The sequence below is a fragment of the Jaculus jaculus genome, chromosome 10 (genome assembly GCF_020740685.1).
Source record: "Jaculus jaculus isolate mJacJac1 chromosome 10, mJacJac1.mat.Y.cur, whole genome shotgun sequence".
In the NCBI taxonomy this organism is placed as follows: domain Eukaryota; kingdom Metazoa; phylum Chordata; class Mammalia; order Rodentia; family Dipodidae; genus Jaculus; species Jaculus jaculus.
The window spans coordinates 62,713,199-62,785,287 of record NC_059111.1 but is presented as its reverse complement, the minus strand read 5'-3'; the positions used below and the strand labels follow the sequence as shown (position 1 = coordinate 62,785,287).

Below are 72,089 nucleotides of genomic sequence, written 5' to 3'. Positions count from 1 at the left end.
TGTGATTTTACTTAGTATCATGTTTTCAGAACCTAAACAACTAACACAAAATAGAAGCTCGATACCATTTACCTTTGAATAAATGAGATGACTCCACATGATTGCTGATCACACAACACCTAACCAAACAAATTAAATGTTTGTAAGGAAATAGTAACCATTCTAGAGTTTTTACAACTCTGAAAAAGAGATCAAAGATTTAACATAAGATCTCAAATTGTGAGCCAAATTTAATATCTGAATTCACAATGTTTTTCTTTGCACCATTATTTGGCTCCCATGCAGATATTATATCTATGGTAACAAGCAGTTCTTTCATGGTATCTGACTTTTGTATCTGTTGAGAATTTTAACTCTGTATTAGTTTATGATTTCATTTTGTTTAATTATTTTTTTACTTTTTTTGTGAAGATTTTGGCACTCATCACTGATATGCTTTAATAGAAAAACATCCTAGTCAAGAAATTCAAAGACAGGAACTTCAGTGTTTGATGGTGGGTGACTCAGAGCAGATGTTCTTATCAATCTGCTATGAAGGGTTCTGTAAATGATGTCTAAAAGAAAACGAAAAGAACTATCACAATTATTTTGGTAGCCACATTCTGGAGCTGTCCATGAATGGGCATCTCCATGATTTTTATCCATTAATTCCCTAATGAGTTTAGTCATCTGCCCTCTCTAAGCAGTGCCTGAAATGGAGCTTTGGTGTCCGGCAGTTACCATCTGAGGGAGGAGGCAGTCTTTCCCAATAAAGAGATAGAAAAGTGTGCAATATCTAGATCCTACAGTCTTGACTAGTATGCCAAACACAAAGTTACTCTGTCATACATCTTTCCATGAGAAAGTCCTTTCTGCTTCCTCCTTCCTCCACTCCTCAAAGCTGAGTATGGCAGAGTTTAGTAGCCAGTTCTCTCTCCATTATTCTCCATCTTCATAGAATGATACCTATTTAGAGAGTTTGTAGTACTTATGGTGAATCTTCCCACCTCAATCAGTGTAATCTTGCCACAATCCTATCTACTCACAAGTTATTTATCCTTACCATCCCCTAGCCACTTATTTTATCTGTCCTGACTGTTTCAACTCTAAGGCTGGAGAGGTGGCTTAGCAGTTAAGGTCCTTGCCTAGAAAGTCTGAGGACCCATATTCAACTCTCCAGATCCCACGTAAGCCAGATGCACAAAGGTGAGACATGCACAAGGTCAGACATGCCTACTTGGTGGCACAAGCATCTGGCATTTGATTTCAGTGGCTGAGGCCCTCATATACCAGTTCTCTCTCTCTCTCTCTCTCTCTCTCTCTCTCATAAATATATAAATAAAATAAAGAATGAACTCTAGACAATGTCAGTGATTTATGGTGTTTTTCTGGTATATTTCTTTAGATTATTAGTAAAATTTCATTATAGCAAGGCATACAATATAACTAATACCATCCTAACCACTTTTAAGCATAAAATCTAGAGGCATTAAGTACAGGAATATCCATCTCCAGGATTCTTTTCACCTTGAAAGATGATACTCTGTAACAAACAGTAAGTTCCCATTCTTTCCTCCCTTTAGACTATGAGTTTCACTGCCTTTTTGTGACTTGTTTATTTCACTTCACAATGTCCTCAACATTGTTATAGCACATTTCAGAAGTCCCTTAATATTTTTCCTTTTATTTACTTATAATTAACAGCTTCCATGATTGTAAACAAAGAACTCCCTTTATTTTAAGACTGAATAATATGCCATTGTGTACGTATGCCACATTTTGTTTATCTACTCATCTGTTCACAGACACTTGGGTTATTTGCAGTATTTTATATCATGGAAAATGCTTCAATGAATCTGAGTATACAAAATCTCTAAGCTTTTGCTTACCAGAAGTGTAATTGTTAGATATTCTATAGTTACTCATCCATGTCCTTCCTATGAGGTGCTAAAGGAAACTATTTACCTTAAGTAATGAAAAGAATATTTGGGAATAGTGTTCCAAATTAAAAATAGAATTTGCTAATTCTATTTTGTTGTTATTTTTTTCTGTACCACATACTCTTTTGATAGGATGTCTTTATTTTATATTTCTGTCACAAGACAGTATGGGATCCAGTTTCTCTATAACTTTGCCAACTGTCTTAGTCTCCTTTCTCACTGCTGTGACAACTACCTAATAAAAGCCATTTAAAGAAAGACAGAGTTTATTTTGGCTTACAGTCAAAGGGTTGGCTCCATCATGATTGGGAATGCATGGCAGCAGGAACATGAAACAACTGGTAACATTGCATTTGTAGTCAGGAAGCAAAGAGCCATGAATCTTAGTACACAGCTAACTTTCTCCTTTTCTATACAGTCAAGGATGCAGCCCATAGAATAGTGCCATCCACACTTAGGACGAACCCTCCCACCTCAACCTAATCTAGAAAATTCCTCATGCCCAGAGATTTGTTTCCATAGCAATCCTAAATCAAAGCATATTGACAACTAAGATAGATTAACAGTCACATCAACATTTGTTGTTCTATTTTATTTTGCCTTTATATATTGTAACCATCCCAATGAGTGTGAAGTAGCCTTGATTTGTATACCCCTAATGAATAATGATGTGAGTACTTTGTCAAGTACTGATTGGCCATTTATAAACATTTTCTGAAAAAATATCTACCGAAGAGTTTTGCCAACTTGTGAATGTCATTGTTTAGTTTTTAAATTATCATTATTAATGTTTTCTTGATAGCTTATAGAACATCTGCTTTTTTCCTGAGAAATGTCATGATAAAGCCTATTGTATTACTGTGAATCCTGTATGTAAAGTTGCCAATCTGATATCTTTTTTCAGAGATATATTACAAATCTAGTACAGCATCATAGAAGATGTTCTCTAAATGTTTATTAAACTCATTCCTGACATTTGAACTTTTTTGGCAGAGATATAAGCAGCTCATAAAGATTTATGAGCTAATAAAAAATAGCAATTCATTTTTAAATGTGCTAACCTGTTATTATTTACTAGGACTTTAATACAATTTTTTGAAGGATATTTTTTAATCTAAGTCAACCAGAGATTAATGTTAGATGAATTAGCTTTGTTTTAGGTATTGTATTTTTACAGGCATACATTTTAAAACTGATATGCTTCAAGCTTCTTATACTGATGGAAGGTACTTGTTTCCTTTAAGCAATGAAAAGACTGGTAGTAAACTTCCAAATTCCATTGTATAAAAATATCCATACTTTCCATAAAATAATAGTTAACTGTACACATATCCTTCAGTTAATCTTTTCAAATATAAAAAGATAGCTATTTCAACAATGAAAAAAATCACTTAGAATTTTCTTTGCACATAGGCAGAAAACCATTTAATTTAATATTCTGATTACATTATAATACAACTTTAGCCCTCCAATTATATGTTTAAAATAGATTTATAACTTAATATTTAATTGCAAAATTATCTTGCCTTTAAAGCAAAAACTGATTTTATTGGATATAAGGAGAAAAATAATCATATCATTAGGCTGCAAAATATTTAAATAAGCTCTTAATGAGAGAATTCTGTATTCAAGAGATTCATATATAGGATTTTTAGAATTCATAGAAACTCAAATAATCTGTTAATATCAAGAAATTCAGACTAATGATTGATAGAGGATTACTTATATTATATTTTCAAGGAAATAATGGTTTTATGTTTTCAGTTTAATCATTTCCAATAGTAGTATTATTAAAGCTAAGCTCTTGTAACTTTCCTGAACCCATCAGTAATTCATACTGTTTCAAATTTCTACATCAAAGTGCACCCAGTGTCACAACCACATCATCATACTCTTTCCATTTTGGCTAAAGTCAATTGCCAACCAGTTCAATAAAAGGGAAAATCAAAACATTTTAGGGGGAACTGTGCAAACATCTATGTAGTGAACTGAGTTCTTCTCTTGGACATGTCAAGCTTCATCTAAACAAAGATGCATGGAAAATGGAAAATTTTCAAGGTGCTCTTGAAATTACTCAGAACTTACAATAACATTGATACTTGATTTTATTAAATAATCTAAGTGGAGGGTTTATGCCATGAGTAGCAGAGAGATATCTCCTTGACACCCTCTAGCAATGTTATAGCTCAAGGTAACAGCATTCATGAAGGAATAGAAGAAATAAGTGGAAAGATTCTTCCTTCACTCATGCTGGCAAAGTGTTGTATGGCATTTAGTCTTTAGATGATGGCCAACTTGTCACTCAGATGGTATTATAGTCAGGTTCACATTGCTAGTAGAAATCACACAACCAAGAGCAATTTGTGGGAACATGTTTATTTTGGCTTACAGACTCAAGGGGAAGCCCCACAATGGCAGGGGAAACGATGGCATGAGCAGAGGGTGGACATCACTGCCTGGCCAACATAAGGTGGACAATAGCAGTGGGAGAATGTGCCAAACACTAGTAAAGGGAAGCTGGATATAACACCCCCAACAATACACTGCCTCCTGGAAGTATTAATTCCCAAATCTCCATCAGCCAGGAACCTAGCATTCAGAACACCTAAGTTTATGAGGGACATCTGAATCAAACTGCCACATTCCACCCCTGGTCTCCACAAAGTGATAACCATACATGATATGCAGTGCATTAATCTAACTTTAAAAGTTCCCATAGTTTTTCTCAATTCCAATGATGTTCATACATCCCATAGTCCATCTTTTAACTGAGCCATAATACCAAAAAAATAACTTCAAAATACCCATAATGGCACAGAATAAATACTCATACTGCAAAAGATGGCACTGGGCATAGCAAAGAAATACTCAAGCAATACAAGATTTAAATAGGGTAAACACCAAACTCTGTAGCTCCAAGTCCAACAACTCTAGCCAGTGACAAATCTCCAAGTCCAATAATCCTAACTAGCAACAATTCTCTGGAGTTCCAATTCCACCCCTCCAACTAGGCTACTCACAGTCCTGAAAACTTCAGTGGGGCTGGCAGCTTTCCTCAGCAGCTGTCTCGTGTTCTGGGCATCTCCACTGCAATCCATGGTTCATCCTCAAGGATCCATTGGGTCTCTATGAAGGCATCCAACAAAACTGCTACACACTGCCCATGGCCTCCAAAACACAAAACTGTGTTGCAAATTCAATGACCCTCTCTTTCCTGCATTTCTTATACTCCATAATACCAGGTAAAGTGCCAATTTGTTAATCCAGGAGTGAATAACGCAGACTTTGAAGAACAAGATATTCCTTCAACATTCAGGCCCCTTCAATAAGAGTCTACATTCTTCCTGTTGCTTCAGTACAGGTCAGCTGGCCCAGTCTCAAAGGTTTTAATCTCTCAATTGCTGAATTGGCAGCAGTTTCACCCAAAGATTTCATTTTTTGCTGTGCCATATCGCTCTGCTCACACCAGTCCATTTCTACGCAAAGCAACCCTACACAACCTCTCAGGACACAGATAACAGCAATCCTCTCAAACTGCTTGTAGTCCAGTCCAGGCAAAGCTCTTTCTAACCATCATAAGCCAAACCTCACTGTCCATAGTTCTTACTGCATTCAGGTCTTTCAACTCTGACCAAAATAGTCCATTAAGCTGTATTTACAGCACTGCAAGTCTTCTCTTAGGCCAAGGTTTCAAATCCTTACGCATTCCTCTTGAAAATCAGCTCCAAAACACAAAAGCCACACAGTCAGGTGTCTAGCAACAAATGATACCACTCCTCGGTACCAGAATTACTTTTGCAGGCAGGTTTGCATTGCTGATAGAAATCACCCACCAAGAGCAATTTGTGGGGGAAAAAAGAGGTTTATCTTGGCTTACAAGCTCTAGGGGGAAGCTCCATGAAGGCAGGGAAAACGATGGCATGAACAGAGAGTAGACATCACTCCCTTGTCACCATTAGGTGGACAACAGGACCAGGAGAGTGTGCCAAACACTAGCAAGGCAAAGCTGGCTATAACACCCATAATCCCACCCCCAGCATTATACTGCCTCCTAGAGGTGTTAATTCCCAAATCTCCATCAACTGGAAATTTAGCATTCAGAACACCTGAGTTTATGGGGGACACCTAAATCAAACCACCACAGGGTAATACTGTTTTCAATTGAGAATGTCATGGAGGAATAGCTGACATATTTTACCTTATTCTTGTGGTGTGAAGTTATTTTGTTTCAGGAAACCAAGATCTCTTTGTTCTACTAAACTTGAAAATAACATTTTTTGCCTAAGGTAGGAAAAAGAAAAGAAAAGAAATAGCAGTTGAGGACACTTACCATTTTGGCCATTTATGTTCTTATGTATTAAAATATAAAGGGTGATAACAGATATAGAGACCCCACCTTATTTGTAAGCACTATTTGAGTGTATGTCTAATATGGAAGACATTATATGTTATAAAAAATGGAAAAAAGAGAAGACAATAGTAAATAGAGGTCATACATAGTTTGAAAAGTTTCTGCTGTCATTCTTTGAATACAAAATAATGCTGAGGTTAGACATGATATTTTATCACATATAGCCAAGTGTTTCTTTATTTCCAATGGAGATGTTGCAAAATTTGACTATTTCTGGTTACACTTGAATAATGTTACAGTGATAGTGTATGTTAGGATACCAATGTAAAATATATGGTAGAATTTGTTATTTTTCAATACTAGGGAAAGCCCTAAAGAAGCAAAACAGTGATAAGGATTAAAACAAGAAATTGGTGGTTCAATTTTCTATAATATCACTGAGCATGTCCTGCCTTTGATTGTGGTTTATTTTAAGTTTTTTTTTTAATTTATTTGACATAGAGAAGGAGGAAGGGAGAGAGAGAAAGAGAGAGGGAGAGAACGAGTGCACCAGGGCAGACAGACAGACAGATAGGCAAAGAGATAATGGGCATGCCAGGGCTTCTACCACTGGAAACGAACTCCAGAAGTATGTGCCACCTTGTGCGTCTGGCTAACGTGGGTCCTGGGGAATCAAACCTGGGTCCTTTGGCTTTGCAGGCAAATGTCTTAATTGCTAAGACATCCCGCCAGCCAATTGTATTTTTTCTGGAAATATTTTATGATGCATTGTGGCTATTTTTCATTGGGCACTGAGATTGACTTCTCTTTACAGTTTTATAATTACATCTGTGAACTACATTTTTAACACCTAATCACCACCGGGGCACTTTTAAGAGATGTAATTAGAAAGCCCATCAGACATTCTGTCTTAAATCTATTGCTAATTAGTACTAATTCATTTTTTTATTGCAACTTGCTACTGGTATCATGAATGAAGCTTTAATTATACAGAGTGGTTCTCCCTGAAACAGCATCCCTGTTGGTTTAAGTGTCTTTCTGTTAATATGTGAGTTATCCTTATTGAGGATAATTATCAAGACCTTAAAGGATAATTCTACTTACCTGAAAACAGAGCCCACCAATTAAGGGGAGATAGGTCTAACTTTCCATGCTCCCCACGTCAGCTTATTTTCATATTATGAACTCAAACTATACCACAGGGAACCTTCCTACCAGGAATGGCAAATAGAACACAGAACAAGAGCAACAGTGTTCATTTCATCTCTTCCTTTTTCTTTCCTCTTGTCATTGTTTTCAGAGCAATTATTTTATTGGAATGTTTACACAAATAGATGTTAGTGACATGTTGTTGATTTAAAAGTACTATATATACCAGCATTATTCTCATCACCTTGCTGGGAAAGTTTATGTAGCTTTCTAGTCTCTCCCTATCTCCTCTCTCTCTCTCTCTCTCTCTCTCTCTCTCTCTCTCTCTCTCTCTCTCTCCCTCTCTCTTTCTCTCTCTCTCTCTCTCTCCTTTCTTTCTCTCCCCCATTTCCCTCTCTATTTTAAATAATTTCCCAAGTAAGAGGTTATTCCTAATAACTAGCTTTCACCATGCCATTGAGACTTGCTCAGGTCAATGAGGTAAGTAGCTGTGTCCATCTCACCATGTCTGAGCAGGGCTTGAAATGCTCTATTAGGATCAGATACCTTTGGAAAACTCACTCATTGGCATAAAAACATGAGCCTGATGAATGTTGCCTTACTGGCTTTCACCAGAGAAAGTCATGCAGGTGATACTCCCCACATAAAAGGAGCTTCTGCTGTCCTACACCTCCTATCTAACTTTATCAAGTTTATTTGTTCTTTTAAATTATTGAGTTATTTGCTATATAGAAAATCTTACTATCTCTGTTAGTCTCACGTCTATGTGTACAAACTTCTGACAGTAATAATGCTATTAATGCAGAAAGTCTTTTGAAAGTATTAAGAGAGGTGTAATTTAGTAGTGCTATTGCATCAGCACTAAAAATTAATTTTCTTTTAGTCCTCAAGCCTTTTATTCCTATGTATATAAAATGTATGTTTACAAAAACTGAAACTATGTAGATATTCATAGTACTTTATCATCAATTTCTCACAAAAAATCCATGTAAATATATATTCTAATATAAAATCATTAAATTAATTTTAAGTGATTATATAAATGAAAAAGTATATGTACTAACAATGCTATATAATGTTCTGATACATATGTATGCATTGTGAAATACTTAAATTGAGTCAAACATACCTCTCTCCTCAAATATTTGTTTAAGGTAAGAATATTCAAAATCCTTTATTCTAGATTTTGAAATACCAGTGCCCAATTTCTATGTGTGCTGTCCTAGTGTGTGTAACACAAAAGAATGTCTTGTTCTTCTTTATGTGTATCTTATTAACAATTATCTTTTTCTCAGTCTCCCTCCACCTTCCCTCCTACTCTTTCTAGCCTCCAGAAACCACTATTCTGCTCTCAATTTGTATGAGATCAACCATTTTATATTTCACATATGAATAAAATCAAGCAGTGTTTGTCTTTCTGTGCCAGACCTATTCATGTAACAATACAATCTGACATTCCATCCACATTGTCACAACTAAGATTTTTTAAGGCTGAATAGTATTTAATTGTATACAGATGCCATGTTTCATTCATTCATTAATTGATGCATTCATGAGCAATTAGATTTTTTTTCATTCATGACTTTATTGAGCAGTATTGAAGTGAATATATTGGGAATACAGTGTCTCTTTCAAATATTGTTTTCATTTCTTCTTGATCTATGCTCAGTAGTGGCATTACTGGATCAAAACATCACCATATATGTTGATTTGAGGAAAAAGGTGGTTCATGGGTAAGATAATATCATCCCTCTTCATAAATGCACTGCTGTGGCATCTTTTGCAGTCCTGCATAAGAATAGTAGGATGTACCTTATGGTAGACTCACATGCATGACAATCATTCTACTATTCATCCTTCTTAATAAATAGGCCTTATATTGTTTTGTTGTTCAATAAACAATAAGATTTAATTCAATTTAATTTAAATATTGCTTTTCTGTAGCCCTAAACTGTAAATTAGGGAAATAACTTTTAGGCAGAGTTCCTAAATGTTTGTTTGATTTTTGTTTCTACTTTTTGTAAATATCCCCATCCATGGGATTAAGTGGATTACTCTTCTCTCAGAGGTGTATACCCGGGTATTGGGATTGGAGTGGGAAAAGTGGTATAATATACTTTACAGTAAGGTTGGCTGCTCCTCATAAACCCTGAATGCTGGCTACATATACATAAGCTTCATCATTTTTTTTTCTGTTAAGAGACATACTATAATTGAATTGTAGTTAACCCAGTGACATGAACTGTGTGAATCTCCATAGCATTTAGCAAAGTGTTAACTGATTGCAATATAAGGAAATTACAAATGAAAGTATCTTTTTATTTTGAAAATTCCTTTATGTTATGAATTTGTTTTAATGCTATTCTTTTCTTATGCATTTCTAAATTATTTCAATACTTATCTTGTCAGTGCTTGTTTAACATGACTGCAAATTAGTACTTGATAGATACCATCTGGAAGCATTTGGCTAGCTGTATTTTCCATAGTTGTCTGGTGTAGGTGTGCTCTAAGACCAAGGTCTGTAAGCATTGGCCTCCCCACTCACACTGAGGGCAGGAAGGTTAAGAATATCTTTGATAAGTTAAAGATTTTTTTGAGTTATCTTTGGTGTACATACTATTGATTTGCTTCTAGTAGAAAGAAAATAATATAGTATTATATTTTTAAACTGAATATTGTCTGAATAGTATAGTATTTAAATATGTGTTATCTATAACCTAGGCCAATGTCACCTCATTGGCCAACTCTAGAATTGTCAAAGTTCCACAGGAGCAACATTAACAGTGACATTGAAATATTCATAAAAATTTCTTCAGTAAAGTTAACTTAAAATCTAAGCCGGGTGTGGTGGCGCACGCTTTTAATCCCAGCACTTGGGAGGCAGAGGTAGGAGGATTGCCATGAGTTCAAGGCCACCCTGAGATGACAAAGTCAATTCCAGGTCAGCCTGGACCAGAGTGAGATCCTACCTCGAAAAACCAAAAAAAAAAAAAAAAAAGAAAGAAAGAAAGAAAGAAAGAAAGAAAGAGAAAATCTAAATATTTAAGTTTTAAGTAATAATCATCCCTAAATATGATTACTAGTTTACATACGTTATTTAGTCATTGCTATACATTAGGCTCCACCAGTTTCTTCTAAAGGATATCAGAAATTTCCTGTATTGAAAATAGAGTAAGGAAAAAATTCTACTCTCTATCACTATTTAAACAGGTAGTTGAGATCCCAGGAAGACCTGCCCATTAGTCATTACAGCTGACCTTAGGAAATACAGTTGCTCAGTTTATAAAAAACAAGCAATAAGTCTTTTACTGTGTTTTAGATTAATCCCTATTGAATGTTGCTAGTGATTAAAATGTGCAACTAATCAGAACTGAGTACCCATTATCCCAGACCCTTCAAAAATCAATGCTTATAAAAATAATCTAAGGGAATTTTCATCATTATTTCTAAATAAGCATAAAAATATTTGCTTAAAAAGACAGAATACTATAATGATATCAAATAAATATATCCACCAAGTAAAAAGATTAAATATATTTCAACATCTTTAACAGTCTTCAAATGGAGAGTTTTCAATTTAAGAGACAAACTTCTGTATTATCTTCTAAAGAAAAAATGTGAATTATGATGAAGGAGCATATAATTTAAATAGAAAAATCATTGATAATTTACTTTAAAACTATTAGTACATAATATCTATCTTAAATATCCATGGATCTAGAGAAGTGAAGAGTTAAAATGAGACTAGATTTTGATTTAAAAAAAAACTATTTCAGTTTGTATCTGCCTCTTATTCACTGAAAGTTCTTAGTCAAGTTACTGGATGACATTGTTTCCTTTATAGAAAAACCAATTTGTACCCAAAAATGGAGATAAAATACCTACTAACATTTGATACAAGGATAATGCAATATCTATGAATTCCCTGATTCTTACAATACATTCAGTGCAAGTTCATTTAGCTTTCTCCCCCATCAGTCTCTCTAACATAAAGTCCATTATAATATATTTTAAAACATTTTACTTTTATTTATTTACTAGAGAGAGGAAGAGGGAGAGAATGGCACACCAGGACCTCTAGCTACTGTAAACCTACTCTAGATATATGTGCTACCATGCGCATCTGGCTTATGTTGGTTCTGGGGACTCAAACCTGGGTCCTTAGGCTTCACAAGAAAATGCCTTAACTGCTAAGCTATCTCCTAAACCCATTGTGGTACATTTTAATCTGGCAAAAGATTACCATATATTTTTTGTGTATCAGTCAACCAGGATAACAAGACCCTATGATATATAGATTGTCTTGCTATATATTAGGCTCCACCTGCATCTTCCAAAGGATATCAGAACTTGCCTGTATTGAAAGTAGAGATCAAGGGAAAGGCACTGCTTTCTATCATCTATCTGAACAGGTAGTTCAGGTGCCGGCAGGGAAGGCCTACCCTTTAGCACCACTGTCTATTATCACAGCAGAGAAGCAATAAAATCATACTAAAGTTAATTTGCACTTGGGAAAACCATTGGTGACTAGGGATCCTGTTAGAAAAAGATGTATTTCTCATTCAGGCTAATTCTTAGTCAACTCATCTATCCCATTTCAACTCATTTTCATAAATTTTAGCTCTCTTTCTGCACTGCTGGCACTATCTCCTATCACTGAATACTTGCCACCACCAGAGGGAGGCAAGGAGATGTCAAAGGAGTATGGACCAAATATTGGGAAAACATGAATGAGCACTACCTACAAGCCTGTTTCCTTAACTGCCCCTGAGTATATTGAACTAACTGAGCTTAGCATATGCTTCTAAGTTATTATCTCATTTATATTCCCAAACAAAATTACATTAACTAAAATTACTTCCTTGCAGTTCATAATTAAGTTTGTGTTTGGCTAAGTTTTGTTTCATGTCTATAACTTCTTCATATACTTAATTTTTAAAAACTAGCAAGATAAAGCACATACAAGTTCCCCACAAACACCAAACTTTCCCTAAAAAAATAAGATACTTACTTCTCCTGAAAATTTAACTTGCCATATTGAAATTGATACTATAACTTCAGATAAGAGTCCTTAAGGTAGTACTTTAAATTCTAGCTTTTTGGACCATGGTAAGAAACAACTGTTATGATGAAACTATTTGTATCACCATGTTTGACGTTGGGAGATCCCACTTGGCTGCCCATGCCTGATGTCGTTAATCTCACTTAATCTCTCTGTTTTTCAAGAAAATCCAGTTAATTTTACAAAACTTTTGGAACTACTTACACAACTAGGCAAAAGGTATAATTTCCAAGTGGTTCAAATTTCCTGGAAATGTATGCTTAATAATTTAATAGCAAGGAAATGAAAGTTTGTAATGATTACATTACATTTGATGATGTTTTCTCCGTGAATAAAGATGTGCTACTGGAGTTTGAAATGCAAAAGCGAGCTGGTCCCCTGTAAGGCTCTAAGTTAAGTATCATTGTATGAAATCCAATAAATGGTTAGAGGGTTGGGAGATGTGCTTATTAAGGATATTCATGAAAGTAGCTCCCATTTGACTATTCTCTGCAATGTATAAAGACTTCATAAAGGCAAGAAATCCTTCAAATTCAGTAAATATTTCATGAGTAAAATTTTAAAATACAAGAAATGCTCTGTGCCTCATTCCAGCTCACCTCCACTTCTGCAAATGTAAATACCAAGCATAAATGTACAATGTACTATAAGGTTATCAGAGAATAAAAGAAATCACATAAGAACTTTGGCTGGTTCCCAGATAGTGAACATGGACACAACAAAACCAGAGATGCTCCTTGGATGGGTCAATAATAATGTTTGTTAAAGACTCACAGAATGCTCTAGGATGTCTTTTTATTTAACCTTATTTATTCAGTTCTAAGCTCCCTCTGTCTTAAGATATCCTCAAAATAATAGCTAGATAAACTTCCTAGAAGTGATCAGGAAAAATCAAAGAGGGTAAGAGGAAGAGCTATGGATGTGGTGATTAGCACCCCAACTATACTAGGCTTGCAGGTCTTGCTGCAGAATTTAAGCCAACCAGGAAAGCTCTTTATGAGGCAGGGCAGCAATTTGGAACATAAACATTCTAGTTGGAATTTAACATAGACCCTCAGTTAGGATGCTTCCATTTGAGGGATGTTGAGAAGTTTACAATATTTAGGTTGTAGAATTCCTTACAATTGCATTGGCTAATGAAAGAAGTCATACTTTGTAATAGGATGTATATGGGGCTAAAATGAGCTGCTATGTAAGGCTTCACTATAGTGTCTCCCTTTTAAAATCATATTTGTATTCATAGAGTTTATTTGTGCATGTGTATTGAACTCTGCATAGATATTTTATAATTTGGCTTCAAAGAGTTTATAACTTGCATCATCCAATAAAATGACAGCTAAGAAAGGAGAGCACTTTTCACTCATCAGTTTCTGGGACCATGAGTTTTCAGGACAAAAGTAACAATATATTTAACTCAGTCATGTCTTCATAAGATTTTCAATAGCTAGACAATGTGTAACAAAGTTCTACAATCTTTATTTCTCATAATAAAAATGTTAATAATCTTGAAATATTTACCTTTTTCTTTGACCTTTTCTGCTAATGATGAGAAAAAACACATGACCCATTCAGAAATCAATGGAAGCCAATATTCATCAAGCTTGCCTGCTCACCCCTTGATTGCTGTCTGTATATTACTATGAGCAATATAATTGGAAACAACAGCTAATTTAAGTAAAGTTAATAACTGGCACCATTGTTGCAGGGATTCTTATAACCTTTACTACACTAATATACTTAGGTATTTCCATAGATAAGCATAGGATATTCCATCATTCTCAAACTTTGTTCCAATGTTTTTTTTTTTTTTTCTCTTTGCTATTAAATGAGTGTTCATAGGGATCACATGGATTGGAGAACACAATTGAAGAAGGTGCTGTTTTCATTCATTCATTTTCTATTTGTAGATGAAATAAATTTGGAATTCCCAAATTTGTTAATAAATTGCCATTCTGTCTCTGTTTACCAAATGTATTTTGGGGGATTTTACTGAAACTCAAATAAAGGCCTATTTTAAAGTGAGCCAAGCCTTTAATGATATTCCAAGTTATAGCTAATGAAATAGTTATCCATAAAGCACAATAGCAGGTTTAAGAATTACGCATAACATTGAGGACACTCTGGGATATCTTAACTATTTTTCCATCAAAGCACAGTTGCTCTTTTTCCCACATTTTCTACACTACCAACCTCTCAACAGAAGTACGTGTAAAGGAACCTTCGACATGCTTATTACAATGAAAGCTATTCCAGCTTCTATAAATAAAAGACTAGGCCAGTCTTTTTTGTTGTTGTTGTTGTTCTTTTTTTCTTTTTTCTTTTTTAAATACAATGCCTTATATAGCCCAGATTGGCCTCAAACTTACTAAATTACTAATGATGGCCTTGAACTTGATCCTCCTACCTTCACCTCCCAAGTACTTGTACTACAGGCATAAGCCACAATGCTCAGCTTAGAAGCCCATCCTGAGAATTTAATTTGAACCTGGCTTTCTTTCTTTCTTCTTATATGATAATATATATGTCATGACAAAGAACATGGTCAATGAAATCAGTCCACATGGAATTTCTTCAATAAATTCATTGACTCCTGCATCATCATTTTCACTCATATCTACCCTTTCTCTGACTTCAATCAATTTTCTCTCTTCAATAGGACATCTGGTTTGAGAAAATATGCCTGAGGGTGCCATGATCTTCCCTCAAATTAATTTCAGTTAATCAAATTTTGTCTAGTTATCCACAGTATTCACTTAAATAAGGACACATTTTTGAACTGCACATGGTTCTAAACCATAAGATCACCTCATTAAGCCAACTAATTAGGGGCAACATGTCTGGGCCATTTAAGAAATATTGAACGTGCAAAGCATACTTCTTGGTTTCTACTCATATACCTCCCACTGCTCCTTGTTCCCATAGTGGAATGTTGGTGGTGTGCTCTATAACAACTCTGCAAAGGAGCAACTGCTTCTGAGATGCCTCTAAATAGCTTTAGGCTTTGTACCAAAGGTAAAGAATGTTAAAGACCTCAGAAATTCCTCTTTTGCTCCATGGAGAAGAAATTCTTAAGTAAAAGGCAGCTTATTCTCATGCTTACAGACATTTTTGACTGGGAAAATTAGAAATTGAATCAAGCTAAAAGACTTATTTTCAATAAGTGGTCTAATTTTTACTACATAAACAACAACAAAGGAGTTTCATGATCACACAGGTTTGGGGAATGAAAAGTTAAAGTTAGTTCAGGAAAATCAGTCCTTTTTTAAAGTCATATTTTCTAATATAAGTATAGGAAAGGCTTAATTTCCTGAACTAATTTGGCCAAAAAACCTATGTTATACTATTTCTCATGGGATTTCTGGTCTTCTATAAAACCCACTATTGGAAATACTGACCCATGAGAAGAGACATACTATTTTAAAACAGTGACATTTCATAGTCTTTCCACGAAAATAATAATAATGTAACTTCATCTTTCAATTATCTTTAAATAGATAATTCTATTTAAGCATTGGGATTGAATTAGTGATTTATACTCTAGTAAATAGTAGGAATGATTTCCACATTTGCAAATCACATATCCAGTTCCAGAAAGGTGACCCATTTGTGGATGAAAAGTGTAGTAGATTGTATATCTCTACTAATAACTGAAGTTCTGGAAACAGTTTTCTCATTTCTGTTTCTGAATTAGCTTCCACAGTCAGGTTTATGGACTCCTCATTATTCTGGCTTATGTAGAGTCTTTGTTGTAGAAAAGAGGTTAAAAAATACCTTGGAAACGACTACCATTTTAACTAGAATATTGAAGTAGACCTAAAGGGAGCAGTATGCTTACATATGAGAGTGTGGTCCTCTATCCAAGCAGGATAATGAGTAGATAGGAAACTTTGATGCAGGTGAAACAAACATTTTACCAAAACTAGAGAACAAATGAAAGCATAAGTGGATGTTAGCGTTTCTTGATTCCCAGTTAGGGATCTCAGTTTCTCTTGAGCATCTGCCTAATGTACTAGATAAATCTCTGTGGTCAGATCATGATGCTCATGTTTTTATCTCACATTGCGTTTTGAAGCCACATTCTATCTCCATTCACTGATATTTGCTTGTTTCATAGTTCTAAACACTCGAAAAGCCTTTAGTCAAATTTAATCTCTTAAAAGTCAATGAATATAGCTATATAACCCTTTATCCTACATAACTGAAACGCATCATTCATGTCCTTCTAGGTTCTATCTACAATTCATTTTCTGTCTTTCATTTATCTCATCCTAGACTATAGTACTCATTAATTCTCCTCATTATTTTCAACCCTTCTTTGAAATACTCTTAAAAATGCTTCAATTCTCAGAATTGTCATTCTAATTCGATGCTTCTATGCCATGTTCTCCAAGAAATAGGTAAAGCCATCCTTTTGTCACAGCCTCACCTATAATTTCTTCCTCCCTTCCTCAATGCCCATCATGATGTACTTTTTTGCCTTTTAAAAAAAAATACTGACAAATTCCATAGACAATAAAACATGATAATCCCCTCCCTACTTTCCCCTTCACATCTCCACTCTCCATCATATCCCCTCCCCCTCTCAGTCAGTCTCTCTTTTATTTTGATGTCATCATCTTTTCCTCCTATTATACTGGTCTTGTATAGGTAGTGCCAGGCACTGCAAGGCCATGGATATCCAGACCATTTTGTGTCTAGAAGAGTATATCATAAGGATTCCTATCCTTCCTTTGGCTTTTACATTCTTCCTGCCACTTCTTTTGCAATGGACCCTAAACCTTGGAAGGTGTGATAGAGATGCTTCAGTGCTAAGCACTCCTCTGTCACTTCTTCTCAGCACTATGGTGCCTTTTGAGTCATTTCAGAGGTTTCTGCCATCTGAAAGTACAATCATTTCCAAGTCCATCCTTTTCCCTGCAAATTTCATAATTTCATATTTCTTTATCACTGAGTAGAAATCCATTGTATAGCTGTACCACATAATCATGATGTACTTTTTTGAAGACACATGACTCCAAGACAATGTTTAATTTAGAAAAATTACAGTTTAATTTTTCTGAGTAGAAACAGGATTAATACAAAAAATGATTTGTGAACTTGGACATTAGGCATTCCTTACAGTTTAAAATAATGCAAGAGTCTTTGAAATTATAGACCTTTTAAATTAACACACACACAAAAAAAAGAACTTTCTTGTCTATATCCCTTCCATCATTCTGCACTTCACTCTTAGATTTGTTCTTTTGTGATTTTCCATATGGTTGTCATTTGTGCTATATTGTAACACTAGTGTGCAGGCTTTGAAACCATGGGGTTACTCTTTCCTACATCAGAGTGAGTTTGCACTGTCATTCAGTTCAAAAGTGATGTCTACATTGGTTCCATGGCTCTTCATTTTAATGATTACGTTGAGTCAAGCTGAGCAACTTCCACATTTAAGAACATCAAATAATGTCAAATGTATGGTATAGATCATACAAGCCAATTGACACTTTCGTCAAGAAGGCAGCCTCTCACCTAGCTTAAGTATCACATTTGGAGTTAGTGGGAAGGACTTCCACGTTAAAAAAACAAAAAAAGATCTAAATGTTAGCATTCATTTTGTGAGAGTATGTTTGTGTGTGGGGTGTGTGCGTGTGTACACACGTGTGTGTGAAAATGTGCATGGAGGTGTGCACACACATAAGCACATATGTGCAGAGGACAAAGGTCAGTGTAGTATGTCTCCATCAGTCAGCTGTTCTATACCTTATTCTTTGAGACAAGGTCTCTCACTGAACCTTGAACTCACCAATTCAAAGACACTAGCTAACCAACAAGGTGCAAGAATATTCTTGTCTCTGCCTCACCAATTCTGAGATTACACACACAAATTGGTGCACTCAACTTATTAAGTGGGTGCTGGGGATGCAAACACAGGTCTTCATGCTTGCAGAGCAAGCACTCTACTGATTGAGTCACCTCCTCTATGCTAACTTTATAATGTGTTTAAAAAATGATTACTTCAATTGTGTTTATTTATGGGACCCTGTGCGATAATCTAATGCATGTATAAAATATGTGACAACCCAAACAGTATATGAGCCTTTCTACCTCCTTACACATTAAAAAATGGACTTATATATAACATCTGCACCTCTTATGAGTTATGGTGTGATATTCTAATATATGAATGCCCTGTGTGCTGATCCAATTATACAAATTCATTAATGTTTCCATCTGACACCTAGAATGTTGCATAGCCCTGCTTCTCTTAGATGGTAAATCATAGCACTATCATGAGCAGTTGACCTTCAGGAATTGAATGCAGGACAGGTTCAGGAAAACTATATCAGTTTCTCAAGGATATAGTATTTCAAAATCCTGCCTTTCATACCAATAAGTAAATCTTACTCAAAATACTTAGGTTATGATAATTTTAATAAAGATTAAAGACAGAAATTATACACTCCTTCTTCCTGTACTCCCCTCACCCAAGTTCCTTCATTGTCCTTTCACAACGCTAGAAATCCAGGATATGATTTTGTTTTGTTCCTCTTAATTTCCTTCCATGATTATATAAGTTCTCTTTATTGCAAGAGACCCCTGTTGTATGTTATATCCTTAGCCATGAGGTTTATGTATTTGCTTAAAGTGTGTAAGGAATTGCCTGAAAAGGATAATCTTACTCTCATTTGAACATAGAAAATTGGTGAAAGACCTTCAGAAGTGAAACTGGTATGAAGGGTGTTGACAGAGGGTGGGGAAAGTGGACACATCGAAAAAAATACCAAAAGGATCCAGAGACTCCTAGAGTAGCAGTAAGGGGTGGAAAAGTGAGTAGTATCAAAAATGAACCCTAATTTCTCATTTAGACAGTTCTTGAATAATTGTGCAAGCCTCTGATTTGGGGAAAATAAGAAACTGAAGAAATAAATAATAATTCTAATTTACTGGTATGGTACAATCATAGAGTTCTATGTTTTATTTAATTTATCGCCACACCACAGTTATCAAGAATAGTAATAATCATTCTTATGTACTGGTATGAAGTGCCAGAGATATATAAACATCTTCTATCAAGTAATTCTTAGTGGATCTCAGCATCAGATAAGGTTGTTGGGCTGTGTACATAGAGAGATGTATATGCATGGCATCTATGCAAAGGGACAAGAGGAAAGTTTATCTAATAAATTTCCTAAGCTTCTTCTAGCTTTAGTTCTACTTTGTGAGAAGTTTCATGATCAAGCAAAACCATTATTCTACTTACCCTTTGTTTCCAATCTCTACATCTTGTTTTTATTTTCTCATTCTAGCAAGTCTTTGCTTTTCAACATTACCTGGATTTGTAATTTCACAATGCTAATGAACTTTTAGTTATTTTCTGTCCCTAGTTTATCACCCATTCCCATTTTACTCCCTAACCTTCCTAGATTCTCAGTCCTCTACCATGATTAATATCTCATCATGCCCTATTGTGTTTTCGTATATAATGCATGTATTTGTGTGTTGAATTTACTGAGTGGACTTAAAATAAATCATAAATAATGAATAATGACAAGCATATAAAATGCAATATGAAAATTATACTTTAAAGTCTCCATTTATTATATCAGTATGTAAATTGAATAAAAGTTTCTGTTTCAGGGGCAAGAACATTAGGCACACATTTTAGATAGCAAAGTAAAATTTGTTAGTGACACAGTGAACTTAGTATAAGAGGTAATCTGGCAATTTAACGTATAATCATAACCCCACTCACCCCTACTTGCAATATAATTTCCACACAAATCTCACTGGTGAAAAAGTAATATGTGTGTGTGTGTCTGTGTAACCTCAGCAACAGATAAGACCTGATATATACATATATACATATATATTATATTATACTATACTATATTATATATAACCTTATACATATTATATGTTTATGTGTGTATATATATATATATACACACACACATACATACACACATATATATATATATACGCACACACATACATATATATTCCTCACCTTTTGTCTTTCCTTGTGTGGCATTACCTACAGTGCCATGATAATGTGGCAAAGTAGCCTATTCTGAGTACTCTTGAGCAGGAATTGTGAGTACTTCAGTGATGTACTCATGCCTTGTTGTGGAAGACATTTATTCTCAACAGAAGCTTAAAGTTTAATAGAACACATGTAGGATAAAAATATGTATTCAGGGATCAACTTAACTACTTTGAGTTGATTTGGAGTTTAAAATATACTTCACAAACCACAGATTTCATTAGTTTATGTCTAGTGAGGTAAAATCTTTGTAGATGTCTCCACTGCAGTTTTCATTAGTTGTATTCATGACATATGTTACTGAACTTGATAAGGATTGCTCTTCTCTTCATATTTCTTTAATTTAGTCCTGATATTCAATATGTCTGGCAGGAGAAACAATGGAGCATGTGACTGCAGTTATGTCACAGGAATTCTGTTCTTGTTTACATTTATATTAAGGCTGTCATGAATTTTACTTTATTTACATGTTTACACATATTGTATTTAGGGTGTCAGAAAACACTTATCCTCTTCAAGTCAAATTAAGAATAATACAAAAAATTACTAGAACTAGGTTTAGTTTAAATCTTTGTTATTTACATTTTTCTAGGGTGAAGAGGGGTCTACACCAGACAAAATGAAGCTCAGTTTAACACTCCGAGTCGCGGGACTGTTCATTCTTCTGAACGTAAGTAAAATAAACTGATGCTAAAACATACTCATTGAGAATGTGAAGTGAGAAGAAATGTTTGAGCATGATTGAGTTGGCATTTGCAAGGGTAGGCATTATGTTCCAGAAGTTATAACCAAGTTCCTCAAAACCATAATTTTTCTTTACCAACTACATCACCAAAATTTTCCTTTGAACTTGTACTAACTTTGGTTAGTGCCATGGTTTATCCAATAATTTGAGTCCATTTGTTTATGAAAACTTAGGGTGATTTCAGGTCAAGATGGCAACTGCCTAACTGCGCCACACATCCCCAGGAAAGAAAGGCAGAGCATTAAAGGTTCACTGGGTCTTTTAGGGGAAAACAATCTCTAATAGAGCGCCTGTGGGAGGGCACAGAGGGGAAAAGAAAGGGAATCGCTGATTCCCTTGCTCGATGTGTCCCACCAGTCTCCTAATCCCCCCCAAAATGTTAATTCATACAAATCACTTTTTATGTAAAATGTTGTTGTGAGAAAACACTCACACTGTACTTATTAAATTCTACCAACTTGCTTTCCATACGATCTTTCAAGCACCTGTGTGACCATTACCTTCCCTCCATCTCTTCTCCATTAACTAACATCTCACTGCTTTTCCCAGCCAGAGGGAATTCAGTAGGCATAGGACAGAAGCTGGTCCATAGTGAGCACACAATAGATCCTACTGATGATCGTGACAACTGACGGCAGCAATGAGCTGAGAATCTAGATTCTTCTAAGAAGCATTTTATTTTTGTCATTTGTTAACTTTGATACATTCTCCTAGAAAATACATGAGACATCCAGTAGGCATCTGAGCCTGCCAAGAAAAATTAGGGCTAGCATCTTTCAACGTTGTATTTTATCCTCAATTATTTTGAAAAGCATTGCTAAAAACTTCAAATAATTGATTATATATGTATATATAATATAATATATATATTATGTATATAATATATATATATATTATAACCAGTATTAAGTATAGTAACACAGAAATATATATATATATAAAATATGAATATTATATATATATATAACCAGTATATATATATACAATATATATAATACATATATATAATATATATAACCAATATATATATATTATTTATATATATATGTATGTATGTATGTATGTGTGTGTGTGTGTGTGTGTATATATATATATATATATAAAACCAGTATTAAGGATAGTGACGCAGAAATATTTTTTTTGTTTTGTTTTGTTTTTGTTTTTCGAGGTAGGGTCTCACTCTAATCCAGGCTGACCTAAAATTCACTATGTAGTCTCAAGATGGCCTCGAACTCACGGTACTCCTCTTACCTCTGCCTCCCAAGTGCTGAGATTAAAGGCATGCACCACCTCGCCCAGCAACACAGAAATCTTATTAAGTATGTTAATTTGTTAAATGTGGAGTCATATTCCTTATATAATGATACAATGTGATAATTTGATATGAATATAGTATGTAATGACCAAAGCAGAGTAGTTAATATATCTATCTTCTTAGGCATTTAAAAATTTTTGATGAACACATATTTGTTTTTGAGCATTTCTGCCAGAGACAATCGAAATGCAGTTTCCCCTTCTGCATAGTAGCATGGATCCAGTGAACTAGAACCAGTATTGGAGAAATGGGTTGTATTTCAACATTAAATTCTGTAATGGTTCTATATACTTCTAGAAACAATCTATAACCCAAATGCAGAATGGTTGTTTTATATCAAAGCAGAAATTGCCTTGGCATGTGGCAATAAGAGAAAATAGAATAAGAATTCTTGTGTCAGATTGCTTTCCTCTGGATTTCATGATTAATGAGGATTAAGCTTTCTAGAATGTAAGCTCCATGAAAGCAGGAACCATGCTAGTCTTGTTCGTTGCTAAATTTTCAGAACGAAGAACAGTGTGTGGCGTGTGAGAGGCACCTAAAGTATTTATTGTCTGAAAGATCCAGTGAGTTTGTCATCTGCTATTGATGGCAGCTTGGTGGTCGTATGTGCAATGTCATTTACTTGAACCTTTTAGAGTGACATCACATATACGACAGCTAAACTGCCATATGACACAACGATTAAGAGGTAGGTTATGTACAGTGGCTGTGTTTTAATAATCATGTAATGCGGTTTATATTTAAAACTTTGAACACTAGTCTACATTCAATCAAGCACTAATGCCCTTCATGTTTCATTTTTGAACTTCATAGAAACATATTGATTTGAACCTCAAATAATATAGACATAACACTTAGGATAAGTACAATACTTTTACATCTTTCACATTGTTTAGTTGGTTTATAAAATCACTACAGGTTTTTGTTTTTCCTTTTTGTTGCTGAAAATAGTACTACCTTACTAGCAATTTTATTTGCATGAAATTGTTAAAAAGGTTTGAGGTATTTAACTTTATGAAATTTACATTTGTTGTTTTGAAGTAGTATTAATTTCATAATTGGAAATATATGTATATATTTCTATCTGCATTTATATAGTTCTATCTACCTCTATCTACTCATCTATCTATAATTAAAATGTCCCCATGTATAAGTTATTGTAGGAAGAGTCACTGAAACATTCAGCTACCACTGGGAATCAATCCACCTTCATGGACCAGGCCAGGAGACTTAGAGAGCTATGGCTCATTTGACAACAGAGTTTCTGAGGTTTCATTCCTTCAGTGTTGAAACAATCTCTACTGAACCAGGATCCAAACCAAGTTCACTGGAGGTTGTTTCAATATTGCAAGAATGATAAGGTTGAAGCTACTGCTATCCTGTGAACTGTACCTACTCTTGCTCAGATGTGATCTCAACTGTTACTGATATTGAATTTGTGTTAAACTCAATAAAGATGTAATTGAAGATGCAAATGTAGAATTTTTCCACTTAATATCTGTACATAATATTTCCTTATGACTTATATGAATGTCCAACTACTACAGGAACATTCCTAATGGATTGTTAATCACATAAGAATAGAATCAGAATGGTACTCTAGAAAGAATATGACCCTTAAGAAAAATAGTTCCTAATGTCTAAAAACAGATAATATGTAAGACAGATAAGATATATGTATATATAGTATGTATGGTATTCTATATTTAAAATTTTAATTTTTTAATTTTTTTTTTTTTGAGGTAGGGTATCACTCTAGCTCAGGCCAACCTGGAATTCATTCTGTAGTCTCAGGGTAGCCTCGAACTCATGATGATCCTCCTACCTCTGCCTCCCAAGTACTGGGATTAAAGGTGTGTGCCATCACATCTGGCTTAATTTTTGAAATTGTATGCATGCATGTAATGTATTTTGAGCATAATCCCCTCCCATTACCTTCTCTATTCCTCCTCCTGATCCCCCTTCTACCAAACCCTTTCATCTTCCCAAATAGTCCCTCTCCTACTTTATTGTATTTTTAAAAAAATGTTATTTATTTATTTGCAAGCAGAGAGAGAGAACAGAGACAGACAGAGAGAAAGTAGGCACACCAGGGCCTGTAGCCACAGCAAATGAACTCCAGACGCATGTGCCCCTTGTCCATCTGGCTTATGTGGGACTCAAACCTGGGCCCTTTTGGCTTTGCAAACAAACACCTTAACCACTAAGCCATCTCTCCAGCCATATTGTGTGTGTGTGTGTGAGTGTGTGTGTGTGTGTGTGTATGTGTGTGTGTGTGTGTGTCTCACTAAGTTTAATTAAAGTTGTCTGCATAAACATGGGTTAGAGATTATTGATCAGAGTTTGAACAGCTTACTAGTGTTTACAGTACTGAAGAAAATGCCTCCCACTTCACCAGCAACCATTGAGTGCCAATAACTATTCAGGGAACAATGGAGGCCACAGACCTTCTCCACCATCCACAATAGAGTGTTTATGGGCCTAATATTATGCAGACAATTAAACCCTATGTGAATGGATGTTAGAAAGTGCACAGACTCCCTGCTTTAAACACAGACCTGTGAAGGAGATGCTGATTAACCAAAACTAAAAACAAGAATGTGTTCACCTGAAGTGAAAATGCTGAGGCACTAGTAGAAATATTTAATAACTTTATTTTCTCATTGGAAATAAATTACTATATGTAGGTCATGTGCTAATGAAACCAACTAAAGGAGCTTAAAATCAATTATCAGAAGAAAAAAATCCATTGTGTTTGTTCCATGGGATAAATGAGGCAAATTTCTGGCTATGTACACAATCCAAACCTGAACAAAATTTAGCAGAAAATAGCCAATAAAATAAGCATATTTATTGTACTATGTTCATTTTTAATTATATGATCCATGATTCTTAAGAGTTCCAAAGTAGGTAAAGTTGATTTTCTATAGAGATTTTCTTTGGAAATTAGGTTATTTTCTTTGTTTATATATAAACTTTGCAATGATAATAAAATTAAAAACAATATTAGATGATAAAGAAATGTATGTGTATGTGTCTGCAATACATTTACAATATAAATAGATGTTAATGCAAATATAAAATTGATAGAATGTGCATATGAAATATAATGCATTTTAATTATAAACCAAAAATATTCTATATTGAGTCCAACATAAAATACAAAATAAATGTTTGCAAACTTTTTGATTATCACTTTTTATTTATATGCTTACCCACCCCTACTCTCTGTAAGTAATTACTTACCTTTTTTAACACAGCAACCATCTCCAGCTCTCCCTTACTTTTCAAATTTCACCTTGCCAACCAATGAGCCTGACGAGCCATTCCTGTACACGGTTGGACGCCAGAAGCTGATTGATGCCCAGTACAAATGCTACCACCGGATGGAACAGTTACCTCCATATGAAGGAGAAGGTAAAGACAAAGACACATGGAACCTATGCTTGAAATATCCTTAAAGATCTAATTTCTTCCATGGGAAACATGCATTGAATAATTTGAATTTAGTATGGCATCATTTCCATATTATGCCATGTCTATATATTTCATGTGTCAGATAGGCCAGTCTTTTCTCAACTTCATCTAACATTTTTAGCAAACATCTGCCCTCGTGAAAAAATTACCACAATAACTTAGTATTTACACCTAGCAGCCAGGAACAATACAGGACTGAGAGTAAAGGAGAGAACATGGAAAATGACAAGAATAGGAAGTAGAAAGTGAGTGGTGGGTAGATAATTTGCCTTAGGTAGAACTTGTCAGAACCCTGTCTTGCTTAGGCTAATTAGGCATATCTTTTCTTCCCAGTAAGTTGGTTGGCAATCTCTGGTATTTCTTTTCTTCTGCTACCCCCAATTCCCTGGAGAAGAAAAAGATATTGCCTAGACAAATGATGTTTATCTCTAACCTTCTTTAGAGTGACTACCCAAATATTTTCAGGGCTAATAATTTTCCATTAGCAATAGAAGACCAAGAGAAAAGCAAAAAAGAAAGAGATATGTTCACCAGGCACAGGCTCATCTTTATGAATTCTCTTTTCTGTCCTTACAATACTTGAAAAGATTTAATAAGACCGGGAACAATCTTAAACATTCCAATACAGTCATAGCTGGCAAGGGAAAAATGGTGAAAAACACTGTGCTACCACCAATATTTTACTTTAAGGTTATGTTTTGAATTTGTCTCTCTTATTTTTATCATTTCCTTTTAATCAAAAAAATCAAATAAATTGAAAGACAGATATATAGCATCCTATCTGTAGATGTTTCCATGTTTTTTTAAAAAATGATGAATTAAAAAGGTACTAGGTACAACTTTACCCAAAGTATAAACCATTTATTTAAAGGAAAGGAGAAAATCAGGGAAATTTTAAAAGGCTGATAGTTTCAGAGACTGAGAACAGTCTAGTTTTATTTGTTTGTTTGTTTGTTTGTTTGTTTGTTTGTTTGTTTGTTTGTTTTCCTGAGGTAGGGTTTCACTCTAGCTCAGGCTGACCTGAAATTCACTATGTAATCTCAGGGTGGCCTCGAATTCATGGCAATCCTCCTACCTCTGCCTCCCCAGTGCTGGGATTAAAGTCATGCACCACCATGCCCAGGCCAGTCTAGTTTTAATCACCTCAGGAGGTTTGAAATTTTGTGTAACAGTAATTATGTTAAAAATACATTTAAAAAATTATCAGTCATATTGATTACTTCTCTGATCACTGTAACCCAATACCTGGCAAAGCTACTTAAAGGAAGAAGGATGTATTTTGGCTCATAGTTTAACAGACTATCAGTCCATCATGGCAGGAAAGCCTGGCAGCAGGCAAGCTGTGAAGGAAGAGCATGTGACTGGTGCACTCACATCCTCTCATCCTAGCTGAGAAAAAGAGGCCAGGTTGGAAGCAGGATTAGGTTATAAACATCAAGCCTCACCCCCTAAGTGATTCACTTGTCCTGGATAGGCCCCACCACCTAAATACTGTTCTACAAAACAATAGCAGCAGTAGAGGACCAAATATCCAAATCCAATCTGAGGGGAACATTTTACATATAAACCATAATGTCAAGGAACCACCCATGTTGGTGAGTTTTTATAGTTATCAAATTATACATTATATTAGTCAATACTTTATTTCTAGAGAAATAAGGCCTTTTATATATTGTACTAATTTTGCTTTGCTATGATTAATTGCCTGATAGACACAACTTCAGAAGGAAAGACTTATCCTGGTTTATAGCTACAGTTGATGTTGGTCCATCACAGTGTGGAGGACATGGTAGAGTGGCTCAGTATGTTGTGGTAGAAGCATGAGATAGTGACTGTTCTCATGGCAGTTGTCCAAGAAACAGAGATGCTGGGATCAGGGGCCACCTATAATTTTCAATGGCCTGCCATTCAATGATCTATATCAACCAGCTAGGCTCTATGTCATAAAGAACACACAGCCTCCTAAAGTAGTGCCACCAATGAGGGAATTAGCACAAAACATGAGCTTTATGAGGGAATATTCCTTATAGGGGAATATTTTGGATTGCAGCCATATGTGCCTCATTAACTGGTTGCAAGTGCACACCTAATGGAAAGCTTGAACCATTCCACATTCCTTGGATTAAGAATAGAATTATAAACCGGGAGTGGTGGCACAGCACTTGGGAGGCAAAAGTAGGAGGATCGCCATGAGTTCAAGGCCACCCTGAGACTCCATAGTGAATTCTAGGTCAGCTTGGGCTAGAGTGAGACCCTACCTTAAAAAAACAAACAAACAAACAAAAAAACAATAGAATTATACAGGGTAACTCCCGAAGGCTAATGATTAGGAAGATCAATCAAGATGTTTCAAAGCCATGTAGATTTTTAAAGGTAAGCCTTAACCCAGGGGCGATATTGTAATTACTTTTATAAGAGATCCATTATGCCTTTCTGGAAATATTTTTAAAGGGAAGATTTGGAGGAAATACACAACACCTATATGGCATGTGTGTGTTAGGAGGAACAATGAAGATAACACCGCAAAAATTTAAATTTCTTTAATAGTTGGTAAAGTGACTGCCTTTATTATGTTGCTAATGCTAGTGTTTTTAATATTTCCATATCCAAGTAGAAAGTTTTAGAATAAGATATGCTGAACTGTCTGTGCAAACTTAAATCCTGCTAAGGATTCCACACTCTGATAATGTTTAACTATCTCTCAATTCCCTTTGGGCTGTGATCACCTTCCCTTCGGGCTGTGCTCTCAACTCATTTTAACCTGGCCTTCCAAATAAAACATTTTGCTGTAAAAAACAAACAAACAACCCAGAGTAAATTCCCTGTTTTACATTGTGGAAGAGGGGGTGGAAAGATTGTTATAGCCACAGAATGGAAAGGAGTATCCAAAGGCATTATCCCACCCACAATAACTGACTGCTGCTTTCATAACTTATTACCCCATGGTAAACACCAGTAACCTCACTATAAACAGACAGATTCAAGTTTGCTGAAATGAAGTTCCAGACCAGACACAGTTATGGAGGAAGGGATTTATTGAAGCTTATAGATCCAGGGGAAGTTCCATAATGGTAGAAGGGCCAAGCAGGTTGAGAGAGAGAGAGAGAAGCCACAAGCCCCAAAAGTCACACAGCACACTTCAGGAACTCCAGGTGGAAGTAGACACTTTGCATATCTTTAGATTGGAATTTAAAACCCACTACCACACCTTAAGATCCACCCAGTGACACCTCCTCCAGCCAGGTGGCTACAGATCCAAACTACAACCTAATAAATAAAACACTGAATATATTGGGGCCATCTATTCAAACTACCACACCCACTATGGAGGGCCCTTAGTAAAATGGGGGCAGGGAGAAGGGGAATGATGGTTCCAACACATGTTTTGTCCAAATAGCAATTATTCTAATTAATAAAAATAAAAAAGTAATAAAATAAAAGTGCAAAATTTCCTTGTTTTAAATCCACTTACTTCTTGTTGATTTTTAGACCTCATTGTTTACAAGTAAATAAAAGAAGAGTATAAAGAAAAAAAAATATCACAAACAACATACTGATAAGCTTCATAAAAATCTATTCTTTGAATTCTCAAAGAATATTCATTCCCATCCTTGAAACAGACTTCAAAATGTTGAGGTATTAGTTAATGTAATGTATTTTGTCAAATAATGCTCTTACTGAATTATTATTCAAATCCTTATGCTGATGATACCAGGGAAACTTAGCACACATTACAAGACTTACTATTCTAAATCCACCCTCTCAGTTGCATGTTTTAAAGAAATCTTGGGGAACATAAAACATACAACATACCTTACAATTCATTTGATTAGCAACTAAACTAAACCTTGGTTTGCCTCACACTAAACACATGGACAGTAGAATCTAAGGGAAATTTGGGGACTGTTTGCTTTGTGACAAGCTTAACTTTGAACTACTTACAAAGTGAAAGTACAACTTTGTCATCCCATAAAATAGCTTTAGCATTTGAAAACATCGGAAAACAAATTATTTGTGATTTTATTTAGGAAGTTCAGGCTGGCTCATTTGAAATCTGAGTAGTCTTGACTGGAATGGTGTGATATGAGATTTTCTCTGAATTAAACATCTCTTTGAGTTAACACCACATGGTTTGACATCAGTGCATTTCTAAATTGCCAGGTCCCTACTGCAACCGCACCTGGGATGGATGGATGTGCTGGGATGACACTCCAGCTGGAGTGATGGCCTACCAGTTATGCCCAGATTACTTTCCAGACTTTGACCCAGCAGGTGGGACTTTTTTTATTTTTCATTTAATGTATTTGTCATGAATCCTTTAGAGTATTTCTTGTACTGAAAATGAAGTCAAATATGATATGACCTAGCTATATTCCCATTCTAGCACATTCTGAAGAGTTTACTGCAAATTATTCTTGTTTAAAAATCTTGTTGTTGGTTAGTTATGCATATTGGTATTCTGGTTTATAAAATTGATTTTACTAAATCTTTGTGAAAAGTTATAATTAGATATTCAGTTTTATTTCAAAATCTTTAATTTGGTGAGTTATACAAATTCTTGACCTAGAATTTTGTATCCTGGGTTCATATAATGGGGAACCTACACTCCAGAAGATAAAAGATGGTAGCCATCCTGATTCCAGGAACTATGGATATCAGGACCAAAATCCACTGCTCCAAGACATTGAGGAAAAATAATCTATCCCACTGAATTAAATATATAATTAAGATACTGAAAATAAAGTCATAAAAGCCTAGATGCTGACATTAAATGGGATCAGGTAGAGGCAAAACAGGTAAAACCTTAGAAAATGTAGAGATACGTCTCTCAAAAGTAAAGTGAGTCTGAGCCAATATAAGGTGTTTAAGTGTCACTGGAATCCCAATGAGTCCATCTCTGAGAAAATGTTTGCAATATGCTTGGGAGGGGAGGCTTTCTTCAAGAGAAGATCTCATTTGTGTTGAATTCAAAGTTCTACACCAGTAAGGTAATGATGATCAATGTGTAATTACTGGGGTCTCTTTTCAAACCATTGTAAGCCAGCCACTTCTGGGAAATTCTATTTTGAAGGAAAAGTTAGGATATGAAGAAAGGATATGAAGCACAGTACCCTAGCACAAAAAAACACATTCCTGTAAGCTTTAGCTAAATGCTATTTTACAGTGACTCTTCAGGCTTTTATTGACTGTCCCTAATCAATACACTTCATTCATCTTTATTTGATAATTGCATTAGAAGTAACTTGATTGGCATGAAGAGTTGTCCTGCAACTGAGATGATCAGGCCAGTTCCAAAGCAACTATGGGCTCTTGTCAAAGCAGCTATAAATATTGAGTAACAGGCAGTTTTGAGCAGCAAAATAGAGATTTTGAGGCATAAATCCAATTTTCAGCATGGTAGTTAAATGGAACCCTCTTACCTAAATCCACATCTAAAGAAAAGCTTATCTTGGGCTGGAGAGATGGCTTAGTGGTTAAGCGCTTGCCTGTGAAGCCTAAAGACCCTGGTTCGAGGCTCAATTCCCCATGACCCACGTTAGCAGATGCACAAGGGAGCACATGCATCTGGAGTTCGTTTGCAGTGGCTAGATGACCTGGTGCACCCATTCTCTCTCTCTCTCTAACTGCCTCTTTCTCTCTCTGTTTGTCACTCTCAAATAAATAAATATAAATAAATAAATAAAACTTAAAGAAAAAGAAAACCTTATCTTAAAATGTCTATATTTATAAAATTCTAGAAAAAATGTGAAAATACAAAGTTACACACTCTGTGTGCATAGATAAATTTTCACAAAGTTAGTATATAACATTCTGCCCTTTACAAACCAATATTACAAAGTATTATGTCTATGCAAAAGTCTTGAAAGATATCTTACATCTCATAATGGCTTATGGTAAGATGATCACTGATTTAACTTTCTTCAATCATTTGAACAGAACTAACTAGTCCTTTTGATTGCATTATATTAAATAAGTCTGTGATTAAAAACATGATGGATATAAGAAAATTTCTAGATTTAACACACTTAAATTCTTCAGGAAAAAACAGCTCCATCTTAATGATGCAGAAAAATTCCTAAATGAAATATTAGAGGATTCTTTTTGGAAAAAGTACTTGGTAAAAGACAGATATGTATTTTAAGAGTGAATATCAGTATAGAAATTCAGAAGAGAATGATGCTATACTTGTAAAATACAACATTTGATCAAGAGGCATGTTAAGGCCCCATACTTCAAATCTTCAATCAGTATTAAATGGCATAGAAATGAAATAGCCTATGCAGTCTATACATTCAAACTCTATCACGTGATTAACTTTTTGGAATGGATTTTAAATTTTATATATTTTTTTCTTCTTGGTACTTTGAAATTTTAATGTAGTCACTGTTCTCTTTCATTAACAGAAAGTGTTACAAAATACTGTGATGAAAATGGGGATTGGTTTAAACACCCTGACAGCAATCGAACCTGGTCCAACTATACTATGTGTAATGCTTTCACTCCTGACAAACTGCAGGTAAGTACTATTTCAAATTTCAGTCTTGGATAAGAATGTTATTATTTGCACAAGGAACTGACTGCATAACCACAAAAGATCTCCTACCAGAAAGCAAACAAACTTCTATGGAAAGAAATCAGATGGTGTCCTATGAATTCTAGGGTCTCCATAAGCAGAATTAGAGAAAATTACATTTCTTTCTTGGATGGTGCACAGTGTCAGTGGGACTTCTGTGAGCACACGGACTGCAGTCACTTAGAACAAAAGAGACATTATCCACAGGGCTCATGAAGTGATTCCCTCTGGTGTCAGAAATAGGCAGCATTTTGAGGGACTCACTAACATCTTTTTCCCTCTTGGGAGGGTTCCAGAGCTTCAGATTTCTCTGCAAGCCACAAGCTATAAGTTATTTTCTCCTTCCCCCATGTTGGATGTGACCTTAATTTTACAACTGTGTGTTGAAGAAAAAACTACTATAGTGGGGTTCTAACAAGCCCATCTTTCAGATTATTGTCAGAGGAATGTATTCAAACTTGTTAGCACTTAAGTCTCACTGGTGGCAAACTATTTTTAATATCAGCTTAGCTTAAAAACATTTATTTCAGTCCATGGTGACAGATACTGTCTCTACTTTAGTCACATTAAAATCTGAAAAGGTCACCATTTCTACAATAGCCCTTTTTACTCTGTAGAGCTAGAAAAAATTATGTCAATATTTATCTATACGAAACATCTTTGGACATCCCTGTTGACTATAACATACATGTATTATTTCCCTCAAAGATAGGCCTGTGTATTAAATAACTACTAAGTTAGAAACTAATAGTAGTACATCATGTTTTCATTTGCTATTGAGAAGTTTTAAGAATATATAAAATTTTCCTGGGCTAGAGAGATGGCTTAGCAGTTAAGGAATTTGCCTGCAAAGCCTATGGACCCATGTTCAACTCTCCATATCCCACATAAATCAGATGCACAAAATGTGAGGCAAATGCAAGGTCACACATGTTCAGTAGGTGGCACAAGCATCTTGAGTTTGATTGCAGTGGCTGAAGCCCTGGCCCACCAATTTCTCTCTTTCTCTCTCTCTCTCTCTCTCTCTCTCTCTCTCTCTCTCTCTCTCTCTCTCTCTCTCTTCATATATATATATACACATACATATCCATATATATATACATACATATATATACATATATATATGTATATATGTATGTATGTATGTATAAATCTTTCTTTCATCAAAACTGTAACTATTGAATAAGGAAAATATAACTATGCTATATTTTTGAGAACAATGCAAATCCAAATAAATAATTCTCAATGTTGTCATGTCTGACTTTCTCAAAAACCTTGGCCACAACTGAGAAAGTTATTTTAAGAAAAAATACTCCCCTTTAGACACCTAATATGACAACATTCTTTTCACAAGTTCCTCATGTCCATAAGATCTGAAGAAATCAACATAGAATTTATTTTTATTGAGAATTTTATTATATGAACATATTACATATTGATCATATTCCCACTGGATTATACTTTTATGTTCCCTCTCCCCTATCCCCATCCCACTAAGTGACCTCCTTAATGGAGTTGTCAGAATTCACTGGGGTCATGACTGCACCAGCCAGTCTCTGTAGGAGGTATTACCTCAGAATGCATCTTCTCACTCTTGGATCCTACATTCTTTCTGCCCCCTATTCTGCAATGTTCCCAGAGCCTTGGAGGATGCACTGTAAGCCTCCTTTAGTGGAAAGTTCTCAACAGCCTCTGATTTGGGTCTTTAATGAGTTTTGAGTCTCCTCAGTGTCTACCACCATCTCTCTGGAGGAGATTCTCAGTACTCATTAGAATTTAATTTTTACAAAAACCTAAAACACCTCAGTCTTGATAATGATACAGAAATGCAAATAAATTATGAATTGTTGACTTAGTCTTACATATTTAGACAATTCTATAGCAGAAGAACACATAAAATAGTCTTCCAACTGAAAGAAATGGATTGTTATGTAAAGTTTCCTTAGAAAAATTAAGTTATATAAAGTTTTCTTAGAAAAATACCCAATGAATTCCTAGGAGTAAGAAACAAGAGCTCAGCACTAATTTTCTTGAAGAAAAAAAAAATCCTGAATCTCTCCTGGCAAAGTCAATTAAGTTTTTACCAGTTGTAATTATAGATAAATGACCACTACTTTATTATCACCACCTCTGAAATAGTTGTTATAATTTTTGAAGATATTTTAAAGAAAGAAATCATTGATTTATACTTATTTTTGGAAGTGGAGATTATTCTTCCTGTTTTGCAATCATTTGTTCATTTGTTTGAAGGTTTTTTTTTCTAACTTTTCTGTTCCAGAATGCATACGTTCTGTACTATCTGGCTCTTGTGGGTCATTCTTTGTCCATTTTCACTTTGGTGATTTCCCTGGGGATCTTTGTGTGTTTCAGGTAAGTACATTTTCAGAGGCCATTTGTATTTCCCTCTCTAAGTTACATAAGTAAGTGGTAAATAGAGGAAGAATGGGGCTATAACACAGTGTTCTATAAATCATAGGCAATATGTAGCATTGGGAGTCATGAAGTTGCAAGAAAAATGGAGTGAGTTGAAGATATTTTCAACTCTTCTTGAGAAAAACAAAATGGATCCATGATCATTCTCATGGACAATATTCCTCCATCCCATAGAAAAATAATTTTGTGAGACCACAAGGACACAGTGGTCATCTAGTAAAAGACCACATTTAACATATCTAAGGATTGAGGAAAAAGGATCCTCCAGCTTGTTTCACTCCTACTCCATTAATAGAGACCAAAGCCACAAGGTCAAATGCACATGCCTAAGAATAAGCTATGACATCAGTGGTTTTAAGCAGAAGAGAAATAGGGATGGTGAGATCATGAAAGTACATTTGGAAGGTAGGATATGTCTTGAGTCTCTCTTGTGGCCTTTACTTAGTCAACCAAGATTAAAATACATGTCTGAGAGTCAGGTGTGGTGGTGCACACCTTTAATCCTAGCACTCAGGAGGCAGAGGTAGAAGGATCACCAAGAGTTCAAGGCCACCCTGAGACTACATCATGAATTCCAGGTCATCCTGAACTAGTGGGAGACCCTACCTCAGAAAACCAAATAAATAAATACATCTCTGAAAAATGATTCATTATCCAGCATTTGCCCTTGTTATCCATTGTAGACAACAGTCATCTTCTAAGACACATCATACCAAGATAGCAGCAAGGGTTTCTATTCTAAGACTGTGCCTGTACAATTGATTGTATTACCTGTGGTAAAGTGATTAAGCTGACAATAGTGGAGAAATTTATATGTTGATTCTGTAATTTAGGAATGACTTCATAGTATATGTGAGAAACATATAATAATATTTAGATATTTTCTACATTTAGTAGTCTCTAAATCAAAGTCATAAGGTATTACATTAACCCTACACTAGCATGGAAGCTTCTTCCAAGTAAATGTTTACACTGTCCTTAGTATGAAATTTGGACTTTTCTGGATCACATTATACAAAATAAGAGTTACTATGAAAAATGTTGGTGCTCTGTAAAGAGGTAGGAAGTATATGACAAATTATGTTCCTTAGGCTGGAGAGATCGCTCAGTGGTTAAGCACTTGCCTGTGAAACCTAAGGACTCCAGAAGGAAACTCTATAGAATTCCTGATTGCCAGAGGAGCTGCTTATTTTGTTCATGCAGAAAACTCCCTTATCAGAGATGCCTACTATCATTATACTAATTTGGATAATAGCAAACTCCAGATTCAAAATAGGTGAAATAACCTATAAAAATCATCTTACTATGGCTATCTGATGGAACTCAGGTGAAGCTCTAGAATGAAATTTAGAGAAATGTTAGGCTTGTTGTAAATAATAAGTGAAAACAACAGCATATCTCTGCAAAACCCAATACAAATGATCTTTTAGGTTTATTAAGTGAACAAATAAGTTAGAAAATATAAGAGATACTTTGAATACTTTAAGGCATACTGACATATTTATGTGACTATATAGGAGCTTTTCAACTAACTGTATATTTAATTTAAAAACTATTATTTATGTTTTCATTATAGCAAACATTTATGGAAATAAAGCACCTGAAATTTATACCTAAACTGCCTTTTTGAAGTATGTTTACAAGTGTAGGTTCAAGATGGGATTATACATACACACACACACACACACACACACACACACACACTTTATAGACTTGCCACAATTCAGAATGTATATTATGAACTGAAGTAAATTAGATAGGAATGATTTGACACTAAGTGAAAATAAGTATTTAATATAATTATCATTGCTATCATTGCCATTACTATAGATGGTAATAACAGTTGTGGTGAAAGAACACAGAAGAAAGAAAAGTTCATTCTTGGGATCTCAACTAATTCTCCACACAAATGTACAGTGATTGATAATTAAATAATAGACAGTGATTCATATGTAGAAAAGTAGAATCTTAATTTGGTGTTAAAATGTTTCTTGAGAATACTAGAGAAAATTCAATCACATGAAGAATAATCATCTGTAAACACATGCTTAGCACCAACACTTCCCTTGCTCTTTTTAAAACCTGTCTCATAGACAAGATTCTTGTATTAATTAAGCAATATAACTGAATGGCAATTTTTAGTAAGTAACAAATAATGATATAAGTAAGAAATAAGCTCCTTCTATAAAAGACTGATAAAGCAACAAGACATGAAGAATTAATTACTGGAATTAGGAGAGTATTTTCAATTATAATGATCAGAACACAGCAGAGTAATCACATAACATGATTAATTTTGGAATGTCTGTTCATTTTTCAATGGCTGTTCTCCACAGTGAGTAAATATATCATCATGACTCACACAAATTTGATCACAAACTATGCTGCTATGAACCTACTTTTAAAAGTTCTTTTCAATATAACCACAAGACAATTGAAAGAAAGTTCTTCAAAATTTGTAATTATGCAAACTAATAAACATAGTCTGGTAAATAACAAGGGAACATTTCTTAATTCCCTGTTTCTCTGATCATGTAAACAAATAAAAGAGGGCTGGAAAGACAGGTCAGTGGTTTAAGTTTTTTTTTTTTTTAATTTTTTAAAATTTATTTATTTGAGAGCGACAGACACAGAGAGAAAGACAGATAGAGGGAGAGCGATAGAATGGGTGTGCCAGGGCTTCCAGCCTCTGCAAACGAACTCCAGACGCGTGCGCCCCCTTGTGCATCTGGCTAACGTGGGACCTGGGGAACCGAGCCTCGAACCGGGGTCCTTAGGCTTCACAGGCAAATGCTTAACCGCTAAGCCATCTCTCCAGCCCGGTTTAAGGTTTTTGGGTACAAAACTTGATTGCCTGGGTTCAGTTCCCCAATACCTACATAAAGCCAGATGCACAAAGTGGCATATGTATTTGGACTTTGTTTACAGTGGCAAGAGGCTCTGGTGCGCTCATTTCTCTTTTTTATCTCTCTTGTTTTCCCTTTCTCACTTTATTTTCTCTCTCTCTCTCTCCCCTTGCAAACACTAAATAAATGTGAGTGAGTGTGAGTCAAATCAAAGAAAAATAAGAGCAGGGCTTGGTGACGCACAACTTTAATCCCAGCACTCGGGAGGGAGGCAGAGGTAGGAGGATCATTGTGAGTTCGAGGCCACCCTGAGACTACATAGTGAATTCCAGGGAAGCCTGGGATAGAGGGAGACTACCTAAAAAAACTAAAAATAAAAATAAGAATCTTCTCATCTATTACTTTATATTAACCCATTAAAACAGCAGTGCATGGAAAAAGAAACATTTGTCATCCTAAAAGCAAAACTATTCTCATCTCACCCTTCATATAACGCCAGGCAGATCATGCAGGAAGCACCAGTTTTGTTCTGCTGCCTTTCAATTCCAGCAACCCACCAAAATAGCAACTTAAACCTGTGAAGGAGAGACAAGTGTTCTGAATCTGATAATGAGATGACAGAAGCTAAGTAGCTGCTTCTGTAGCAGCCACAACAAATGAATAAAACATATAGAACACAAATGCTGACATGGCAAATATCCCTATTCAAATGAAGTCTTGTAAAATTTTTACACTTGTTTTCAATCATTTCTTTAAATCCCCAAGATAAAAATTTAAGGTCATTAGTTTCCTTAAGATTTAAGTCTGTGGGCTGGAGAGATGGCTTAGCTGTTAAGCGCTTGCCTGTGAATCCCAAGGACTCCAGTTCAAAGGCTCGATTCCCCAGCACTCACATTAGCCAGATGCACAAGAGGGTGCACACGTCTGGAATTCATTTGCAGTGGCTGGAGGCCCTGGTGTGCCCATTCTGTCTCTTTCACTGCCTCTCTCTCTCTACGTTGCTCTCAAATAAATAAATAAAAATTTTTAAAAAATTTTAAAAAAGATTTAAGTCTGTTCCTGGCTCCTCTAAATTTTTCTAATTGCATGTTAGAAATGTGAAACATAATTGTGAAAGTAGAAACTATTTTTTATTACTAGACTTTTATCTTTTCACTAGTAAAATTATCCTAGCTTTTTTTTCAGTCACCATCACCTTTAATATCTTTACTATATTATACCATGAAAGGTTTTTATAATTGTTACCTGAAATTGCATCATTTATATGGGGCCTGAACAAAAACAAAACAAAAAAATTATCACCAGGTAAGGTGGTGCACGCCTTTAATCCCAGTACTCGGGAGGCAGAGGTAGGAGGATCACTGTGAGTTTGAGGCCACCTGAGACTACAGAGTTAATTCCAGGTTAGCCTGGGTCAGAGTGAGACCCTACCTCAACCCCCCCAAAAAAAATGTATATATATATACATTTATATATATATAAATATATATATATATATATATTTATATATATATCACTCTCTGGCTTAATTCCAAGGGTTATTTTGCAAAATTGAGCCAATCTCATAATTTTTTATGAAACCAAAATGAGAAGTTATCTAGCTCTACTTGAGAGCTGATGTCCCCTTCATAATCATCCCATTGATATCTCACTCTGAGCTCCCAGTACTCTTCCTGTTTGCCTTAAAGGGTCTATTGAAAGGAATAACCCTGTAGGCAAAAAACCAGAAGGGTTTTCTGGTTTTTCTCAAACCAGAAGGGTTAAGCAGGTTGCAGGGGAATTAAAAGTTACTGAATATACAGGAGGCTGTAGAATGGCTCATATTTCACTAAACATCTTTGAATATTATTCAGAACGAGACCACTATATATTCCCTTAATCTTAACATGGTCTTATTCTGAGTGTGTAGGGAAAGGGAAAGGGCAGTGCCATGTAAAGTAAAACCTGTAAAAATTATACTTCCTGCACCACTGAAAAATTATACATGTACACCAAACCCTTGTTACCTTCAATTTGGAGAAAAAGTTTCATTGGTTTAAATTATAGAACATTGGGGCTGGAGAGATGACTCAGCAGTTAAAGGTGCTTGCTTGAAAAGCTGGATCACCCAAGTTCAGTTCCCCAGGACCCAAATAAAGTCAGATGCACAAAGTGGTACATGCCTCTGGAGTTGGTTTCCAGTGGCAGGAAGCCTTGGTGCACCCATACTCACTCACTCTATTTCTATTGGCTTCTTTCTGTCTATCTTTGTTTCATATAGATGTAAATAAAAATATGGAAAATCAATACCAGAGATCTTAAAATTAAAATATTCATGATGTTCTACAGGTTATTATGTATGTCCATTAAATGAGATGATAACATCTTTAGAATAGTGATTGGTTTATCATCTTTATTATTACTATTATTATCAACATATTTTGTATGGATACATCATGTGTTGTAGTACCCTCTTTTCTTTCGTCTCTGCCCCATTCTGTTAGGGATGTTCCTCAGTGGGGTTGCAGATATTCCCTATGGGGTTATAATCTATGTGTTATGGGAGCAGCAGTCAGTTATTTTGGGGTGAAGGAATAACTCTAGGCATGATGTCTCAACCTGTGGCTCTTACAGTCTTTCTGCCCCCTCTTCTGCCAAATTCCCTGAGCCGTGATGGGTGAATTTTTTTTAAGTCTATGTCAGTGATGAGCTCTTAGGTTCTCTGCTTTGGTAGATAATAAGTGTCCTTGGGGTATGTCTCCTTCACCCTGGTGCTAATTATCAGAAACAGCATGGAAGGCAGCACTCTTGCTCACCTCCCCATTCCTCTGTGGATTTAGCTGTGGCTTGACTGAAGTGTGAGGGATAGTTTATCTTTTCCTGTCTTGCTACCTACTGAAAAGGAAGAATAGATTCTCCAACAGAGAGTGAAGTCAGCATAGTTTAAATGGGATAAACATTATTTATTTAGGGAGAATTGATGTATGTAGGCCTTCTTTTATCCAAACTAGTGAGAGCTTGACACTGGAGAACAGATCTTTGTCTGCATAGGATTCTGGTCTGGGTCCCAATTTCACATATAGGTTCCTTTACACTGAGTGGATCACATAGACAATCAGTTTATTATCTTTGCAGGAAAAATAGGAGGGATAATAGGAGAACAACTTTCTGCTGATAAATACAGTCCATAGTAGTGGTGTGTGTGGGTGTGTGTGTGTGTGCATGTGTTTGTTCATCTCTAAACCTCATCTGGAGAGCAAGTCTGACATTATTCCCCTGCCTAACAGTCACACATTGTACAATCTAAATATTTATTAACTACTAATGTGTATGCATCCTGAAAAGTTGAGGATATAGCTACACTCATCAAAAATGCTCTTAGCCAGGCATGGTGATCCCAACACTGGGGAGACAGAGGTAGGAGGATCACTGTAAGTTCAAGGCCACCCTGAGACTACCTGGAGAATCCCAGGTCAGCCTGAGCTTAAGTGAGACCCTACCTTGAAAAAAAAAAGTGCTTTTATTCAGATACTTCTTACTTAAATGTGATTCACTGTAGATAATTGATAACTCATTTTCTTTTGGGTTGAAAACATAGCAAAGCATTACAAACAACCCAGATAAGTCTCATGTTTCATTTTTTCTGGATTCTAATTCTACCCTATGAATATGTTTTAGGAATGGTTACTTTAACTTATAGTTAAATAGTTACTTTAACTCCTTAACTCTATACTTTAAGCTTTTAATGGTGAATGCATCCTATTAACATTTTTAATTTGCTTAAAATGCTAAATAGAAAATTATTATTTATCTATAGTCATCTAGTTTTGTTATAGCCATGAATCAGACTGTCATTGCATTAAAAAAAAAAAGGTGGAAGAGGATATTCAAACTTGACTTTAGTAGGTGAACATTCACATTGTACACGTGTACAAGTTTTGAAGTAGAGAGAAAAGGAATTTAAACCCAAAGAACTGCTTAGTGCACAAAAGGCAGGAAATGATTTGACAAGCAGGAGCCACACTCACACCTTGATCCCTGTTATCAGATCCAAGACACCACATGCCTCATTATTAAATCAAATCAAATCCTGCTTTGAATTCTCTGCTTGTATCTGGGTTCCACCACTAGGATAGCATGGAAAGAATTCCAGCTGGAACAGCATCTCTAAGATGATGATCAAAGAAAAGGTGAAAAAGGAAGGCAGGAGGTTGCAAGCCTGTGAAATGCTCCAGGACATGAACCCTGTCCCCTTGGCCCAGGCAGCTTGGTTCTGACTTAGTACTTCAGAAAACCCTGTCACTGACTTCTGCCTTCTCAAACAGTGAACAGCAAACTCCCATCCTTTCCCCTCTAACAATCTTTCTCTTAATTGATTCTACAGCATTTGTAGCCATTTAAAAGTAATTTTATCACACATTCTTCCAGTTACAGTAGGAAAGCACCCTGAGGACCCAAAACTATGAGATACCATGACTGGAAAAGTGTTTAAAGGTATCATTTTAAAGTCAGGCAGAAACATAGTAATTAGTCTTAAAGATAGGACCCACCTATTTATTTTCATAGACCTTCTCATTCATTGCTGAAGAAAATATTAAAAAAAATAAAAATTCCCTTCAAGAAATGTTAACATTTTGGCAATACTTAATGCTTTATGTTGGTCTTTTCTAGGAGCCTTAGTTGCCAACGGGTGACTCTGCACAAACACATGTTCCTTACTTACATTCTGAATTCCATGATTATTATCATCCACCTGGTGGAAGTCATCCCCAATGGAGACCTGGTGCGCAGGGATCCGGTAAGCACCACATGGCTTTGTCTTTTTACTTTATTTTAAAGAGAATAGCACCTGTAAATAGTGAATATGGTGTTAATGGTTTATGCAAGCAGCTATTCACATATATAATCACAGTTATTTCTATGGTTGGGTTTTGCTAAGTGAGGCATATTAGGTCTATACAGTTCTTATAAAGTAATCATTGCATGTTAAAGTACCAGGAATCATAGAATCATACTTAAGTAAGAATTATACAACTAACCATATGTTTTTATGGCTACCCAGTAAGTTAATAATTTCTATGGGAAATGTACTGAATGTTTATTTTTTTGTGAACATAGACAATACTAGGCACCCTAAAGCATTGCTTCCCAGTGACCCCCATTTGCCACTAATGGTTACAGGTGGGACTAGATATTGATCCCCTCACCGTTCTGGTGCCAGGATGGTCCTTGGCAGATGACTCAGATGTAAGCACCTGTACTTTTACTCAAGTGAGTCACATAAATATGTTCTATGTCTATATGCTTTGAAAAGAATTATACTGGCAAGGGAATGTAAAAGAATGCAGGGGCAATGGGTCATGCATTCATGCCATTCATGCCCATGTGTACCATCATAATAAGTGCCATCCAGTGATTGTCCTCCATCTGTGTAAAACATTACTGGGAAGCCAAAATCATTTGACTCCATTCCTAAGAACCATTCTTCTTCAGGCTTGTCACAGTGATTCATGTATGTCTTCAACATTCTCTTTATTTCTTAGTGTTTCTCACAGTGGTTTCCAAATGTGGCCACACATTAGAATCAAGACTGGATAGCTGCTGTTCACATGACGTGAAGTTCAGTAGCCATGGGGTCAGTTCAAAACAGTTTAATGATGTGGTAATTACATTGCATATGAAATTGATAATATTTGATCATTTTTGTTCTGAAAAATTGACAGATTCATATGCTTCATCCTAATACAAATGTGTGGACAATGCACTGGGAACTGTCACCACCCCTCTCCCTGAGTGAACAGGAGAAGGGAAACATGAAGGAACCTAAAGGCAGAGAAGTGGTATGGTGAGGGATCTTCAGAAACAGGACTATCTCCAGACAGCCAGCCTGGAACAAACCCACAAAATGGAAGGGGTATCAGCTCCCCTAGTTCACTCATTCTCATCTCCCAATTTCTGCTAAGTGTTCCAATTTAACTGAGCCAAGTCCAAAACCTGGAGAGGAAAGAAGACTTGGTGGACACACATAGGGCTGTTTCTCTGATGTGAGGGCAGAGGGAATGGGGTGCTAAGGGCATCTGGAAGCAGAAGCAAAAGCTGTCTAGCATGCAGGGATGGCCAGGGGATGTTTTAATAACTGTTGTTCTGTTTAACTATGTTATGCAAGCATCTGTACATAACCTCATCTTTCAAATCTGGCATTTGACAGTTCTGCCAACCCAGTGACAAAAATGCGTGAAATCTGCCCAGAGCATGCATCCTGCATAACAGTGGCATAGCATGGGAAAGCAGCATAATTTGGCTTCTAAAGGATCCACGGTATTAATAATTTTTGCAGTATAAATATATCCAGAGAGGCATTATGATTCACCTTTTAAAACCATAGCATCTACTCCTGGAGACAGTCTTGCCTAACCTGAAGAATAATAAAACCAGTTGGGTTTTCCTTGAGGAATTTTCTTTTATAATGCCAACTGATTGAAATGAAGTTAACCTCATTTAATTTGATTCTCACTACATCCTAGTGAGAAGTGGATAGATATTACCTCATTTTTAGACTTAGGAATTGACAGCTCAGTGAAGGCCAGTGTCTCCTCATATTGTTCATATGCTGACAGGATTAAGGCATACCTAGCTCACTCAAGCCCATCTTTTCTCTATATCAGATGGTATTCTTGATTACCTTTTATTTCCTCAGGAAGGTATGTGCTCAAGGAAACGGGCTCAGACATTACAATGGCTTTTTGTAGTTGGACATGCTCACTACAGCTTAGATCAGAAGTAGAAGCAGCTACTAGGCATCTGTCAACACAGTCAGATTTTGGGCTTTTCACTCTCATTGAGTGTAGGAAGACAGAACGTTTCTGTGTGTAGAGAGAAGGCTAGGAACTGGAATTGGTGTTCAAATCCTGAAGTACTATAACTTCACAAGTTGACTTCCTCCCATCTGTATTTTGAAATTCTCCCCAGTTCATGCCAATGGTTAGTAAAGAGGAACTGTCGCCCACTGTGAGATCTTGAAATAGTCTAAAAATACAGGCTTCTACCACAGCACTACTAAATTATAGACACTACTTCAGGTGCTTCTTATCCATCAAACAAAAATAACAAAATCACTCTGCTTTGTTTTAATAAGTTGTTCTGAAATTCCAATATATAAAGCTTGTAGAATTCCCTGTGGTATTCTATTGTAAGCAGTTGCTCACAAGGGTCCTGTTAGCTCCCACTTTGTCACTAAGTCCCTATTTATACATGCTTCACTTTTCCAACCAATATCTTGCTCTATTAATTACTTTTAGTATGCTCATTAATTATCTTTTCTGGATATTTTCACTTTCATAGTATTGTTCATGGATAGATGTACCAAGGTATTTTTCCAGCCACAGCAAACAGGCCACTCTTAGCCACCAAGTAAGACCAGATCTACCTTATGGCTCTTCTATTGCCTAGAATTTATACCAAGGTAAAAGAAAGCATGTGTCTATTACCTAGTTTTGCCATTGTGATGCTATTTTTCTCAGTGAGAGTTTGGGGGGGCAGAAAAATTAACAGAAAAGTCTTCTGATGGTATACAGGAGTAAAGTTGAGTCTCCTACACACACTAAGGAAAAGGAATAAGTTGATCTTCATGACATAAAAATAAAAAATCCTGAATCATCCAATCAGTACATGTTTAACTTAACAAGCTTTATAAATTTTAGTATATAAGCACAAATTTCCTAGGGGGAAAAATAATAAAGCACTTTGAACAATGAATTTCATCCAATCACTCAAGCGCTGAATGGTCACTCAAAACTCATTTTCATCCTAAGGCTAAACTGAATTCACACTATGATGGGAAAATATCAATCTATGGCTCCCCTCAAGCCTCTAGGGATGACCCAAACTTTACACAGAAGCATCTTCTTATGTCTTGCAACCACATAGTTGAGATTTATATATTTTACCTATTTTATAAAATAAGGCTTTTTAAAATTAAAAACAAAAGGCCATATGCAGAATGATGTATTTAAAATTACTTTAAATGAACAACTTGAAATATTTCATCTTTCTTGATACGTTGACAATCTAGAAATTGACAATCTAGAAAGCATTATATCTAGGTTCTCCCTAGCCAAGTAAAGTAGAGATAAGATAAGTAGAGATAAGAAAGGAGAAATAGAAAATGAATTTTACCTGACATTATCGGTCTATAAGTACTTATTGTGTATATTATATATTACATGCTTATCATATATATTATACATATAACATGAAAACTAGAACCATAGTCCTACATTGAAGAAAAGCATATCCATCAATACTCCTGTTTTCTACCTGTGAGTCAAGCAGGTTCATCATTTAAAGAAAAAGAGAATATTTTATTTTCAGTGGCATTTTCTCTCTTTAGTAAACTTAAAGGCAGAGAAGTGAACCAGGTATGATGATGCATACCTGCAATCCCAGCACTAGGGAGACAGAGGTAAGAGGATCTCTGTGAGCTCAAGGCCACTCTGAGATTACATAGTGAATTCCAGGTCAGAGCCTGGGCTAGAGCTAAAGAAATAAGTTATGTTTTTTCAGTTTGGCCTAATTCTCAATAGTCAAAAGGCACAAAGATTTTTCGATCCAAGAAAAAAAAAAAGAACATACTAGAAAAAGTTATTTGAATAAAAAGTCACCTTATCCTACATGTTTTTGCACTATTCCTGTAGTGCAACGGTTTTTATTTTGTTGTGAGGGGAGAAAATAAAACAGAGTGTACTCAGTGGTGAACATCTGGGCCTATGGTCTTCATCATACTGGCCTCTTTCTTCCCTCAGAAGCGCTCAGTTAGGTATACTCCCTCCTGGTGACCTCAGACAAGAATCTGACTCCTTCATGTCCCTGTATTTTTGTGTTTTCTTAAGTTAAATTCAAAACAACATGTGGCATAAATAAGGGATGAACAGATGATCAGTTTACTGAGTGACGTGAGATTGCCCATTGTCATTTGAGCATGTTGTTTCCATAATAGCCAAATTTTCATTTCCTTGTTCTATCTGTTCATTCAGTATTGTTCAATCAGTATCTATCATGGTCTAGAGTCAGGAGGTAGAATTACAGGCATTATTCTTGGTGCATCTAAAGAAAGCTGCTGGAAAACTTGTCATTTTTCTAGAAAGAAATGTCTCTCTGAACTTTGTGTCTGGGTCTAAGAGGGGCAATACCAGAAGATTGGATTTTACTGAGAAGCTTAACATAATGTACCTGAAAATCCGAAACAATCATCACAATTTCTTTATAACATGTCAAATGAGTCCCATCTTTAAAAAAGTCAGAATGAGTTTCTTCTAACCCTCATTTTTTTAGAATGTTTGAGACACCAACCTATAAGAGTTTTATCTTAGGCAGTCACAGGAAGATTGAGGTGGAAAAGGCTCCACCTACCCAGCCACAGGAAGCTGGTGCTCAAAGAGCATAGGGACGTCAGGGGGGTGACTGACAGACCGAGTTTGTGATATGAAAGGTCACTGAAAGGTCAAATAACATTGGAATTCCTATTTCAATGGCCTATGGAAAGATAGATTGGAATTGAAAGTATATAATGGCTTTGCTGGGAGCAATTTAGGGAGAATAATATCAGGATGTAGTAATAGCATGGGGTATTCTTTGGTGTTTACTTACATATCAAAACTAATTTTGTAGGAAAAACTTGTTTCTATAAAATTTGATTTATGCTTAGCTCAACATTAACAATTCTCACTTTGTTACAGATTATACATTATAGATTGTTCAGGATCTAAAACTAATAAGACAAAATGGTGTCAATTGAGTAGCTTCCATTTGGCATAGTATTAGACTTATTAGGATAACTAAAGCTCCCCATAGTAAAGAATGTTGACTCAAAAAGCAGGGGAACTTCAAATCTGTATATATTCTTATATTTAGTTTTAGGTTGACTCCATAACTCTGTATGTTTGAAAGAATCCAAGAGTATCATCCAAGCCCCAAATGACTGAATTTAGATTTAAGGTACTAATATTATGGGAAGTTTGCACTTTGGGTGTACTTACATGCCTATTAAAGTAAGCGAAAATAAGAAACCTTCAGAGGAATGTAAGAGAATACACATCTGCCAGCATCTCAACACTTATAGTATTTAGAATTATAATTTAAAATTACCTGGCATGCAGAAATATGAAAAAAGAATTACAAGTTGTCAAGTGAAAATGTAGTCAGGTATGGTAACTCACACTTATAATCACAACACTCCAGGAACTAAGGCAGGAGGATTTCCCTGAGCTTTATAAGAGCCTGAGCTACAGTAAGAAAGAAAATTATATTTCTGTAGACCATGACAATCTGAATATTAAAATTATTAGACAGAAATTATAAAACAGCTATTTTAACCATAATGAAGGTTATAAATGAATAAAAACAAAGAAATCCTAAACAAAAGGCAGAAATGAAAATTGTCATTATTCCTACTGCCCATACTCTAATTTCAGAATATGCCACCAAAGTAGAATACCCCATAACAAATTTATTTACTGTAACAGATATATGTATCAGCAGAGAAAACTAGAACTCTCTAAGTTAGGTTTAGGATACTATTATTAATCATGAAAGTCTGTAGTTTTACACCTTTTGTGAGTAACAAACCTTAGTAAAATATAGGAAAGTGTTTCTTTTTACACTTTTCTTTAAAAGTTTTTACTTTTATTTATTAGAGACAGGGGTGGGGGAGAGAGAGAGATAATAAAGAGAGATAATTGGCACACCAGGGCCTTTAGCCATTGTAAATGAACTCCAGATGCATGTGTCATCTTGTGGCTTACGTGGGACCTGAGAATCAAGCTTGGGTCCTTAGGTTTTGTAGGCAAGTGCCTTAACCACTAAGCCATCTCTCCAGCACTGTAGCAAAGTTTTTGCATAACCCCAGTGTTGCAGACAGATTTGCATTGCTGGCAGAAATCACCCAACCAAGAGCTGCTTGTGGGGAAAAAAATGGGGGCGGGGGTTATTTTGGCTTGTAGACTCGAAGGGAAGCTCCATGATGGCAGGGGAAAACAATGGCACGAGCAGAGGGTAGGCATCACTTCCTGACCAACATCAGGTGTACAACAGCAACAGGAGGGTGTGCCAAACACTGGCAAGAGGAAGTTGGTTTTAACACCCATAGCCTGCCCCCAACAATACACTGCCTCCAGGAGGTGTTAATTCCCAAATCTCCATCAGCTGGGAATGGAGCATTCAGAACACCTAAATTTGTGGGGGACACCTGAATCAAACCACCACACCCAGTGATATATATGCATGCTAATTTGAAGACCACTGGTGTAAAGACAAACAGCCACTCTACCAAAAACACAAGGGATAAGTAGCAGAATTTAGTATTCTGTATGGACTTCCACCTTCAAAAGTCCCCTTGATTGTCACTTGCAAAGACTTGACAAGGACTCAAGATGCAACTAATATGAAATCATAGTTTAGGAGTTTAGCCCAATATTGTAAGTTTCCTATTGACGTCAGCAACCTCTTCAGATATGTCCAGATCTCTATAAACATTTGCAAGAACTACAATGTTATTGGATTTAAAATTTTTAAAGACCCTGGAATTTGTCAAATGTTGAATAAGCAGTTCCTGTTTGGATTCTAGATGAAATGGTGTTCATAGGAGTTGAAATATTTTCATTGAGTGACAATATAAACCCTACCAAAAGCCATATTCATTAACCTAAATAAGCATCTACTCTTCACCTTCTGTATACACATTACTGGATGCAAGTCCTAAAAATACAGGTGGAGAAGTCAGCAAAAGCATAAAAGCTCATCAGACATAGATGCAATGGCAATTGTGTGTTCACTCAATATGGAATGCAGATTAAACAAAATTTAATTAAAAATTAACAAGAAAATGTAATCAACATAGACCATAGACAGATCTTTGCTATATGTAAAGTCTATAAAAATAATCTTTTGGGCTGGAGAGATGGCTTAGCGGTTAAGCGCTTGCCTGTGAAGCCTAAGGACCCTGGTTTGAGGCTCGATTCCCCAGGAACCATGTTAGCCAGATGCACAAGGGGGTTCATGTGTCTGGAGTTCATTTGCAGTGGCTGGAGGCCCTGGTGCACCTGTTCTCTCTCTCTCTCTCTCTCTCTCTGCCTCTTTCTCTGTCTGTCACTGTCAAATAAATAGTAAACATTTTTTTTAAAAAAAAAAAAGAATCTTTTCCACCAAATAAAATGTTTAAAATTGAATTACTGATTCTGCTTCTGGTAAAGTAAATCTGACAACATACTTTGTGTGCTAAAATATACTGATGAGAAAATGTCAATATGCTGACTCTCTGATGCTCACTCAGCAAAGTTTATTTCTGTTGTAAAACAAGATGTGGCAGAAACAAAATAGGCAACTTGGATTCAATGAAAGGCATTATGGAGTTATGCTATATAGACCATTCATACAAGGTTTGTGGTTTTTGAATTATTAATGTTTCTACAAACATGATATCCTGTTTTTTTGTCCTAAGTTTCTAAGTTATTTGTTTCTCAGTAACTAAAGAGACATTGCAGCTTCCCACTTTGCTTCAGTATTTTCTTTTTTAAAAAAAATATTTTTTTTATGGGCTGGAGAGATGGCTTAGCGGTTAAGCGCTTGCCTGTGAAGCCTAAGGACCCCAGTTCAAGGCTCGGTTCCCCAGGTCCCACGTTAGCCAGATGCACAAGGGGGTGCACGCATCTGGAGTTCGTTTGCAGAGGCTGGAAGCCCTGGCACGCCCATTCCCTCTCTCTCCCTCTATCTGTCTTTCTCTCTGTGTCTGTCGCTCTCAAATAAATAAATAAATAAAATAAAAATAAATAAAATATTTTTTTTATTTGAGAGAGAGGGAGAGAATGGGCATGCCAGGGCCTTCAGCTACTGCAAATGAACTCCAGATGCATGATCCCCTTGTGCATCTGGCTTACATGAGTCCTGGAGAATTGAACCAGGATCCTTTGGTTTTGCAGGCAAATGCTTTAACCACTAAGCCATCTCTCCAGACCCTGCTTCAGTATTTTCATAAGAAATGGAAAAATAATTTGTCAGTCACCTCTTTTACTATAAGATAGTCTGGATTGTAGCCCTGCACAATGCAGAAGTCAGATGAGCAGAGTGCCTGACACCAGTGCTGGATAACAGGTTCCGTTTTGGCAGAGTCTGCTGATCTTGCTAATGGCCAGTATTGAGTTGAGTATTCACTACTCATAACACCAACCTCACTAGTTACACTCACTTCATCCTGTAGGCTTTGCAATGAGAAAGTAATTGTAAAGTAATTTTTAACATTGGAAATTGGTTAGAAAAATTCACCTTCTTTAGAAGTCATTGTACATGACTATATTTGTTGAATTCTGTATCTGTCTTTCTAGTGGAAAGAGACTCACTTGCTCACAAGCATTGAACATGATCTTTGGAACCCTTAGATGTAGCTGTGAGTTGCACACAGAAGTGCAAGCATAGCTTTTGCATGAGCTTTAGCTGCCATTTTGAAGTAGAAAAGGGGGCTGGGTCTTTAAATCATCCCTAACAGAATATATCTTGTAGCTATATCAAGTATCCCAGAGTACAGATAGAGTATTAAATCAGATTACTCTGTTCAGGAAGATTATCAGGAGGGCAGCGATGCAGGAGCAACATGTCAGTTCTTCCCCAAGCCAAACAGAAATTACTTTAAATTGTCTGATGTTTTTGAATTATCAATACGGCTGCTGCATATTGCTCAGAATCTGAGGTTGACTCTACCTTTGAAAATATAACCACTTCCCATGGGCCTTTCTGGCTTTCTCTTATAAATCCTCAAAGGAGGAGAAGAACATGAGAGCTCATGTTCCTGGGAAGATGGATCAGTGGTGATAGGCACTTGCTTGCAAAGCCTGCCTTCCCAGGGTTCAATGCCCAAGCCATCCTTGTAACCCATATGCAAAAAGTACTACAAGCATTGGGCTGAAGAGATTGCTTAGTGGCAAAGCCTAAGGACCCAGGTTCTATTCCCCAGCCTTCACATTAGCCAGATGCACAAGATAGCACATGGCGTCTAGAGTTTTTTTGCAATGGCTAGAAGCCCTGGCATGCCCATTCCCTCTCTCTCTCTCTCTCTCTCTCTCTCTCTCTCTCTCTCTCTCTCTTTCTCCCCTCCAACCCCCCTCATAAATAAATTAAATTTCTTCTCAACTTTAAAAAAAGAAAAGCATGATACAAGTGTCAAGAGGTCCTGGAGCCCTTGCACACACATGAAATTGTTTTCAGTTTTTAATTAAAAAAAAATACTTGTTTGTCCAGTAGATCAGGTTCCCAGCAAATGAATTGCTACTCATATGTATTAAATACAAATTTAAGACTAGTAAGGTGCTGCTAGAATGAAAGCCGCTTCATGGCTACACTGCTTTATAAAAAAGGAATACAAATCCAGCCAGACTCAAAGCCATACCAAGGAGGACATACATAAACAGAGCATTTGGTAAAATAATCATCAGACAAATAACCACTCCTTATTACCTAAGGTTTTCAGTGCTCGGTTTTATTGACACTGTGGTGGTTGTTGAGAGCTAATCACAGCTAGATAACCCCAGGGACATTTTGTTCCTAAGAGGTCATTTGGCAATTTCTGGAAACATTTTTCATTGTCATGAGTGATAGGGGATTCTATTGGCATCTAGTACTACTGCTGCTAAACTCTCAACAATGCTCAGGACAGCCCCCTCACAACAACAAATTATCTAGCCCAAAATGCCAATGGTACCAAGCCTAAAAATCCCTACTCCAGAGTGAATATAAAGTAATTTAAGGCATTCTGTTAGGAAGTTAATGACTTTTCTATGAAGACAGCAATATGGGGCTAATTTAACTCTACTTTGAGAAGTCAGTGAGGATGCAGTCCCAATCTGTTTGCCAGAGCAGGACTGATAGACATGTGAGTCCTAAAACAGAATGCAATGCTGTCTCCTTAGGAGCAACCTGGGCCCTAGGTCCATACATGAGAATTCATCCCCTGGTCCTTACCTCTTGATTGCTAAGAACACATTACTAAGAGATCAATCAGAAGCAGTATTAAAAATATCTAGATCGAGCCGGATGTGGTGGTGCATGCCTTTAATCCCAGCACTTGGGATTTCAAGGAGTTCAAGGCCACCCTGAGACAACATAGTGAATTCCAGGTCAGTCTGGGCTAGAGTGAGACCCTACCTCGAAAAACAAAAAAACAAAAAACAAAAAATCTAGATCATTTGTCTCATGGGCCATTGTTGGGGGTAGGGAAGGGAGGTTAAAGAAGTGATATGGATAATTGTTGGATGCTTTAAAAACTTAATTAGTTTCAGATACCTTGCAGGAAAAATGAACCTGTCTAATGTAGGTAAGTTCTCAGCATTTGATGGAGAAAAGAATATTTTATGGCTTTTCTTTCATTGTCCTGAGTGTCTATTTCCATATCATACCTGTAACCCCGTGGCTTTGGCTTGTGGATAGCGCGTGTTGACCTGTGACCTATATACCCTATCGCTTTGGTTTGTGGAGAGCCCATGCTGCCATGCTCGGGGTGACTCTTGCGAGCTGAATGAAGATATGTTGACTCATATCTGCATTTACTCCCTTCACTGCCACATCTTCACCAATATGGCCCATTGAGTAGCTTCATTTCTTCGTAACAGGTAAGCTGCAAGATTCTGCACTTCTTCCACCAGTACATGATGGCCTGCAATTACTTCTGGATGCTCTGCGAGGGGATCTATCTGCATACACTCATTGTGGTGTCTGTGTTTACTGAGGAGCAACGTCTGCGCTATTATTACTTTCTTGGCTGGGGTAAGTATTTCCTACAGCTGAATTTTGACCATATTCACCTGTATTTGTATATTTACAATCTTTTTCTAGCCTTGTTTTCAACAAGTAGGGTCAGCAGCCTGGGTTTCAAGGCATGATGGAACAAAGGCATCTGCAGGAGTTCAGTCTTTGAAAGAGCTTCTCTTATTGATTAAAAAGAATGACAGTCAAGCTATGATGAAGTCGGAGGTCACAAGAAGGAAGGGTATGGTATGGTATCTTCAAGAACCTGGGGCCATACAGCAATGAGCCCTTTCCCTTTGTCTTTGTGCTTGCTTTTCTCTGAACATATGCTTTAATCTTTCTCTTTCTCTATAGATCACATACCTGTTCTTTCCACCCTGCTCCAAAGCATCTCAAGATCACATTTTTTTTTTCTATTCTTGCACACAGAGATTCTTATTGTTCCAACTAAAGGCAGATGGTCTACCCTGGTTCAATGGCTTATGGCTAAGGAAGTGGAAAAGCATATTGTCACTTTGTGCAAATGTGTCAGGGGATATGTCAACTATCCCGAGCTAAAATGGGAGAGGAGTCTTTTTTAGTATACAAACTGAACGTGTAAGCTACTCTTGTAAGAGGTGCAACAGCATCTATGTCCTTCAGCATCTCAGGTTAGAAATCAACCTTATGATGACCCTGCTCATTCCACATCATGTAATTGGTCAGCCTACTCTTTCCTGTCCATAGAACAGAATAATAAAATGGTCTTTTACTATAGTTATTTTTTTCTTCTATCACCAGCCTTCTATAAGAAAGAGACTTGGCCTTTCTTTTCCTGGCCTTCTCAGCCTCTGATTACCTTCTCAATTATTTCTAGGTTTATAAAGCTTATCATATAGGAACCAACTAGATACATTTCAATCCCCACAATAAAAGCTCTGATCATCACAGTGGTAATAATTGGCCATGGCCCAAACACCTTCCAATTTAAGACCTAAAAAAAAGGAAAACTTACTTCAGGTCCACTGCATGCACACACATGTAAACACACACACACACTTATTTCAGAGGTAATTTAGTTCTCCATATTGACATACAATTTATGGCATTTTCCTTGTACCAGTTTGGACTCTTAAAAACTATCTCTCTGCCATGCTCAGAGAATTTTCCATGAGAATATAGTGGCTATAAATTTATTCTTGCCAGTGACATGCAGCTGAGATGAGACACCCTGGAAGGAGCAATTTCTGTTGTTCTTCCCAAGCTGGTGCCTTATGAATTTGTTTTAAAACTCATTGGCATTTCTGTGTACAGCTCAGTAAAGACATTGGCTTAACACATATAAACCATAAAACTGAAAGAAAGTAACAAGTTGCTCTCCTATATCAAAAAGGAAGTTATGATAATAAGTAAAATGTTTATGTGATGCTTTAACCTTTCTTAATTGGAAAACATTGCAAACTACATTAGAATGACCTAAATAGAGTCATAACTAATAAGCAGTGTAAAGTTTCAGTGATGCAAAATGAAATGTACTAAACATCTGATATAAGCATTGTATCTCTAATTAATAACATGATGTTTTACACATGAAAATATGCTGAGAGTAGATGTCACATTTAGTGTTCTGACCACAATAGAATGAAACTTAAAACAAAAGAAAGTTCCGGGCATGGTGGTGCATGCCTTTAATCCCAGCACTTGGGCGGCAGAGGTAGGTGGACCACCATGAGTTTGAGGCCACCCTAAGACTACATAGTGAGTTCCAGGTCAGCCTGGGCTAGAATGAGACCCTACCTCAAAAAACAAACAAAAAATAAATTAAAAAAAAAACAGAAGAATGAGAAAGATTTGCTCATCTATAAGATAGATGTTTGGAAAGATAGAAAAGCAACCAAGTTTTTAGCTTAGCATGCTAGAGTTAGGTTTTTCTCCATTTTTATATACACATGTGTGTACATGTACACACACACAAACATACACATGCACACAGTCTAAAATTCCACCACACTCATTACTATTAAAAACTCACAATGCCAAAACTAAATGCCAGGGCCAAACTGAATGATAGTTAAAATGATACATTTTTAAAATAACAATCTTGGGCTGGAGAGATGGCTTAGCGGTTAAGCACTTGCCTGTGAAGCCTAAGGACCCCAGTTCAAGGCTCGGTTCCCCAGGACCCACGTTAGCCAGATGCACAAGGGAGTGCATGCGTCTGGAGTTCGTTTGCAGTGGCTGGAGGCCCTGACATGCTCATTCTCTCCCTCCCTCTCCCTCTCCCTCTCCCTCTTTCTCTCTCTCTCTCCTCTCTCTCTCTCTCTCTCTTCCCCTCTTTCTCTCTCTGTCACTCTCAAATAAATAAACAAAAAAAGTTTTAAAAATTAAAATAACAATCTTCTCTTAGAGCTTTAGATAAGCATTGTCTGTGAAAACAAATAAAATTAAGACTAAAAAACTATATCCCTGTAAACTAACAAGGAAACACACTTACTATTCTGTTAGGTAAGAAGGTAAATTCCAATTTCCATATGCCTCTTTTGCTGTCTTATTCTAATATGTATATTACAGAATAAACCCAGAAAATAAGTTTTTATTGCTGAACCCAAATGAAGAAATGGTATGTTCGAACTACCAAAATAACACAATTATATTTTGTATAAATAGCCAGACCTAACATTATTTCAAGCTAAACAGTCAGTACTCATATTGAATTATATCTTTAATGGGTTTAGGAACTGAAGTTATTCTTTGCTGAAGACTCAGTATTTTAAGACATTCTTTTTTTTAACATATAACTTAAATTTAAAGTGTGTTCTTTTAACTCTCTCCTGAGACTCATTACTTAACCTGTTGATAATAACACACCTTTTTCTACAGATGTTTCAATCATCAAATCAAGCAGTATTCTATTTCACTAGGTACTTCTTAGTAAAAAGAGAATATTTTTCAAGGAATATTACAACTTCCAAAAATATTTATAGAAAAAAAATTATTTTTAAAAGTTGACATTTGGAGGTTCCATTGGTATTTTCTATATTTTTCAGAGATATGGTTGTTTTACTAGTACTTTGAATTTAGTCAGGGCAAAAAGGTGATAACCTGCCAACATAAGCTGTAGCCAGAACTTGGATTGGAGGGAATACACTGGCTTGTCTGAAGCACTTATACTAAAAGAAAACAGGATCAACATACATGAAGCAAACAGACCAAATTATCAACATCCAAAAGAAATCATGTGAGCATCAAGAAAGGCTTTAAGGAGCAATAGTATGATGGTCATGATAATATTGCTTAACTCATTACCTCAGGTTACATCCCTTCAGGGTGACCCAGCATCACTCTTACCTGAGAGAGCCTACTTCACAAACAATGGAAGACTTCCTTGTTTCTGTTCACAGTATCCATAAAAATATCATTAAAGACAAAACAATGTTAGTGAGTCACAATGCACCTTAGAACCTACCTGTACCTACTACACTACATGGGTAATTCATGAAAGATTTTTAGTTTTCTGGATGCTCTTAACAAAACCCTCTGAAAGCACATGCTGTTCTAACCAGGGGCATTTTTACCTGGCTTAACCAAAGATACAAACATCAAGGGACTATCATGACAGAAACATTAAATTTACCACTCTCTTTACAAATATGTTCCCATTTTCCATGCAGATTTAGTTATAGCTTATGACCCTGGAACCAAGTTTGATTTGCACTGTTCACATGTTTTTAGGGTTCCCATTGGTGCCCACCGTCATCCATGCCATTACTCGGGCTCTTTACTACGATGACAAGTAAGTATTATGACGATTTTAAGCTAATGAATTCATAATTATAGATACATTAGTATTCATACATTCATAAGTAAAGATGCATTTGTATTGATGTGTTCCTTGCCCTTCTTTTCTAGCTGCTGGCTGAGTGTGGAAACCCATCTGCTTTACATCATCCACGGACCTGTCATGGCGGCTTTAGTGGTAAAAATAGCTTTTAGAATTTATTATTAGCAGTATTGCTGCTTTGTTGGGATGTGTGTGAGTATTTTTCTACATATCACATGTATTATAACTTCAAAGTAAAGCTAGTTTAATGGCATTATATCTTTATGAAAAACAATTGCATTCTTCAGAAAAGGTCTTTTATATAACAACTGTGTAGTATATTTTCTTAAGATTTCCATAGCTTATTGGTTTGCTACATACTAACAATATTATATTATCAGCTTTAATATTTATTTTCTTTCCTATGAACCTCAAAGATAGTGGTTTGTTCAGCTAATAGTGAGCAAAATTTAAACATCTTCAAATCCTGCATGCCCACATTGAACTTCTCCACTAGGAAGCATCCATTAGCAATTACAGTGGACTGCTGTCTGCATTTTTTGGCCTCTCCATGTATATATTATTCTTATCATTGCTATGACAAATACCTAACAACAACAAAAAAAAACTTAGGACAGAAGAGTTTAGTTTGGGTCACGTTTTGTGCGAACATTCTTACATGGTAGTGAGAATGTGATGACAGGAGCACGAAGCACCTGCGACACCACCTCTGCAGTCAGGAAGCAGAGATGACTGCTGGCGCTCAATGCGCTTTCTCCTGTTCATTCAGCCCAGAACCACAGCCCAGGGGCTGCTGTCACCCACATTCACAGCATGTCTTTTCACATCAAACCTGTATTGAAATATCATCATAGACATACTCACATGTATGTCTCCTAGGTGCTTCTAAATCCTATCAAGTTCACAATCAAAATTAACTATCACAACAGTGTAATTTAATTTTCTGTTACCATTCTTCAAAGCAATGACATACTGACTAGCCCATTTTCAAGACTACAACACACTACACCATGTCTCAAGTATTATTAAAAATGTTTTTACTTTCTTTTGACCAATGGCCATTTTTATTCCAGATAGAAAAAAAACATTCTGTGCAATTAAATATAATTGTCAATTAAATTGTATAAAAAACCCTTCCGTTTTCAAAACTAACCTTCACATCCAAAAGTAACTTGTGAATCAGAAGAATGCAGGTCCCTTTTTTATTTACAGAGTTCTTTTGTCGTTGTGTCAATTGGTCTAGTAGAAATCATGCTACATGTTAAATCACTGCATGATTTCCTCATGATCTCCCATCTTCGCAGGTCAACTTCTTCTTTCTGCTCAACATTGTCCGGGTGCTTGTGACCAAGATGAGAGAAACCCATGAGGCTGAATCACACATGTACCTGAAGGCTGTGAAGGCCACCATGGTTCTAGTGCCCCTGCTGGGGATCCAGTTTGTCGTCTTTCCCTGGAGGCCCTCCAACAAGATACTTGGGAAGATATATGATTACCTCATGCACTCTCTGATTCATTTCCAGGTAAAGAAACCAAGCATGTGTTTACTTGCTGGCTTATTCAGCAAGTGAGTCTATCTGATGCTAAAGCCATGATATTAAATCTCAAAACTCACAGCTTTCAATTCACAGCCCAATCAAAATGGGAAGACTATCACTTTTTCAAGACAACTGCTGTTTTTCTGACCAAGGACCCTCTACTAGCCCCACCCAGGCAGCTACTTACACATAAAGTACTTGTCAGAGATCCATTTCATAGGCAAATAACTTTGAAATAATGAGGTAATTTACTTGCACAGAGCTGCCCATGACTCCTGAACTGCCACCCTCTATTTGTCAGGAATCCATTCATGACAGTTCAGGGAATATAAAGCAAAATTGTGCTTGGGTCTCTCATATAGGAGGAAATGGAATGAGCTACTAGGGATGTCTGGGCTGTAAAACTGGAGGAGAAGGGCTGCTCTGCCTCCATTCACTCCAAAGCTTTGATCCAGGTCCTAGCTCCACTGAAGGTCACTGCTAAGTATTGTGAGAGTAGGATAAGGTATGACAGGCTTCACAGACAGGGAAGATTTGACCACACTCTCAAGCCACAGGTTTTCTTAATCAATTACAAATTTCAAATTAGTTTATTTTTTTCACTGGCAAGGCTTAATGTGAAAAGGAAGCCAAAATTAAGTGGATTAGAAAGGAAGTTTGACTATGATTTAAATAACATAAGCTATAATTTGGGCCATAATTAAAAGTTGGGCACATGAAATGTTCTGAGTAACTGTGACCCCTAAGGTTAACCTAGCCCATGATTTCACTATAAAGATGAACCTGGGATTTGAACAGTAGTGCTAACTAGGAACATATATTTGGCTACTGGTAAAATACAGAATGAAATTGTTTTTGGTGCTAGAGATTAAAATCCACAGCTTCATGCATGGTAGGCAGGTGTTGTACCACTGAACTATGTTTCTAGCAGAAAAGCATGTTTCTAATGGAAATCTTTTCATAATGTAACATTAAGTATGACTGGTTATTTTTTTTTAATTTTTTGTTCATTTATTTATTTATTTATTTATTTATTTGAGAGTGACACAGAGAGAAAGAGGCATAGAGAGAGAGAGAGAGAGAGAGAGAGAGAGAGAGAGAGAGGGAGGGAGAGAGAATGGGCATGCCAGGGTTTCCAGCCACTGCAAACAAACTCCAGACGTGTGCGCCGCTTTGTACATCTGGCTAACGTGGGTCCTGCAGAATCGAGCCTCGAACCGGGGTCCTTTGGCAAGCACTTATCTGCTAAGCCATCTCTCCAGCCCGTCTGGTTATTCTTTTGATGCCCTTTTGCTTCATCAAACCTTAACATGCTATAGTAATACTGAAATGTTCCTCTCTAGTCACTCAAAATATGTGATTCATAAAACAGCATAATACACACAAGCAAAACTTTAATTGTATTTTTCTTCTATTTCTAGGGATTCTTCGTGGCGACTATCTACTGCTTCTGCAACAATGAGGTACATATGCATGTATTTCATGTAACATTATCACTCATTCATGTAAAGCCAGCACTATACAGTTTTTAAAGAACCTCCATACACATATCTACCATTGACATCATAACATGAGTCTCAATGATGGAGATGTCATACCACTGTACATTGAATCCAAGCAAGCCACTACATTCTCATTTCTCTGGTCTGCATCCTGAGCTGGCCACCACCTAAAAGCTATCCTGTGTTCCCATAGAAAACGAGTATTGAGCAGTCCTTTTGTAAGACACACACACTAGCTAGGGAAAAGCCAAAATCCAGTCATTTTGTACTAGTTCAACTGTCCTATTTTCCAGTGCTTGGTGCTTCTGTCAGGGTGCCTATCCAATATCTTGAAAGTCACCCTAAAGCTAAGACTCAAAAGTATTTTCAAACATAAAAAGTATAACCTGGAAGCTTGAATCATTATACATTAGAGACCTATAGAGCCAGTGCTCTCTGGGGATTTAGTCAGATTACCCTTTCTCCTAACAAAATCTTGCTGGGAGCTCAATTTATAAAACATTAGTGGAGAGTGCTGTGGCCCCCAAAATTCTTTTAATGAACCTTTAAGATTTCAAAGAATAGATTATAAGGTTTCCTTATTTTTTAAATGAGAAGTCTAAGCTCTACAAAATTGTGACTTGGCCAATGTCACAAATGAACATGTGGCAAGAGCTGTATCCCAATAAAATTTCAATTGAATTATCTATATATGTGATTACTCCTTAGAGCTTAGAAAATTTGGAGTATATTTTCTCAAGGTCCACATAGTTTTTAAAACAACTGTTTTTTAATTATTTTAAATAAAATCCTAATAAGAATAATTCTACATGAGACAAATTGAAGTCTGTTAATATACCAACATATCTTAACATAACATATTAGTAATCAGAAACAATTTTCCAATCATTATATATTGATACCAAATGCACTTTTATTCTTCATTTCTTTGTTATATAATATCCAGTAAGTTCCTAAAATATTTGCCAATCCTATGACCTGATTCCCATCTCCAAATCCAACATAGAAAAGGTTTTGTTTTTCCTTTTCATTAGGACTTCTTATTCTTTCATACAGCTCCTTCCTTCATATGACAAAAATGTATTTTGTGCATTCACTATTGTCAAGGGTCTATGATAGAAATGAAACATCCTTTTGTTTCTAGCATTTATACTCTACCCACCATATATTTTCTTTGGCTATAAAAACTAAGTGAATAAGGCTTACATCATCACATGTAGAATACCACACCATGAATATTTTGTGAGTGAAGCCCTTAACTTTTGAGTTATTTTAGGTGCTGTGCAAAATAAGATTTTCATCAACAAAATCATAATAAGGCTAATGTAAAAATAAGACTCCAGAGGGGTAAGCCTTAAAAAACAGGATAATTACATGCACTTGTAAAAATGCCACAACACTATTCTATCATTGCAAGTGTCAGACCTCAAAAGTCAACTCAAGGATCCTCACAACAAATGAAATACATGGCTTGAGTTCATTTGAGTACTTTAGCTTTGTTTTCTTTGTTTGTTTGTTTGTGTTTTCCATTTTTGGAAGTAGGGTTTCACTCTAGCCCAGGCTGACCTGGAATTCACTATGTAGTCTCAGGGTGGCCTTAAACTCACAGCAATCCTCCTACCTCTGCCCCCTGAGTGCTGGGATTAAAGGCGTGTATGACCACGCCTGGCTAGCTCTGGTTTGGGAAATAAAAAACCATTTCCATTTTCATTAAGATCCTGTGATTGGAAGAAGGTACAAGTGTGATATTTCTACTAATGTAGAAATTGGCAAGTGTACTGTCACAGCCTCATGGAGGTCAGACAGCTGAGTCTCACGTGGACATTCTGAATACCCATCACTTTACCACATTAAACACAGGCAGGGTACTCACACATGTGGGCAGTTTCTCCTAGCTCTTTCTAAGACGGAACTAGAGAAGGTCTTTGGCTTGCTAAATATGGAGTTTTAGTGTGATTGGGCATCTAATTTGTCAGCAGCACAATGGTGAAATTCAAATTCTAACTTTGATTCATTATCAGTATATCACCAGTGATTGCCATCATAGACAAGATCATCTGTAGGCTCTATGGGTAAACTAGAAGCAGACAAAGACTTTGGAGAGTTCAAGTGATAGGAATCAAGTAATACCCATAAATATACTTATGTATCAAGCATTTTGTGCAATAATTCTTCTAAGTATGTGGACATCAGTTATTCAAATATGTCAGCAATTTACGTGGTACTTAAGGGACCTCAGAAAGATGACTGCGACTATGAAAACCACACCATTTGTCAACAAGGAGTAGCTTGGGGTTGGTATAGATAACACAGAGTTTCTCGTCTTTTCATGTGCATTGTGATTATTCATGAGATGTGGATAAAGTAGTTTGTAGATCAAAGAAGGATCCATCAGAAGGACCTGACTTAAAGGCTACAAACTGGAATGTGAGAAAGCAAAATCTTTATGTGTGGTAACTTATCTTCCTTTGAGAGGTGCTATAGTAGGGTCTTCCTAAGAAAGTAATTGGTCCTTTAGGTTCTTGCTTTTCCCCATTTTCCCATTACTACACCATAAAGAGGAAATGTAAAGTCATTTGTGTCTCTATACCTATACTCTCTCCTCTTCTCCTCAGGATTGCAAAGGGACTTTTTTTCTTGCTGGGCACTTAAAAAACTTTATTCTACATTTGAATCTGTCAATCTTTGTTGCCATTAAAAATCTGTGAAATCTTTAGCTATGAGGACAGGCTTGGTTCATGAGATGCTGAATCCATGAAAACTCAGTTCCATTTGTCTATGGACATTGCTACACAAAGATACAGAACCAATGTCTTTCCAAGTTCCTCCACTGGACATTTGCTGGCTTCTAAATTACAACTAAAATTAAGTTTCACATGTGACTTTGTACCACATTCTAGCTCTTTTACTGTGAACACATGGCATCTTCTCATCCCTTTTCTCTGTAAAGATTTAAAAAGGTGCCTTCTAAAAGAAGGCTTATGAGGTTTAAGTACATCAGTTCAAACTCAGTGTTTGGAATATGGCCCATGTGAATATCAATCCGTGGTAGTTGACTTTGTGTATGGGTTATGTAGGTGCAGACTTCTGTTGCATGGCACCCCTCACCACTGCCTCACACTTAAAATTTTGTCTTCGTCCCTGTAAATATAATTACATCTAAAGTGCTATATGCCTAAGCACTTATCAGGGGTTTGTTGGGAAAGGCTAGCATTCCAGATTATCAGATTGCTAGATTATTCTAATGTCTGCTTCACCACCATGAGCCTTCCAGGTACTCTGCTGTGTGCAGTGAGCTTCCCCAGCTCTAAGTTTCCTGTCCTCTTGACTTGCTTTTCACAGAATTATTTAGCTTTGCCGTCTCCTAAAAAGCTTTAAAATTATGTAACAAATACTAATAATTACCAGAAGAGATCGTGACCCTACCATATACAGGGGCTGGGAAGCAGGGCATATTTACTATAGAAACATCCAGCCTTAATGATGTATATAGTTTTCTGCTATCAATAGTTCTTTCTCTTATTATATCTTCTTTCACATACATATGAATATAAAGTGGACAAAATATCCATGATCAATTAGTTCCATGATTTACCTTGAAATTCTAAATTCTAATTTTTTTTCTGGCAGTTTGTTCCTTAGGTGCAACATAAACCCAGCTCTTTAGATTAGATCTACAACTTGACCTTTAACCTCAAATAAATGGCAAGGGCCACACTCAGGACCTTGCTCTGGTCACCACCGACAGTCCTGTGAAATGTTTCTGTTTTTTTTCCTGCTAGGTGCAAACCACTCTGAAGCGCCAGTGGACTCAATTTAAGCTCCAGCACTGGGGAACCGCCCTGACCAACCGCACTGCTCCTCAGGCTTCTCCGGCTGCTACTGCCTCGGCTGAGGCTGGCGACATCGACTTACCGGTTTACATCTGCCATCGGGAACCACCAAGGGCCAACAACCAAGTTCTGGAGGGTGCTGAAATCATCCCTTTGAACACCGTTGAGCAAGAATCATCCGCTTGAGTGTGAAGCAAACCCAGCATTGTGATCACTGAGCCTTCATTCCCTGGGGGAAGATCCGACCATGCATTTAAAGTGATCCTCACCCTCCCAGGAGCTGAGCATATCATTTGTGAAGAATTATTAAGTGAATTTGTCCATAGTGAATCTGAAGAGAGTTATTCTTGGTACTATTGCTTTGGGAGACAGTCTAGGAATGGAGTCTCCCACTGCAACCTGTGAACTCCATCATTCATCCAGGACTGAGATACAAATATCCTAGTGATGCAAGCGAAGTATCCAAGGAAAAAAACGCAACGGAATTGAATAAGTTCAGATACAGGGTGCTCCTTGTTAATCTTGAGCCATTTATACCTTTGAAAAATTAAAACCACTGTCAATATTTTTAATTTTAACTCTAGATTTTGAATTGGACTATTTCTGTATTTGGCTATGGATCTGATTTTTTAAGTTTTTTATTTCAGTCTATTATGATGTTACACAATTTACCATCCATACAATGTAAACCACGCAAATCACATGACCTCTGCAAGTCAATGTGGCTCTTAAACTGAAGGATGACTAGGAATGTAGGAAAATAACCCTGCATTAGGCAGGAAGATTTAATACTTTGAATGAAAAAGAAATTGAAAGTCAGTTTTTTAGAACAGTTACATTTTCATTTAGCTTTTGGATAATCCTGTCCATTGGGCAGGCCCTGACTACTGTAAGGAATTGGTCTTAATATTGAATATGTATTGTTTGCTGACATTCACAAATTGGGAGGAATCCATCACCAAATTTTTCACACAAAATAAAACTGCCAAAAAATATAATCTTTAGTGGGAGAGAACACTCTGGAAAGAGAGTTTTCCATTTTATTAAACTCCATGATTTATAAAGTAAATCACTCCAAGGTTTATAAAGCAGCTCACCTCTTGCCCTTGGGTGCTATCTAGCAGTAAAAGAGACATTTGTTTACGACTGGTAATTAAAAGGTTCCATATAAGTCCATTCTGCAGAGTAGCTAATTACAAATCACTTTGTAGTTGATCTCTTGTTTGCTGCTATCAGCAAAATAAGAAGAAAATCTAATGTACCTTCCTCATTATTGTATCTCCATTTTTCTCTTTGTGTCCCAATATGAGAAACTTCAAAAATTTGCTAAATAAGTCAGTATTATTACTAGCACCAGAAATTAATTTGTAAATTTGCAACAGTAATTAGAGCTACCATTGTTTAATTTGTATGCTGAATGAGGAGCTACACTGCAACTCTCCAAACTTCAAGTCTCTTCTGTGTCATCTTATGCCACTGCCTTTCAGAAGTGATTTAGTGGTGGAAAGAAAATAAATTGATTTTGTATGGTTACATATTTAGTGCACCCAGAGAAAATTATATTTCCCCTGTGAGAATGTATTTTGGATACTAACGTAGTTTAAGTCTCCTTTACCAAATGTAAGGGAGGAATTGAGATGAAGGTATTTTTCCAATCACAGTGTTATGTGGCAATGTTCCTATTTTTGTTTACAAACATGGAAAACAGAGTATTCTGGCAGCTCTAGTACAAATGTGATAATATATTGCTAAAATATTTTAGATGTTATTGTGCTAATATAGTAGGGGCTGATAAAATCAAAATAGCTTATTATAGTATTGCACATAGTGCCAAAATTGTGTGAAATGCTTCTGCTATGTATATGTATAAATTAATACAGAGCATATTGAAAGCAAAAAGATGTATATTTGTCTATTTTTCTAAAAAATATATTTTTTCATCTCTCATCCATTCATCTTGTCGTCTGCTCATTCCATGCTCTCTTCATTTCACCCATGAGTTGCCAACATCCAGTCTTATTTGTATACTGTGGGAAGGGAAAATAGACTCCAAAAGTGGAGGTTAGAAACAATGGGTACACACACACACACACACACACACACACACACACACATGTTTGTATATATATTTGTGTGTGTGTCAACTTCCTCATCTTTTCATTGTAAGCACCTTGACTCTTACATGTAACTATAAACCTAGGGAGTGACATAACACTCATAACTTTACTAATATGAAGCCACCCATAACCGCCAGTGTACAAGTGTGTACATGAGGGAAATATAGCAAAAAACCCACGGCAAGGGAGTATAAATCCTTTTGTTTGTTTCTTGGTTTTTTTTTTTTTTTTATTTTTTGGAGGGAACAGATTACCTATCCAACATCTCCTTAAGTTGTCATAATTGGGTTTTCAATATACTTGGGGAGAAAGACAAAGGCTGAAAGAAATCAAATAGTCAACTATTGCTAGAATGCAAGGCCACAATTATAAAGATTTTCATATCTGCAAAGCATGAAATGAAAAAATGAGAATAAAGTGAGAACTGTGATGGATGAATAAGTGAGGAAAGGAGCAATTTGAAGGTGATTCACATTATGTGGTAGCATCACAGTTGTTGCCTCATGAGATCTGGGGGATGTTTTCAAAAAGGATACCTCGAAGTTGCACCTTCCATTGAATGTTGTGGAGAGTATCTGCCTTGAAGAACACAAATTTCCATCATACCATAAAATCTGATTCCTCAAGTCAGTTGCATACAAATACCTGCTCACCTCCTGTGATTCCCTACTACAAAGTAATCTGCAATAGGTCTTGGGATACAAATAAACATCATGATTCCTAAAGTTGGTAAAGATGTTAGAAAAGACATGATAAAAATGCTCCTTGTCATGAAGTTATGACATTTCTCATTCATTCATTCATCACTCATTGGTTCCATAGATGTTTCATACACCTTCCATACTGCTATAAGACTAATGTTTACTAATAGTAGTTATCAAGGAAAGGTTTCTTTGCAGTGGTGATTGCTTCTTCTCTGAGTCAGTGTCCAAAAATCAAAACCCTCCAAGTGAGAAAACTAAACCACTTTCTTTGGAGTTGAAAAACAAAATGGTACATGTTGCTGAAGGTGGTGACTGCATGTGAGCCTCACTCCTCGTTCATACTAGGTTAAAAACTTCCAGTCATAAGAAGCCTTCTCAGAACAATATTTGCACCAAGTTTTATCTGGACTATGTGTTAGGTAACAAAGTCTAAGATAACGGGTTTTCCATTGGTCATACTATAACTCACTGCTTATCACAGGACTTAATGCTTTAGGATTTAAGATAAAAAAAAATGAAGGCCTAAAAGCCATATTTAGATGAGCAATCAGATATACTCAGAAACTCTATTGGATACTTAATGAGTTTAGAGCAGAAGAGTATGGAAAACAATAGCTGGAAACAAAGAAAAACATGCATTGGAAGGCAAAGGAAGGTAGAGAAGCACATTTGCAAATTAAGAACTAATTGATCTTGTCCTGGACATGGAAGTAACTTTTTTAAAAAATTTATTTGAGAAACAGAGAAAGAGAGAGAATGGACATGACAAGGCCTCCAGCCACAGCAAACAAATGCCAGACACATGCCCCACCTTGTGCATCTGACTTGCATGGGTCCTGGAGAATTGACCTGGGTCCTTTGGCTTTGCAGCTCAGCACCTTAACTGCTAAGCTATCTCACTATCCCTAATTTTTTTTTTATTATATTTGAGTAACGTGAAGGGTTGTAAATGTAAAATAGAAAACACCAAAACTACAACAAACTTACAACTCAAAAACTTTCTAATGTTATATGGTCTTCCTTTTTTTTTTTTTTAATTTATTTGAGAGCGACAGACACAGAGAGAAAGACAGGTAGAGGGAGAGAGAGAGAATGGGCGCGCCAGGGCTTCCAGCCTCTGCAAACGAACTCCAGACGCATGCGCCCCCTTGTGCATCTGGCTAACGTGGGACCTGGGGAACCGAGCCTCGAACCGGGGTCCTTAGGCTTCACAGGCAAGCGCTTAACCGCTAAGCCATCTCTCCAGCCCCTGGTCTTCCATTTAGATTAGCAAACTTCCCTAAAGACTTCAGAGATTTCTGCCATTATCTTAAACACTGACCAAACAGTCTCTGTTGTCACCTTTTTTTTCAGTTACAGACACCCAATGCCTCTAGGGAAGAAGAGGCCACAGCAGTAAAGAACCGGATGGAGGAGTTTTATTATGTCTTTTCCTCTGCTCTCTCCAGTGCATTGAGACATTTCCTGCCCCACAGGTCTGATAACTGGCCTCTGTGTTCATGGGATACTCTCAGGACAGCACAAAAGTCTTAAAGGCCTAAAGAGTTCATACAAGTAAATATGTACTGAGCAGCTATCTGGTATATTCATACCTCAGCTTTTCTGCTCCAAACCCACAGGACTGGTGAATTATAATAACATGGAGAAGTTTCTACATCCTAATACTTTTATTCTAGAAGTTTCACAAGTAGTAAGATTTAAGTTTTCCCAGTAGAGTATCAGGAGAAGGAACAACTCAGGATATTTATATGACAAGTAGGCCTTCCCTTATGACCTTAAACCAGAGAAAGAATCAGCAAGGCCAAAACCTAGCAGGACACACATCAAATCCTACAGCCACATGTATGGCATCTAGCCCTCATGATGAAATCATCCTAGCTATAAACAGCATGGGTAGCAAGGGCAGCTGGCAGGGCTGGGGACATAGCTGGTGATTGCTCTAAGGAACTTTGCAGTGGAATATGCTGCCATTCTGCCTCAGAACCGGTTCACTTTTCAAGCAGGTCCTGAAAGAACTGCAAAACAGAGTGTGTACCTTAGTTTCCACCTGCTCTGTCTAGATCCAGTCAAGCACTGGCTCTTGTGATGCCCACTGGGACGTGTGGCAGATAAAATATGTGGAGGGGGAAGTGGTTGTGTGAGGATACAGTAGGATGTCCAGCAGTGGCACCACACTGTAAAAGGTAAAGCCAGGGCTGGAGGGAATGCTTAGTGGTTAAGGCATTTGCCTGCAAAGCCAAAGGACCCAGGTTCTATTTCCCCGGAACCAAAATTGGCCAGATGCCCAAGGGGGTACACATATCTGGAGTTTGTTTGCAGTGAGGTCCTGTCCCTTTACCCCCCCTCTCTCATAAATAAATAAAAATAAAAAAATTAAAATGTTTAAAAAAAAAAACAGTAAAGCCGGATGTACTTCCTAGGTACTGGCCACTATTGGAAGTCTGACCCAGCAGAGAGCTCCTGGGTCTGAGTGTGAGTAGAATATGCTCAAATCTCTTTTCATAGGCAACTCCCATCCTTCCAGGTTATGGGGGGGCCTCTCCATCATCTCTGTGTGCCCTTGAGTTAGACAACTTCCTACATGGCCACCCTAGTGATATCAGTTCCCATGCAGTTTCCAGGAGAGGCCATGGGGCTACAAGAAGACTGAATGCTGCATTTTGATGACCTTTCCCAGCAGGCAGGTTTCATCCACTTCTTTTTACTCATGTGGTAAAGGCACCATGATGGGTTGGGGATGTAGCCTATTTGGTAGTATGCTTGCCAGGCATGAATGAGCCCTAGTTTGAATTCCCAACATCTTATAAACCAGGTATGGGGCACAAATCTATAATCCTGATATTTGGGAGATTTGGGAGGTTGAGGCCAGAGGATCAGAAATTCAAAGTTTGCCTCTGCTGAGTTTGAGGTCAGTCTGAGATAAGTAAAACCCTTTCTCAAACACACACACACACACACACACACACACACACATGCATGCTCATGCATGCACACATTGGAACTCAACACCCTTCCTTGGTTCACACAGCCGGCTCTGAACTCATGCTGAGTGACCCAGGAGCTCCAGCACTGAACTACAGCACATCCTTGTCATATCTGTATTACATATTACATCTTTTCTGAAGTCCTTGGCCCTGGGCACCATCTGATTGGCAATAAGCATGTGCATTCCACAGTAGAAGGTGAAGACACCTAAGATGGCTGAGTCTCCTGGGATGAAGACACCAGCAACAGCAAACCTTCATTGCACAGCTCTCTTAGAAGTGGGGCTTAAAGCATGGATGCATTTTTTTATTCATTTGAAGAAACCAAATATTAAGGTCTATATTATACATCAGTTTGTGTTGTACTAGAAGAAATCCACAAGTGTGTTATCTCATACAGATAAGAAGATAGACTTTATGGCCTCCTGGAATATACCTAGAGAACAAATACATCATTGGTGTGGGGATTAGCAGTGCAGCAGTGTATTGGATTAAACAAGACCAACTCAGTTTGGTCATTATGATCTGGATCCTCTCTTCACTACAAATTATTGTCACCTTCATGTCACTCTAGATATCCTTATGTTTGAGAGTCAGAGAGAGGAAGGAGGGAGGGAATATTAAAGATTTTATAGAAAATGTGAGGAAGTTCAAAGCATTTAAGGAAATCTGTATACAATCATTAGCTAACCATTAAGCTAAATAAGTAGACTTCATTGGGCTCGCACAAAGAAGAATGTACTTTGCAGAATTAATCTCAGGAAGTTTACAAACAAACAGCAGCAATAACAAGACTAACAACAAACTGTAGAAGAGAAAGTATCTGTTCTCATTGTGCAATATTTAATGATCAGTTTTTGACAAAAAGAATAAGATATGCAAAAGAACAGAAAAGTATGCCTTATACACAGAGTGAGGTAAAATAGAAATTATTTCTGAAAATTCCCAGATTTTGGATTTTTTAGACAAATGCTTTAAATCTACCATTATAAATATGCTCAGAAGTACAAAATGAAATCATGTCTACAGAATTAAAGGAAGACCAGTGTATATTTCTTGAGTGATGGCGGATTAGAATCCTTACTCATGTGACTCAGTGAAAGAAAGCAATCTGGTAACACACAATAAAAGCTATTCCTGCAAGAAACAATACCACTAAGCAAACTTATCAAGCCAGCTAATATCTCCACAAGGAAGCAGGTAAGAGAGGCAGGAACCAGTGCCCAGCCACACCAAGCAGATCCAGCAAGGTCAGTGGAAACCTTTGGAGAAATAATTATCCTCTTATGGCCCTGTAGAATACAAAACTGGAGAACCAAGGACTAGATACATAGTGGACAGGAAATGCTGGAAAGTGAAGAAATTGAAGCAGAGCATGGGTTTCAGCTGACATTAATGGAAACTGCCAGAAAAGAGTTGACAACCGCCCTGCCCAAACAAACTGACCACACAGAACTACCCAGGGGAAGAACTGCTACCTTCCTAAGCTGCCACAGAATGCAGTGGGAACTCTCAGCAGGGTCTTCTGCCCTCCACATAGAGCACTGATGAACTGACGAGAGCAGTAAGGAAACAAGGAAGAGCTATACTCCTCAACCCAATGCAGTTGTGCTGGAAACTCAACCCAAAGGTAGCTGCTCTAAACTTTACTGGGGTAATATATATTCAAAAGTTGGCTAGTAAACTAATTTGAACTAGAATTGCAAAATACTCCTCCCCCACTGGTGCAGTTTGCTACATGAACCATCATAGGTAGGAAAAGAATTCAAAGCCCATTCCATCAAGGAAAAAATATTGACTCATGTAAAATTTTTAGTCTAATGTACTTTGATTACACTTTGACTTTTGTTGTTGTTGTTGTTGTTGTTGTTGTTGTGTTCACTTTCTTCATCTTCAATCTTTGGACTATTCTGTAATAGT

General features: G+C 36.5%; 1 protein-coding gene across 1 annotated transcript; it reads left to right on the top strand.

Annotated features, from left to right (window-relative positions):
- Window positions 1-21,117: 21,117 nt before the first annotated feature.
- Calcr (calcitonin receptor) lies at window positions 21,118-64,643 on the top strand. The gene is made up of 12 exons (XM_004656223.3): window positions 21,118-21,183; window positions 25,837-25,993; window positions 30,215-30,325; window positions 32,458-32,570; window positions 34,906-34,997; window positions 42,557-42,683; window positions 53,536-53,689; window positions 57,383-57,443; window positions 57,560-57,626; window positions 58,796-59,014; window positions 60,451-60,492; window positions 64,314-64,643. Exons 1-12 carry the CDS (start codon window positions 21,133-21,135, stop codon window positions 64,548-64,550), a joined length of 1,431 nt encoding a protein of 476 aa, XP_004656280.1. The 5' UTR covers window positions 21,118-21,132; the 3' UTR covers window positions 64,551-64,643.
- Window positions 64,644-72,089: the final 7,446 nt, after the last annotated feature.

Bases quoted from the DNA above. Each gene is read 5' to 3' on its own strand.
- Calcr (XM_004656223.3), top strand. From the start codon at position 21,133: ATGAAGCTCAGTTTAACACTCCGAGTCGCGGGACTGTTCATTCTTCTG. The intron at 30,326-32,457 runs GTGGGACTTTTT...TTTCATTAACAG, and splicing joins TCCAGACTTTGACCCAGCAG to AAAGTGTTACAAAATACTGT. The intron at 57,444-57,559 runs GTAAGTATTATG...CTTCTTTTCTAG, and splicing joins GCTCTTTACTACGATGACAA to CTGCTGGCTGAGTGTGGAAA.